Source organism: Magnolia sinica, chromosome 10 (genome assembly GCF_029962835.1).
Source record: "Magnolia sinica isolate HGM2019 chromosome 10, MsV1, whole genome shotgun sequence".
Lineage (NCBI taxonomy): Eukaryota > Viridiplantae > Streptophyta > Magnoliopsida > Magnoliales > Magnoliaceae > Magnolia > Magnolia sinica.
The window spans coordinates 3,706,000-3,778,088 of record NC_080582.1 but is presented as its reverse complement, the minus strand read 5'-3'; the positions used below and the strand labels follow the sequence as shown (position 1 = coordinate 3,778,088).

General features: G+C 40.9%; 6 protein-coding genes across 8 annotated transcripts in view; all 6 read right to left on the bottom strand.

The window, feature by feature from the left end:
- Nucleotides 1–758, bottom strand: part of LOC131257794 (disease resistance RPP13-like protein 4) — an 11,006-nt gene extending 10,248 nt beyond the window's left edge. For all 3 annotated transcript variants that reach the window (XM_058258694.1, XM_058258695.1, XM_058258693.1), the window contains exon 1: nucleotides 619–758. The gene's annotated coding sequence lies outside the window, so the exon portion shown is untranslated. The remainder of the gene's footprint in view (nucleotides 1–618) is intronic.
- A 7,523-nt stretch (nucleotides 759–8,281) lies between these two features.
- Nucleotides 8,282–14,277, bottom strand: LOC131257793 (putative disease resistance protein At1g50180). The gene is made up of 3 exons (XM_058258692.1): nucleotides 11,341–14,277; nucleotides 10,812–11,157; nucleotides 8,282–9,437 (listed from the first exon to the last, which is right to left on the bottom strand). Exon 1 carries the CDS (start codon nucleotides 14,203–14,205, stop codon nucleotides 11,398–11,400), a length of 2,808 nt encoding a protein of 935 aa, XP_058114675.1. The 5' UTR covers nucleotides 14,206–14,277; the 3' UTR covers nucleotides 8,282–9,437; nucleotides 10,812–11,157; nucleotides 11,341–11,397.
- Nucleotides 14,278–36,909: 22,632 nt separating this feature from the next.
- Nucleotides 36,910–37,887, bottom strand: LOC131257619 (uncharacterized). Its single transcript, XM_058258399.1, has 2 exons — nucleotides 37,520–37,887; nucleotides 36,910–37,036 (listed from the first exon to the last, which is right to left on the bottom strand). The coding sequence occupies exons 1-2, from the start codon at nucleotides 37,885–37,887 to the stop codon at nucleotides 36,910–36,912; spliced, it is 495 nt and encodes a 164-aa protein (XP_058114382.1).
- Nucleotides 37,888–37,990: 103 nt separating this feature from the next.
- Nucleotides 37,991–39,224, bottom strand: LOC131257321 (uncharacterized protein At2g29880-like). Its single transcript, XM_058258227.1, has 2 exons — nucleotides 39,038–39,224; nucleotides 37,991–38,952 (listed from the first exon to the last, which is right to left on the bottom strand). The coding sequence occupies exons 1-2, from the start codon at nucleotides 39,119–39,121 to the stop codon at nucleotides 38,314–38,316; spliced, it is 723 nt and encodes a 240-aa protein (XP_058114210.1). The 5' UTR covers nucleotides 39,122–39,224; the 3' UTR covers nucleotides 37,991–38,313.
- A 420-nt stretch (nucleotides 39,225–39,644) lies between these two features.
- LOC131257618 (protein ALP1-like) lies at nucleotides 39,645–41,093 on the bottom strand. The gene is made up of 3 exons (XM_058258398.1): nucleotides 40,602–41,093; nucleotides 40,281–40,509; nucleotides 39,645–40,187 (listed from the first exon to the last, which is right to left on the bottom strand). Exons 1-3 carry the CDS (start codon nucleotides 41,091–41,093, stop codon nucleotides 39,697–39,699), a joined length of 1,212 nt encoding a protein of 403 aa, XP_058114381.1. The 3' UTR covers nucleotides 39,645–39,696.
- A 10,315-nt stretch (nucleotides 41,094–51,408) lies between these two features.
- Nucleotides 51,409–53,349, bottom strand: LOC131257617 (uncharacterized). Its single transcript, XM_058258397.1, has one exon. The coding sequence runs from the start codon at nucleotides 53,347–53,349 to the stop codon at nucleotides 51,409–51,411; it is 1,941 nt and encodes a 646-aa protein (XP_058114380.1).
- Between the last annotated feature and the right edge of the window lie 18,740 nt (nucleotides 53,350–72,089).

Here is a 72,089-nt window from a genome sequence, read left to right as displayed (position 1 = left end):
ATGTATTTCATCCATTCCGTCCATCTATTTTTCTAGATCATTTTATAACATGAGACTAAAAATTAGGTATATCCCAATCCTAATTGGACCACATTACAGGAAACATTAATGAATGAACGTTGACTATTAAAAAAAATTTGGGGGCTACAAAGGTTATGGATCAAGATGTTATTTTTTTTCCCTTCATCTGGGTCTGTATGACTGAATAAACAGATTGGATGTCAAATAAACAGTACAGTAGGCCTTAGGAGGATTTTAATGGTGGATATCCAATCACTATTGTTTTCCTGTGGTGTGGCCCAATAGAGATTTTCATCCCTTTCTTTTTTAACATCAAACTCTAAAATGATCTGTAAAAATGGATGAACGGCATGGATGAAACACATACATCATGGTGGGGGTCACAGAGCACCGACAACCAGATACCGGGCTGGTGGTATGGGGAGTAGCCAATCCGTTTCCATTTCTGTATCGCATATCATTTGTTGGAGTAGCAATGCAATCTCTTTTAAAATGGAAAATGCATTAGCAAACGTAGGTAGAAGTCCGGGCCGGTGACGGACTAAAATAATCCAGCCCGATGCTGAGCCCGAGTATTTGTAGGAGAGAGATGCGGACCTGTTTTTAAGTCTCACTGCTGCAATGGCCACAACGCCATGTGGGTTGGTCAGAGAGGCTGTGTGCGTTGCTCCAATTTTTTGGTATTTATAATGCGAGAATGGCCTCGGATTCGAGGCGGATCCTGGCAAAAATCCCGCGGTCTAGCTGGAGGTGATGATTGAGGGAAGTTGGGAAGAAATCAGAGCTTGAGAGAGAGAGAGGATCCTGGCGAAAATCCCGCGGTCTAGCTGGAGGTGATGATTGAGGGAAGTTGGGAAGAAATCAGAGCTTGAGAGAGAGAGAGGATCCTGGCGAAAATCCCGCGGTCTAGCTGGAGGTGATGATTGAGGGAAGTTGGGAAGAAATCAGAGCTTGAGAGAGAGAGAGAGAGAGAGAGAGGTTGAAAGAGGGAGATGGGGGCATGGGTTGGAGCTTGGAAGATGAGAGAGAGATAAATGGGGACGGGGATGTTAGGGCTTGGAAGATGAGGGAACGTGGGTTGGAACGTGGAATATGTGAGAGAGAGAGAGAGGGGGGGGTGTGAAATCTACTCTGACCACGAAGTGCATCACCCCATTTAGGCTCAGTGCTCAAATATCAGGCATGAATTGCACACTGACATTATTGCTACTAGATGGTGCTCTATGGGCCGCACGATAATGTATGTGTTTCCGTACATCCATTTTGCCAACCTATTTTAGGGCATGAACCCAAGAACAAGGCAGATCCAAATCTTGGGTGGACCTCACCATAAGAAACAATGGTGATTGAAAACTCACCGTTAAAAGATTCTTGGTGGCTAAAAAAGTTTCGGATCATACATGCTGATATTTGTGTTTTCCAATCATCCAGGTCCATGTGAACTAATCAACAAGTTGGATGGCAAATAAATATTACTGTGGGCCCGAAGAAATTTTTAATGGGGAGATGTTCAAACACAATTTCCTTTGGTGTGGTCCACCTAATATTTGGATCTACTTCATTTTTTGGGCTCAAGCTATAAACGGAGGGGCCAAAATGGACGAACAACATGGATAGAACACAGACATCATGGTTGGTCATAGAGTACCATCCAATAGCACTCTCACAACTAGAGTTGTACACTAACCGGGTTAGCTCGGCTAGCTTGCTCGACTCGAATCAAAAAGCTTGATTCGACTCGGTTCGAAATTGAGTTTGAACTAAGTAGAGCTGATTTTTTTAGCTTGAAAAAATTTCGATCCGAGTTCAAGCTTGCCCAAGCTCGACTTGACTCGGATCGAACCAGTTCGATGACTTGGTTATTTTGATATTGATGTCGCTCACCAAGTGTTTGATGAAATGACTCGACAAAGTGTTGGCTGGTGGCGAGGAAGGTATAGATGAGAAACAAATACCCTTGTATCTTGAATTTGATGTTGCCTACAGAGTGCTTGATGAAATAACGGTAAATTATTGTTGTTGTTGTTTTACATACTATGAAAAATTGAAGGCGCACTCCATGTGTTTGAGAAAATGCCGCACAAGCTTGATCTTGGCTCGAACTCGGCTCGAATTAGCCTAAGCTATTGATTGAATCGAACTAAGCTGGCCAGTCAGGCTCAAGGATCGATCTGAGCTGAGTTCGAGCTAGGGTCAGCTAGTGGCTGAGCCAAGTTGGGCACACGACTCATGTATAGCTCTAGTCACTACTACAGTGTTAGCCTGCAGTCCCTGTCCCTAAATGCTATCTCCATTCCTGATTCAGGTGGATCACACTATTAGAAACAATGTTTTTTTTTTTTTTTTTTTTTTTGCCTTCAGACTAAAAGTGAGATTAGGTATCTAATGGTCAAAATAGAGCTCACATACACATCACAGTGAATCCTATAAATAATTAATTGTCATACTTCATTACATTGCATATATGGATTATTATGATAGGACGTTCAAGATGGACCAGCAGCTCATCTCAGCCACTTGCAGTCAAGCTCTCAGCAGAAACAGACTCTTCTATTAGTTTCACACCATTTTGAAAATGATGACAATCTCCTCCCATGTGGTGGTAATATACAGCTAGGAAAACCATCAAAATTGTGTGTCCAATCACTGTTGGAGAATATCTCTAGAATCATTCTTTTCCGGTGGTTCTAACCATCCATTTTTATTGGCTATCAATTGGATTAACATAACATTGTGCGTAGATCAAATTCAAGGGAAAATCAAAATGTTAATATCATCTGGATCTAATTTTTGGGTCATACTCTATCTACAGTTTGTCAGTAATTTGGGCAGTCAGCATTGCTGTTGAACTATGATTTCTATATTGATGAAGCGTTATTATTATGTTTTAAATGGTGCTATGCTTGTGATTTCGCAGCATACATCATTGAAGGTAGAAGGAATAAAAATAAATAGAGCTTGCACATTTGCTTTGATGCCTTTTCTTGGTAAGCGAACTCAGAATAAAGAATTAAAGGGAAAGAAGTAAAGAATCCAGAATTCCACGACCAGTTCAAGGAAAGAATATTACCCCCATTCGAGAAAGGAGGTTTGTCACGCTAGTTCTATGGGCCGGGAGCAGAATAGGTGAGACCGGTCTCACCCAAGACGGTGTGGCATTTACCATGGAGCTCACTTTGATGTATCTATTATGTATCTATGCGGTTCATCTAAGTGAGACCGGCCTCACCCAAGCCAGTGCGGCATTTACTGTGGAGCTCACCTTGACATATCTGTTCTGTATCCATGCCATCTATCCTTTTGCAAATCACTTTAGTACATGATTCCAAGAATGATAAAGATCCAATTATTAGGTGGACCATACCATAGGAAACTGTGTTGATTGATCATTAATGGGCCACAAAAGTTTTGGATCAAGTTGATATTTCTTGTCTTGCTTCATCTAGTCTTTTGTGACCTTATCAACGGATTGGATGACAAATAAACATTACATAAATATTAAGGTGCACCCTAAGAAGTTTTTAATGGTAGGGTGTTCAATCACCACCGTTTCCTAAAATATGGTTGATGTAGAACATGGCACGGATACATTCCTACCATAGTTGGACCAAAAGAATGTAGACCATAAATTGATTGTAACTTTTGATCTGGGTATCATGTTACGGGGTGGGTAACCTATCAATCTTTACTGAACGGGCTATCCAGAGTAAACCGACCCACAAAGTAGGTTGCGTTTGTCTGTTTCGTCAGAAAACGTATACTTTCAGCTCAAAAATAAAAATTTAAGGAAATTTTACTATTTTTAGTAAATTTAAAGTTTATAATATTTTCTTACTTTTAGAGTTTTAGATTTTCTTCTTTTTTAGAAACAACTAGTAATTATGCTAGGACTCTTCTAGCAAAAGTTTATTTGAAATTTTTATTTTTAGAAATTAGGTTTTATTAGAGTTTTATTGAATCAGAATTTTTATTAGAGTTAGATTTTTGCTATTTATAGTAAGTTACGAATTTTATGGAGTTTTAGTTGTATTTTAATTCCAAAACTTCTTCCAAGGCTTTCGTATACTTATTTAAAGGGTTGTACACTTGTTTATTTCAATCATCAATAAATATATGAATTTTCATGAATATTATTTCTATTTTTTTATTTTTTTCTTGTGGATTTAAGAAGTCTATGTGAGGAGTCTAGAGAAGCTTCGTGGATTCAAAGTAGTTATCCCTAAGGAAGACGGTGATTGTCCTCATCACGTTTATCCCTGCCTCAATTGCCCACCTAAGATCTGGATCTTCTTCATGTTTGGGATCATACCATGAGGTGGTCTAGAAAAACGGATACAGAATAGATACATCAAGGTGGGCCCCACGGTAAGGGTTGCACTGTCTTGGGCGAAGCCGGGGTCTCACCTAATCCACTCCCTTTGGGGTCACCATGTTGTAAAAGTGAAATCCACTCTATCCATCAGGTTCTCTCTTTACTACTGGGCTTTGGACCAAAAACCAGGCGGATAAACAACTCTTAGGGGTATACGTGAGAGAATTTGTATTATCACACCAACCTGATGGACAGGTGGCATGTAAGATGGAGCAAGATGGGTATGTATTGTATAACTATGCAATCCTGGCAAACATCCCAAAATACTATTTTTTAGTGGTCATGAACAAGTAGATGAGTTGGAACCATGACTTTCTTTTGGAAAGTAACTCGATAATTTTAATAAACTATAAGGCGCATCTCATATACATGCCACCACCTATCAGCATGGCACCTGGATACAAGATAAGATAACTCTAAGTTCATTTCCTTATCCAAAAATCAATTCAGTCCACTTATCGGATTAGCTGATATCTATGAAACAAATGTATAATTGGGAATACTTTCTCAAGACACCCTATCATTTCTAACCAAGTGGCTCCCCTGATGAGTGGACTAGCTTAATTTTTGGGTGAGAGTATTTATATTGTCAGAACTGTCTGTTGGATGGCTTGAATATGGCACTTGTCTACCACACTGGGATATAAGACCATGCGAGATGGTAATGTATTTTACAAGTATGCATTCCCAGCTAACATTCCAAGCCATTGCAAAATCGACGACAGGTCTCTTTCCATACACATTTATTGATTCACTTCCCTAAAATCCTAGCTTAGCAGCAAAACAATAGCTTTCCTTGTACGTTTGATGCTTATAAATGAAACCAAAACTTAGAAGCGCCGTGGACAGTGTACCAACTATGACTATGATGGAGATCGTGGTCTAGATGGCCCGCTCAAGCTTTTCAAAAGAAAGGTCTAAACGAAAGATTGGCTAACCAGAATTGGGTCCGTGCACACTTCCAATTCCCATCATGAGCAACACATCAGTGTTGAAATTTCATTCCGTAGGTAGATACATAAAGAGAAAAAGTACAATAGCAATAAAATATATCTTTGATTATTTTATTTTAATTTTTTTAATTCAAAAGTTGAATATGCTCATACTTCAATTGATAAAATATCAATTAATAATTTATATAATTGTTAAGTTGATAAGAGTAACTTCTATGATTCCACAATGCTCTAAAATGGAATTTGATTTATTTGTGCAAAAACTCTATAATGTACAAGATGACCATAAATCTAGTCAAAGTCCATGACTTAGGCCCTTGAGGATGAACTTCATGCGACAACTTGCGCCCATGAGAATGAACTTCTTATGACAACATGGCACCATGTCAAAAGAATGGCGGCACACCAAAACCCTCATCCTATAATTTGAAAACAAAACCCAAATCGGAAGTCAGAAGAGAAACCATGGAAAGGAAATGGACTCCCATGCCACCATCTGCATATCCATCTCCCACTTACATGTATGTCATCGGAATCTCTCCTGTGAAAGAAACAGCTAAGAAATCAAACTTTTTTTTTTTTTTTTCCAAAAGGGGAAGAGCCCAACTCTTTGGGATTCCCTGATTCATAAACAAATGGATAAATACAACCTGGACTAATTCGGGCAGAGCCGAGAACAACAAAAAAAGACAGCCCCGCCTATCATAAGCTATACACGAGGGACCCCTTTAAAGGCCCACCGAAGATGCGCCGATAGTCCCAAGACCTGTTTTATCTAGAAAGATAAGACCTCTGATGTAAGCCGGAAGATTCTGAGAGTGGTGGCACACGAAGGATGATTGATTCGCACTGGCAATTCATGCCAGACCATCAGCAACTCCATTACCTTCTCTCTTAATGAGCTTGATGGAAATATTTCCCCTCCTCATGAGGGCTTTGATCCTTGAGACCCAGAAGCCAATTCTCCAACCAAAAGCAACTTTACCCAACAAAATATCTACCGTAACCTTGGAGTCGGATTCAATCTCAACGTTCCAGAATCCAGAGTTGAGGGACAGCAGAAGACCGTCATTCACAGCTCTCATTTCAGCCATGTTGTTGGAGTAAACCCCGTGGGGCGAGCAGAAAGCAAGCTGGAACTCCCCGAGATCATTTCTGAGAATTCCCCCACCCCCCGAGGGTCCCGAATTTCCATGGGAGGACCCATCGATATTAAGCTTCATCCAGTTGGATGGCGGCCTGGTCCATCTCACAATTTCCCACCGCCGCAGGCCAGGACTGATCTTGTTACGGCCCCCTAGCTCACCTCCCCTGTTCACCGGCCCGACGCTAGCTGACCTACCAGACATCCACCTGATCCACCAATCCACCCTGGCGATGGTAACCGCGGATCTCACCGGCTTGGGGTCGAACCTGGCTCTGTTTCTAGACAACCAGAACTCCCACAAAATACAGCAGGCCACGAAGACACGAGACTCAGCAGAATTGCCTCCCGCGGGCTCAGCATTCCTCCACTGACTCAGCCTGGAAAAGATAGACTGCTAGGAAATCAAACTTATGATCAAAGATTTGGCTAGTTTAAAAATATGTAAAAGAAAGAAGTTGAAATATACATATACATGCATTAAAACTAGTCATGTATAAAACAGGACAAGATTTAAGTTCCTAGCACCCTTACATGCATATTCCATACCAGTTGGATCAGTGATTTGGAGATCCAAACTATGATCTCATAGACTCTCCGAAAGTTTTACATGTTGAAGCTCCTACTCCAATCAATGTCCTAAAAACAGCCTGGAAAAGGAAGAGTTTTCAACACATAACACCCTTTTTCCTATACTCCAAACAATCCCCTCTTTCATTAATATTGCAAAGAATCCTTCTCTGTTTTCATATATATTAGAAAACGCATTAGGTTTAACTTTTATTAGAGTTGATCATTAAAGGAGACCGTTAACCATCAAATTTAACTGTTGACTACGAGAGAAATTTCTATTTTTCCCTATGCAAACATGAAAAGGTTTACACATGGCATTTCGGCAGTTTTAATCCACCATTTAAACAGCCAAGATTAAATGCCATGGATGGCCCACCATTGGACTGTCTGAACCATGTGGACACATTGGGACCCACATAACAAGTAATTTGCATATCATTCAAAATAAAAATCTCGTGTTTCGTCAACGTCAATGATAAAAGTAACATTTCATGTAGTCATCGGTAAAATTTAACAGTCAGCTTACGTGTAAGTTAACCAAAAGGAATTTTATGACCATAAATAAAAGGGCATTTAAAGAGTTGTACAACAAAAAGATAAGCTGGTATATGTTAAAAACTCAAAGTGGAATAAACTCTAATGCCACCTTTCTCCACAGATGTCCAGTTGTGCCGCATGTGTCTCATCACCGTCCTGTGAAACAAAAATTATATTACTGCTACCAAAAGGAAAGGGAGAAGAAAAGATCAGAATCATATGAAATAGATTCAAGTGTGCATAACAGAATGGGCAATGGGCATGCATGGCCATGCCGATGAGTGGACCAACCTGAATTTAGCACCAGGGAAGCTTTATAGCAGTCGGCACCTAACAAGCAGCTTTGATCACACACCCATGTAGAAATTCTCCAATCAAGCATTCCGGACCCAGACTAGGCCTATGCTCTAACGCAATTTCTTCCACTTTGAATATTCACATTACATTAATTAATACACTAAATACAAATAAAAAATTATATATGGAAGTTCATTTGTTTTGTTTAAGTATTGAACAATAAGATAACATGATACCATATCAATACATTGGTCAAAAGACAAAAAAAAAAAAAAAAAACATACACATCAGTTCAAAAGCATCGTCCAAATATCTCACACCATCCATAAATTAGGAAGTGAAAAAAAAAAAAAAAAAACAGGGAAACGAACTTCCATGCCCGACCAGTCACCTCAGACATGCCAACTAGCTCCACCTATTACAAGTAACAATCCATATATCACATCTGTAATTAAAATCTATCAGCAGGCCTGATGCACTGGTATACAAATAGTGTCTTAATGCATCCATTCTATACAAATGGGCTGTGGTATGTAGACCCAAACTATAGATCTGATTGGTTTTCAGTGCGGATGCAAGATGGCCCCAAATTGGAAGTTCCTAATCCTTCGATCCATGGCCTACAAATAAATTGTTAATAGAAAATCAGCAATGGCAGTGGAAAAAACCCAAAGATTAGGAAATTCCACTTGAATAGGGTTCCAACAGCAATTATATAGAGGGGATCAAACAATCACATATGAGGACCTAAAACAAATGAATAGCAGTAATTAGTTGTGCCAATTAAACATACACGTGTGGATAACGTTTGTTAGTTGACTCACTTGATTTTTGCATATGGTCATCTTCACAAGTCAAAGGGGGTTTGCTTTATATACCAGCCAGAAGTTCTATACACTTGCTAGGTTGGCATTGTACTGCAAACACCATCCTCTAGTGTGGAATCTATTATACGAGAAACAAAGACAATAGAGAGATCATACTGAGGCGATTGGCAATTCATGTAAAGAGGCATATAAGGCACACATGCAAACATGGCATGCATGTAACAGATTTGGGCCACTCATTTGATGGAACCACTGTAAACATGCACTATCTTAAAAATAAAATGCCTATCTATTAGGTGGTCCAAATGTATGCATTAAATTTATATTGTCTTTTCTTCAACAGTTCATTTTCTTATGAAGGTAAACCCCCACAGGATGAGTGGAATGGCCTACTTTTCGCCGAGGTTGTTTATGGCGGCTCTCCCTTAATGAATGGCTCAGATATCACTAACATGTGCCACATCAGTATGCGTTCTGTGTTCTGCAAACCTGCCTCTTCAAAAAAAAAAAAAAAAAGCTTGAAAACTAGTAGAAAGACGAGCATATACATACACTTTGTTGTAATCGTGGCAGTGGTTGTGGGGAAGATGTTGGCAATGCCCGTGACGATGTCAGTGAAGCTGATGATCAGGTAGGTGCAGGAAGAGTTGCCAGATTGAGAATGCAACGAAATGGGCCAGCTCCATTGCTGAGATCACCTCAAGTGGGTCTTCCTAAGGCCAGAAGATGGTTATTAAAAATGATTAACTTGACTACCCAATCATGTTCCAGATGCTTGCTTGCATGCGATGATTATCATTTCTACAACTAAATAATGCAAATAATCTCGTAAACTGAGCAAGAATTCCACATCCTTTTTTTTCCTCTTTTTGAAGGGGGAATTACACATCTAATTGGAACCACATTTGAACTAGCAAGCTAAAATTCTTCCCTTTTTTCTTTATCAAGGAAACAGGATAAGTGAAAACAAAGGCATACTAGTAAAAGAAATCAAGTAGCTACTACATCCTTGTGCCGTTTTAAATTAAGAACATTTGTGCCAATGGAGTCCTTGAAGTCCTCTGCTTCATCTATTGATCAATGAGCCCTGCATAGCTGCATTTTGGATTGGATGCTTCAGAACATCCTTCTGATAGGTCTTATTGTGGATTACCACAGTTCAAAGAAGGCCTTCAAACAGGGAAGGGGATTGCGTGGTGTGTCACACATCACCTACCTTGGTGGTGTGTTGATGTGACAATGCTCTGTTGGCTCCACCATAATGTATGTGTTATATCCACACCGTAGGTCCATTTTGGGGGATCATTTTAGAGTAGTGCCCAAAAATGAGGCATATCCACACCTCAAGTGGACCACATCACCGAAAGTATGGGGATTTAACGCCTACCATTGAAAACTTATTGGGGCTGCAAAAGTTTTGGAACAAGCTGATATTTGTGTTTCCCTTCATCTAGGTCTGTATGACCTTATGAACAGATGGGATGGCAAATAGACTTCATGTTGGACCTTAGGAGGGTTCCAACAGTGGGCGTCGTTGTCCCCATGGATTTCTTTGATGTGGTCCACTTGAGGTTTGGATCTTCCTCACTTTTGGGCTCATGCCCTAAATTGATTTATCAGAATGGATGGATGGTGTGGATATAATACATACATCATGGTGGAGCCCACAGAACTTTGTCGTGTCAACACCCCACCAAGGTCGGTGACATGTGGCCCGCCATGCAATCTACTTCCTTCCAACAGATGGCTAAAAACAAAAATGGCCAACAATGGAAAATTTCATGAATCATTGTGAATTTATACCACGGTCCTTAATTAAGTGGATGATACAATGGGTTCATCCAACTATATACCGACTTGCACCCCAGTTATGAACCATCAAAATGCAAGACCCATAGCATGATTAAAACAAAAAGGTTCTTGGTTGAGGCATTTCCTAGAACAATTAGCATGCGGATTTCCAAATATATAAAAAAATAATGAAATGCTTCATTAAAATAATAATAGAAATTCATATCATTATATTAACTTCATGTACGTAACTATTAACAGTGAAATGAAAATGATTTAAGGGGAAGAAGTCTCACCTATTTACCTCACAAGTAAAGGAAATGCGAGTAATGAATTCAACGCCAGCACATCTTAATAATGGCCTACATCACCAAAGAATATATGTTGAACCTTATGCGAATCTTTCCTTCATCTTCTTGAAACATGGCTTTGAATTCCGAATGGATGATCCACAACTCCAATTTCTTGTCGTCCTTTTTGGAAGCATCTTCAAATAAGAGCATACATCAATCCACAAATGCAAATGGCTTGGCATTGATACTTCATCTACTCTCCAGTCCTTTAGAATGCAAGTATTCCAGCAGAGGAAACCCTTGTGTAGAGCAAGTCATTTCTTTTCCCTTGTGTGCTTTTCAATACAATCTGAGAATGCAGAAGTTTATCAGTTTATCCGACAATGCCTGGGTACAGATTATCATAAAAAGATTTTAAAGATTGTAAAACAGAGCAAATTCATATACCTATAATTTAATACTCACGTGATTATATTAACTTCAAGTACCGATTAACAAGGAATTGAAAATGATGCTGGAAAAGAAGTCTCACCAATTTAGGCCACCAAAGAGTGGAGATCCGAGTAGTGAATTTGATGCATCTTAATCATTATTTTATGTCGATGGAGGGTATGTGCTGAACCTTATGCCAATCCTCTCCCCTGTATTTTTGAAGCCTTTGTTGGAAGTCATTGAGCATGTACTGCAAACCCAATGTCTTGAGGGTATTCAGGTGTCGCAGTCCTTCTGGAAGCTTCTTCAAATTATGGCATGTACTGATTTGTAAATGTAAAAGACTTGGCATAGCTCCTACGTCCACCCTCCACTCCACCAATTGAAATAACCCTTGAAGATGTAAGGATTCAAGTTGAGGAAACCCTTCTGCAGAGCAAACCATCTCCTCTCCCACGTACGAATAGCCCAACAATCTGAGAATGCGAAGGTTCCTCAGCTTCTCCAACGTAGCCATTGGATCTTGATTTAAACAGGAGTATGCCAAGGTAAGCTTGGTGAGATTTGTGGGGAATTCAGTAGACTCGGGTAACTTGTCTAACTTTCCTTCCAAATGCAACTTACTTAACTTGAGAAGATGTGAAAGAGGAGGTACCAACAACCCTAAGGTTCTGTTTACATGCGCTAGTGTCACTACAGACAGAGAGGAGAGGTGATCCATTTTGACAATGGATTCATACAATACATTAGCATCTGCTACTGTATCTAAAGCTATACCTAATTTTCTGAGATTGGTGAGCTTTCCCAAGCAACCCTGAATCCATTCACCAGGCTTTACTTGTGATAGAGTCTGCAGGTTACTTATCTGTTCAAGCCTTGGATGCCCTTGTATCAATCCCCAATTTCCCATCCATCCCAAATAATTCACCTTAACTAAGCCCGCCACTTGCAGATGTCTTAACTGTTGCATCTCCAGGATTGCGCTAGGTATGTTGATGTCATAAGGAGACGTTACATGTAGAGTTTGTAAATTGGGAAGATTGGCTATGGATGATGGGAGGCTTTTTAATAAAGTTTTGGTACACCGGAGGTATCTCAAGTGGATTAGTTCACCCACTTCAATCGGCAGGTTTTTTATTTCGAAACCGTGTAGATGCAGCACCCTAAGCAACTTCAACCCTCTGTACAGTAACTTCTCTTCTGACCTGGAAAGAAAAATATCAGATGAGGCGTCGACCAACAGAGAGCGAATGAGTGGAGCGGAGAAACTCAAAAATGCATGGTTAAGTGCAAGTCGACGGGCTCTGCTTGCAGGAGGAATACGCATAAAGCGAGGGTAAACTTCCGAAAACTTACATTCTTCGGCTTCTAATATGGAAAAGTACGACAAAAGGGGGTGGATGCGACAACTTTTGATACCCCCGCTTGAACTTGTTCCTGTGACTTTAATTATACCTCTCTCAACTAACTCCTTCAGATATTCTTCTCCAACCTCTTCCATTGTTTCTTCCCGTCTCTCTTCAACTAACCCTTCTGCCGCCCACAGTCGAATCAATTCCTTGGTGCGCAACTCGTGGTCCATTGGAAAATTGCCCAAGTAGAGAATACATGATTTTAAGTAATAGGGCAGATATTTATAGCTAAAACATAATATGTCCGAAATTTCGATTTCTTCATCAACAAACCGCCCCGCCAACGACCACCGGAACCCCGTGATGATCTCACGTGATTTCTTCCACTCCGTTTGTTCTTTCCTTGATAAATACCTTCCTGTGATTACGATCAAAAGAGGTAGACCATCGCATTCTTCCACGATCTTTCTTCCTAACTCCTCCAAATGCTGAGGGCAATAACCATCTCGTCCTGGGAATGCTTTCTTACATAACAATTTCAAACTGTTTTCATTGTTTAGAAATTGCAGTTGATGGAAGTGGCTTTCTTCATCTGCATATAAAGCTACGTCTCTGTTGCGAGTGGTGAGCATGACCCTACTTCCATTCTTCATATCTGGGAAAGCACCATTGAGATCATCCCATGTTTGTTCTGTACATACATAATCTAATACTATCAAGTATCTCTTCTCTTTCAAATACTCTGAAATTTTTTTCATATAAAACCCAGCTGCGACCTTCATTTCCGTTACCTTCTCTTCCATTAACTGCTCAACGATCTTCTCCAGAGGATGTCTCAAACCATACTGTCGTGATAAAGAAATCCATGCGCAATACTCAAAATGATTCTTAACACGTGCGTCGTTATAAACTTCCTTAGCAAGAGTAGTCTTACCGATACCAGCCCTTCCGACTATAGAAACAACAGAACGGCGCAACCCCCCCTCCGTCAATTGAACCACCAATCTCTCTAAATCATCCTCAAAACCAACAAAATCTGGATCTGGAGTAAGAGGAAAAGTGCGGATGCGTTGTTCGAGGCTTAGACTAGCAGAGCTCGTCCCTGCTCCCTGGCCTATATTTTGAATTCCGCAAGTTGACATTCTTTCAGAGATCGAACGGATATCAGTCTTTATCCGTTCCATCTCCGAGCCCACATCATGACTACCTATCAACTTATTGAAGAAGAAAGCGTACCTTCTAATGCAGCCCACAAATCCTCTTCGCCTCAAGGTCGCTATCTTTAAGACAAACGTGTCGATGACGTCCTCAGCATCGTATGCAACATCTATCACCTCCCCCGCCCACCTCTTCACTCTTTCATCTCCATCTTGTTCGACGACGTCCTCAGCATTGGATGCAGCATCTCTCACCTCCCCCGCCCACTTCTTCACTCTTTCATCTCCATCTTGCTCGACTTCGTCTGCGTATTTCAGAAAGGGTCGCATCCGACTAAATTCTGCCTCGAGCCAATCGAATTTATCACCAACCCCATGTGAGAAAAAGGCTTGTCGAATGAGGGGGTCAGCGAGTTTTTGGAGAAGGAGCTCGACAACGGACCTAGCAGCGGCCATCTTTCCTCACTGTTTTTTTCTCTCACAAGAAAGAAATTCAGATCAAAGCTCTCTCTCTTAACAGTTTATCTTGCATGTCTATCTACTTATACATACTAACTTGACCAGTCACGCGACAAATCACTCATGGTTCGTTGCCACTCAAAAGTACATTTTGTTGTTTAGTTGATGAATCTGGACCTTCCATCTGGTGGATTTTATCGAGGATGATCCACCACAGATTTTAGAAGACATTGTACAATCTATCCCAACCGTCTACTTGTGGCCTCTAAACGGATGGTAAAACAAATGGTAATATCAACCGTCCATATTCAAAAGTGAAAAGCATACTGATCATGAATATATTCTTGTATTATTGATGGGGGAAAGTATTTCGTGCGCAATGCGAGCACGTATGAGATTTTGGAATATAAAACGCTAGCTTGATTCCCGCCAATGTCTTCAACGGTGGGGGATGCTAGAAAATGAATTTCCTGGTGTTGCGGAGAGGTGCGGCTTCGGTGAATCTTTGACAGTAGGACTCACCTTGTTGTATGTACCTTAAATTCACGCCGCCCATTCCGTTTTGATAGCTTATTTTAGTGCATGATCCAAGATATGAAGCAGACCCAGATATCAGGTGCACCATCAAGAATTTCTTATGGGCTATACAAGATTTGGATCAATCTGATATTTGTGTGGTCACTTAATCCCGGTCTTTGTGACCTTATCAACAGGTTGGATGGCAAGTAAATATTCTGGTGCTATTAAAAAGTTTTTAATGGTGGGTATTCAATCACCGCTGTTTCATATGGTGTTGTCCACTTCAGATTTGGATAATTTTATTTTCAGGACCATACCCTAAAATTATCTTTCAAAACGGATAGACACCATGGATGTAAGTCACGTACATCACTGTCAGTACCGCAATCAGCGATCCACTGAAGCCACGCACGTTGAGTGGGGCTCGATCGGGTCCAGGATTTACTAGGTGGGGCCGGTCTTGGAACCATGCTACTCCCCTTGCCACCAGGCAATGGCTGGTGTTCCGTGCTCTGTAGGTCCCACCATGATGTATGTGTTTCATCCATTCCGTCCATCTATTTTTATAGATCATTTTATAGTATGAGACAAAAAATGAGTTATATGCCAATCTCAAGTGGACCACATTGTAGGAAAAGGTGTTGAATGAATTTCGACCATTAAAACTTTTTGGGGGCCATAAAAGTTTTGGATGAAGCTGATCTTTGTTTTTTCCCTTCATCTGGGTCAGTATGACCTAATCAACAGACTGGATGTCAAATAAACAGTACAGCGGAGAGGATTTTAATGGTGGATATCCAATCAATATTGTTTTCCTGTGGTGTGGTGCAACTGAGGTTTATAATCCTCTCATTTGCGGGATCAAATTCCTGAAATGATCTTTAAAAATGGATGAACGGAATGGATGAAGCATGTCCATCATGGTGAGGTCTACCTGCAGAGACGGGGCTGGTGGCAGGGGAGTAGCAAATCCGTTCTCTCTTGCACTTATCTGGCGTGGCTTTGGTGGATCCCCGGATTCACCGACGCGGTGGGACCCTGACAGTGAGATTTACAGTGATGTATGTGCCTTAAATCCATGCCGTCCAACTATTTTGACCGCTCATTTTAAGGCATGATCCCAAAAATGAAGTTGATCCAAATCTTAGGTGCATGGACCACACCACAGGAAACAATTGTAATTCAATCCCCACCATTAAGAACTTCATAGATTATACCAAAATGTTTATTTTCCATCCAAAACCTGTTGATAAGGTCACAAAGACCTAGATGAAAAGAATACAAATATTTCCTTGATCCAAAGTGTATGTGGCACACAGGAAGTTCTTAATAGTAAATCACACAAGAAGTTTTTAATGGTAAATTACCGCTGTTTCAGGTACTATGGACCATCCCACATTTGGATTGCTACATTTTTTGAATCATTATCTGAAATAAGCTTTTAATATGTATGGACAGCATTGATGTAGTCACCTACAAAATAGTGGCCCCACAGTTAGGGATCCCACCCACCTTGGTGGATCCAGAAGCTTGGACCGCAATAATACTTGCAAAGGATCATTTCGGGGCATTTGGATGGTGAGTTAGTTTGGATAAGCTACTTTGTCATGAGTAACTTATCTTAGTTTCTACTTATTCCATCTCTAAGTATTTTTAGTAATAAGCATACTTATCAATGGTTTCCAACATCATAACCAATTATCCCTCAAGCTTGCATAGTTTGGTCACCCCTCACATCCACCATCCATCGTATCGGGTCAACCTTTGATGTGGACCATTCATTGTATGAGCCCCACCTTTGATGTAGACCGTCCATCATAGAAAGCTAATCTTGGATGTGGGTCATTCATTGTTACGACCCAACCTTTAATGTGCACCATTCATTTTGTAGCGCCACCATTGATGTTGGTCATCCATCAATTGGGGCCCACCATCAATGTTATTTTCCATAATGTGGGACCCACCTTCAATATCCACTACTCATCATATGGAGCTCGCATTTAATGTAGACCATCCATCATGTGGGTCCCACCTTTATGTGAGTTGTCCATCATGTAGGGCCCCACCTTGGCTATAGGCCACTCATCATTAGGGCTGACCTTTGATATAGATTGTATATCATGTGGGGCCCATCATATGGAGCCCACTTTTGATGTTGACTATCCATCGCATGGAGCCCACCTTCAATGTGGGTTGCCGATCATGCGGGGCTCGCCTTGGATGTGGGTCATTCATTATTAGGAGTAGACCTGTGATGTGGACCGTCCATCATATGGGGCCACCTCAATATGGGTCATCCATCATGTGGGACCCAACTTCAATGTCCACTGCCCATCATGTGGAGCCCACCATTGAAGTAGGTCGTCTATCATATCGTCCCATTTTAGATGTAAGCTTTTTATCATTATAAGCCAACCTTTGATGTCAATCATTCATATGTGATCTCATATTAATACAGGGCCATCCATTATGTGGGGCCCACCTTTTGTGTGGATCGTAAACAATGTGAGCTCTACCTTCAATGTGGACAATCCACCACATAAGACCTACTTTGACATGTACATAGCATCCCTTGAAGAAAGGATTACCTGAGATCCCGGCCTCACCTAAGACTGTGGGGCTCTTACCGCCGGTTACCATGGTGCCCACCTTGACATATGTATTATGTATCCATGTTGTTCATCTGTTTTTCCAAATCATTTTAGGGAATTATTCTAAAAATGAAGCTATCCAATTATCAAGTAGACCATAACATAAGAAATAGTGGTGATTAATTAACCACTAACAAGCCACAAAAGTTTTGGATCAAGTTTATATTTGTTTTTCCCTTTCATTAAGTCATATATGACCTTATCAATAGATTTGATGATAAATAAACACTACAAAAACATTAGGGTGCGCCCTAAGAAGTTTTTAATGGTAAGACGGTCAATCATTAATATTTCTCATGGTATGGTCCACCTAATAATTGCATCTGCTTCATTTTTTGAATAATGTTTTAAAATTATCTTGGAAAAAATAAAAATAAAAATGGATGAACTGCATGGATACATAATACATACACTCTCTCCTTTTGACACGTACAAAGAGAAGTGGAAAAGTTATAAATTAAAAAGGCTAAAAAGAAAAGAAATTTTACTTATATTAATATAAGTAGCTTTTTATACGTAAGTTATTTTTACATTGATGGTTACCAATTTGGCTCAAGTAAAATAATATATATATATATATATATATATATATATATATATATATATATATATATAAAAGTTAAAAGGAAACTTAATGCTGTCCAAATGGGCCCTGGTGTGGTGTACGGTTAGTGAATTTGTACCAAAATCTTGTCGTGTGACCCAAATTACAGGGGGAAAAAACACATGAACTGCAGAGTCCCAGGTGCAGTTTCACTGCAACCAGGTGGACGGTCAAAATAAGTTGGCTTCATATGCAGATCCAAAATGGATGGCTGCATTCGTGTCACAATCTATTGGCTTCATCCATTCCTTTGGCTGGGATGGTTTGCCAGGTGCGTTCACATGGGACCCATTAGATGGACAGTCTGAATCCATCACCCTTACTGCCACGTGTTTGGTATGGTCTAACCTTGTCATGGGGGCGGAGCTTCTGTGGATCCCTGAATGTGGGCCCACCTTGATGTAATTTTCTTAATTAAATCCATGCTGTCCATCTATTTTTAAAATCATTTTAGGTCAAGGATTCAAAAATGAAACAGATTCACATCTCAGGCGGACAACACTGCAGGAAACAGTATTTATCAACAGTTAAAACTTCTCATGGGACACAAAAGCTTTTGATCAACCTGATATCGTCTTTATTACCTTATCAAAAGGTTGGATGTCAAATAAACATGCAGGTGGCCCACAATAATTTTTTAATGGTATGTAGTTATTCACCAGTGGCCCACAATAATTTTTTAATGGTATGTAGTTATTCACCACTAGTCATGTGGTGTGGTCCAGCTAAGATTTGGATCCACTTCACTTTTAGGTAATGACGTAAAATGATCCGTCAAACGGATGGACGGCGTGGATGTAAGGAAAATGCATCAAAGTGGCCCCATAGTCAGGGATCCATCCAAGACATGCGTCCCTTGTTATGATGGTGGGTAGAGGTGGGCATCGAGTCGAGTCAGACAGGATTGGGCCCAACTCGACCAGGACCGAAGTTTTTAACACCTGACCCGAGCTCGAGCCGATCCGAGATCGAGTCTGGGTCCATTTACTCGATCAGAACCGTTGTAATGTTGTCCTGATCCGAATCGAGTCCGCCTCGGTTTGAAAAAACGAGTCGGATCGGGTTATATAAGGTTCGGATCGAATATTCTCGACATTTAAATTTTCAATGGTAGACATTCAATCCCACTGCTTTTTGCAGTGTGGTCCACTAGATCTTTAGATCTATCTTATTTTTCAGGTCAAGCCTTAAGACGAGCCTGCCGAGTGGATGGACGGTTTAGATATAACAAATACCTCATGATGGGGCCCACAGAACTTGCTGATGGCAACCCGCCAAACCATGTCCGCTGTTAAGTAGTACACCTGCCGATCCTCGTCCCAAGGTTTTTCCTTAGGACGTGGATTTTATGCTATGTGGCCCACAGTGATATTTGTAAGAAATTCACACCATCCATCAGTTATGAGGGCTCATTTTAGGCCATGATATCAAAAAATAGGTGGATCCAATGTTCAAGTGTGTTGGACGAGAGGGAAAATAGAGGAAGGTAGTCACTGAATCTACACTGTTTCCTCTCGTAGGGGCCACTTGAGTCTTGGATTATACTTCATTTTTGGCAGCATGTATTAAAATGAGCTCCCAAAATGGATGGACAGTGTGGATTTATCACAAACATCACGATGGGACCCACCTAACATCCCAAGCAAGCACGTGATGGGCTCCCTCGTCGTCAAGGAGCTCTGCTCGAGGAACCTCGAGATGTGTGAGAGAAGTAAATTGGGTATTAAAAAAAAAAAAAAAGAGGTATATCCCAATCTCAAGTGGACAACATTATAGGAAACAATGGTAAACAAACATTGTGCGGATCGAATCGAATCGAATCGAATTGGATCCATTCGGATCGGATTCCGGATCGGGTCGGTCCGGGTTGACCATTAATCCGAAATCGATCCGATTAGCGGTCGGATCTTGCTGGCCCACCTCGATCCGGCCCAATCATGGCCTTCGGTTCGGATCTGTTCGGGATGGATCGGGGCGGATCGGGTCGGATCCGTCGGATCGGTCCCTTTCTGCCCAGCTCTAATGGTGGGAATTTGAACGTGGGATTTTTTTTTTTCTTTCTTTTTCTTATTTTTTCTTTATACCATGCCTCTTGCACAATCAATTGCTTTTCCTTTATCTTTTTTGTTTTTTTTTTTCCTTCTTTTTTCTTTATACCATGCTTCTTCTAAGACCAAATACTTTTTGTCTTCCCAAGTTAAAACTTGCAGCACGTCTTTTTAGCATCAAAGCAAGCTACGTTGATATGATAGATCAAGTCCCACTCCGTTGATTTATACACTAAAGATGATTAGAGCTACGATGGGACCATGGATGGGCCACCAATTAAAATTCATAAAAAAAAAATGGTGGTCTCTAAACATTTGATTGATTGCCTTAAAATGAGTAATAAAATGCCAAAGGAGTTGGTTTTACTTTGAGAGGAATTGTGAGAATAATGGACGGCTAGGATTGTTTTATTAATATGATTCTTGAATCAAGGGTCATCTAATACCAACCCTCTAGGCGGATGGTCCCGATCTATAATCCACCCTTTCATTTGGACGGTGGGTCGTGATTTTAAGAAGTTCCCAAGGTGTCGCGCACATGAGTATTGCATCCCACTGAATTTTGTTACGGACAGTGAACATGAAGCGAAGTGACCGATGGATGGAGTGGATTTCTCACAAATATCCAGTCAGCCCGACAGAGCTCGATGGTTATTGGGCCTGAGCCCAACGGCAGGGGTTGTAGAGGCGTATGTGAAAAGTTGAATCCTTTAATACTCTGATAGAGTGTGGTGGATGATACCCAGGTACTTAGAAATTGCAAACTTGGCATCCCATTAAGTAAATCAAATGTCCAGTTTACATGCTCCATGAACAAAAATTTTACTTATCTTGCTATAAAACTGGTGTACATCTCTTTTGAAAGCAAGCGTTGCTTTGGATCCTTTCTCCTTTTGCTTTTAACATCTTTGCACGAAATACTACTCTCCTCTTTATTTCCTAATGTATTTTTAATATTAATGAGTTTGCAATGGAAACACCGATCGAGAGCATATTATCGTACTGAGTAGCTCAGGTATTGAGTAAACTCTATGGGTCCAATGGTGATGTATGTGATCTCATCCATGCCGTCCATCGGTTTTACCACCTCATTTTAGGTAGAAGACCTAAATTGAATCATATCTAAAGCTAGGGGGGACCACATCACAAGGAACATGGAGGAAAATGATGTCCATCATTGAAACCTTCTTAAGGCCCACGGTGATGTTTATTTGTCATCCAACCTGTTCATATGGTCACATAGACATGGATAAAGGGAAAACACAAATATCAACTTGATCCAAAAAGTGTGGTCCCTATAAAGTTATCAATAATAAGTATTTTATTCCCACTATTTCTTGTGATGTGCGTCCACTTGAGCTTTGGATATGCTTCAATTTTGGGCTCATGCCCTGAAATGAGCTGGAAAAAATAAATGGACGGCATGGATAATACAGAATTTGGAAAGCCCTCCATGTTTAGCAGAGTTTGTTAACGCGGAATGAGGAAAGCGGTCCATTTTATGCTGAAATTTTTCAGTAAATAAGGTTTAACTTAATGGTATATCTAGAAGGTGCTCCATGGACTTAAATCAAATATTGCCCTGTGCTAACAAAGATTTTCTTGTTTACGTAATAAACAACCTAACTTTTAATGTGTGATACTTTTCCGGGCCCACCATGATTTATGTGTTACATCCACATCGTCCATCAACTTTTTTATATCATTCTAAAGCATTATTTCAAAAATTATGCACATCCAAAGTTCAAGTCGACTACACCACGGAAAGTACTGGGAATGGAACGGCTACCATTAAAACTTCTTTGGCCTAAAAGATACCTTTCATAACTTCATTCCTACTGAGATTGAATTGAAACCATAAATATTAGCCACATTCAAAACTTCTTCGGCCTAAAAAATATTTCAACTATGGACGTTCAATCCTCACGTTTTCAGCCCATTTGAGTATTAGATCTGGCTCATTTATGGCCCCATATGCTAAAATGATCTCATAAAACGGATGGACGGGGTAGATTTCTCACCAACATCATGTTGGCCCACTTAGGTTTCCAGCGTTGAAACTTCCTGCGAAATTTTTTGGCAAGAAATCCGCATACGAATCCGAGCAAGCGAATTAGGTGCGACCCGAGATCCACAGATGTGCGTGGGACCCTTGACTATAGGGTCCACCATGATGTTTGTGCAAAATCCATCCCATTCATACGGTTTTTGAGCTCATTTTAGACCATGATATTAAAAATGAAGTAGATCCAAAACTCAAGTGGGCCACACGAGAGGAAATAGTAGATATTCAATGACCACCATTGAAACATTAGTATGGCCACAAAAGTTTTGTATCAACCCAAGTTTTTTTTTTTTTCACTTCATCCCATTGTTCATGACCTCATAAACGATTTGGATGGCATATAAACATCAAGGTGGAGCCAAGGAAAGTTTCAATGGAAGACATTTCTTTCTCCAATTTTCCCTCTCATATGGCCCACTTGAGTTTTGGATCCACCTCATATTTGGTCATGTGTCCTAAAATGAGCTCGCAAAATAGATGGACAGGTGGATTTCTCACTAACATCACGTTGGGCCCCAACTAGCATACCAACAGGTTAGATGGCAAATAAACATTCCCGTGGAATCCATGAAGTTTTAGTGGTAGGGATTCAGTAATGATTATTTCACATCGGTAAATACGTCAAATTAACATATTTTAAATATTTCAGACTTTAGTTAACAAACTAGTTAATTGTTCAGATTTCAGATTCAGACTTCGGATTTCAAATTTAACAAACATGCCCTAAGTTACTCAAGAGATGATCCACTCTTGCACTAAGTCACCATAAATCCGATGAATTTTCTTCTTACGAGGAATCACATGCTTGAGAATTGAGAAATGATAGAAACTATCACAAAAAGTTGTTTCCTTCTCATGTTTCCATGAAAGTATGGATCGCCTCCTCTTTTTTATATGCTACAGGCTCATTTAGATACTACCAAATAAGTAGCTTTTTTTCACACACACACACACACACACACACACACACACACACACACTCTTCATGGCCATCAACTCCTCCATAAGATGGGCCCCACATGATGGATGACCAACATCAAAGGTAGGCCCTGCATAATGGACAATGCACATTAAAGGTCAATTTGTAACGATGAATAGGCCACATCTAAGGTAGGCCCTGCGTGATGGACAACCCACACAATGAATGATCTACATCAAATGTTGGCCCCACATGATGGACAATAGATGTAAGGGAGGTCAATCATACTTGAGAGATAAATACTTATGATGTTGGAAACCAAACTTTAAAAAAAAAAAACTTTTGATTGATAAATATATTGTTTACTAAATATACTTATCTCATTAATAATGAAAAATCAAGATTGTCACACCTTGAAATTCAAGTACAGAGTGTGCATCCTTAGACCGCGAGTTTCGAGTCATAACTCGTACACAAAGTGTACTAACTTCATTCCATTGTACGATTATTCACAGGCAGAAGTAATATTTATTTTTACATTCCTATTAGGTCCATTCACAATCATTCACACAAACTGATTTAAGCACCAACATTTGTCCATTATCAACATCCATAAACTTTCAATAAGCATAAATTAGGCATCATCCATCAGTTAATACAACTTAAATAAATACTTGATATAGAACTAGAATAATTAAATTAAATAAAACTAATCAAATACTTAAAAATCTTACAACTAATATCATCATTCATTATATATAAATCAAATCATTCTAATAAAAAAATATTCTAATTAATTAATTAGGAACAGTCCAAATGCGGTCAATTCCTCTCCTGACAGACACGTTTACATTTCACGTGTGTCGTGCACCAGTTAAGTCACAACTTCTTGTTCCTGCACCAACTCATCAGCTAATTACTTATTTATACGATTTTTCCATCATTAAAAATGTAAGCTGACCAGGCTTAGTGAGAAAACCCATAATGGTTCATAATCATAGCAATTAAAATAATACAGGTACTTAACACAAAAATGTATGCACAATGATGTGGATGCAAATGGTGTATGAATACATCAAATGAGATAATCGTCAATCTGCTTGGGTTGGAGATCGTCAACCCGCATCCACTTGTTAGGTAGGCTTATACCTTTTCTTAGGCTTGTGCATAACCCACATTTAGTAACGCTCTACCAGAATTAACATTTCTTTTAGGGATGACCCCTATGATCGATAATACATTATGCAAATGCAATGAATGATGGATGATGTATGAATGTATAATTTTCATAACTACCATAAATACTTATTTTAATAAGAACATTCATATGTGAATTTAATGTACAATTATCATAGTCATGTAATTTGGCACAAATTAGAAAGTGATTTATCGTAGCATACATTCACAGTGGCTAAATCAATAACATCGTGATAAAACACTCCAATTAGCACATCAATCAATCAAAGTATCAAAAATAATTTATTTTAATTCCAATAAACCATGAGACATGTTGGGTTACTCACTTGAGTCTAGTAGTGTATAATATACAAGGTAATTAGGTTGATTTGAATTCAGAGATCCTATCAATTATATCAACAATATTGTTAGTCATCTAATTATATTACACGATGGAACCCACCTTCGATATACATCATAGGTGGCCAAACCCTAAATGACCAAATAATTAAAATAATATGTTTATTAAATTTAATTATCAAAGTTTATATTTTTCTTTTGAGATTTTGAAATTAAATGTCAAATGATTGATCAGGGTGACCCATTGGATGATTGGATCATATAGATTCTTAAAGTCTTGACATATTTTGCATCTATACATTAGATGAATGGTGTGGATCTAAATACAGATACACCAATGACCCATCTCGACCTTCTACGCTAAGTGATACCAATCACTTGCGCATAAATATGAGCTTTATTTATTAAACACTTTCAAATTTAATTAATGTGGCCCATCCGATGGTCAGATTGATCTGAAAGTTAGGGCCCTTATATAATTTGGGCTTAGGAATCGTATGATCTGTACAATTCTAATTTGATTCGACCAAATGCACATTAATCAATCTCTATGACAAGAAATTTCATAGTTAATTTTAGACTTCCATTATTTTTACATTAGATATATCCACAGATTAATGTAATGAACATGTGGCCGATCCTCATCAAAAAATTGTAATTACATTAAATGCATCAAAAAATAATGAAAGAATTGCCTATAAACTTATCACATCTAAGTTCTCCAAACTCCTTCATCTTTCTCCATTTCTTAGTTGTCGCGGATGCCTTGTTAATATCTAAATTAGAGTGGAACTCCTCTTACGAAACACTCCATAAAAGAAAAACTTATTTGAGGTGTCACACCCCAAACTTGGAAACCGGGCTTACAAAATATGGAAGAGAGAGAGAGAGAGAGAGAAATGACGGAGAAGGGAGGAGCTCCACCACTATGAGCTCCTCCATGTACATGCATACATCAAGATAGGTCCCAAATCCTGTGGGCCCTATATAAAAAATCAAGATCTAGCGCTATGAACACCCACCGATTTGGCTCCTTCTTGGCTCCTTGGAATGTTGTAACATCCTGAAATTTCACTGTTTTGGATTTCCAAAAATCTTTGAATTTTTTTTATTAATTAACTTATAATATCACTTAAATGACCATTAGCACTTAATGTTAGTCTATACAGGGGTGGTACCAGTAAAGAACCACACAAGTCCAATTAATCAACCGTAGGAAGCCACCGAATCCGTCCGATCATTTGAACGTCAAGTTTAGCCTCATGATTTACTCACATAGGGCCCAAATCTAACCGACCCTTTACTAACTAATCAAGACAAGCATGACTAAATTAAAGATCTAACCTGGGCAGAGTCAGATAAGGCTCGGATCTTGAATAATAGACCAAATCAACCCCATTACTCTTTTAGCCTAAAACTAACGATTTAGAGTAATCATGACCAAATCTCCACTTTCACTAATTATAAATAGGCCACACTATGAATATAGTTAATCCAAACCCTAATCATCGCCCACGAGAAATTTCAATACTTAATTCATTCCAGAAATGCCCCGATTTTCCAAACAAGCTCTAGACTGCTCGTTGGTGGGCCACTAGTTACAAGACTATAGAATAATATCCGTCTTACTAGGCTTGGCGTCCATCGTGGGAGTCGGACCTAGTTGTTGTCCAGAACCACTCAACTTGAGTCAAAGGACGAGTGCATGAGAAGTGCAAATACCCTAAAGGAATGAATTGAAACTTAAGTGAATTGGATCGTCCACTCTTATGTAAAGTTAATGATTTCGGATCGTCGATTTATTACCAAACTTCACAAGTAGAGTAAGGATATTTCCTTGCTCATATCCGTATAGCCGCGGCCCCGATCGACCATCGGTAACCGTTGAACAGACTTCTAATCATATCTGTCGATTGGCGCATCCAAATGGCGGGTCGATCATACACATACGTAGATCATCATTAGGGTCAACTATCTAACGGTGGGTGTCGACTCCTACGCCCCATAGTGGTCCCTAGAGCTTAGAAAGACCCTCCCATAGGTCTAATATAGTAAAAACCTAGCCCTTGAGGCCATTTACACCAAATCTAGCATTATAAAAGGGCCTCATTTGGGCACCCCCTCTCCCCATACGATTTTACCCTAGAGAAAAGAAAGAAAGAAAGAAAGAGAGAGAGAAGAGAGAAAAGGGAGAAAGAAGAAAGGAAGAAGAGAGGAAGGGAGAGTGAAGAAGGGAGAGAGTGTTTGTGTAAGTGAAAGAGATCTTGATGCTTGTAGGGTCGGTATTTTCTCAATCAAACAGGTGGCTACTACAAAACCTCCACCAAACCCACCCATGCCAAGAAGCGAAGGTAAGAATGGTATATTTTCCCTTCAATAGAGCAAACCTAGTGTAGATTTCTGGGCATTAATGTTGTCTTTCTTGATTTGATTTAAGAATTGGCGGTTTTACCCAAATCCCTAAACCCTAAGATCTCAAAGAGTGGAAATCTCCTCTTAAGGTGTGGACTATTGTTCTTAGGTGGCCTAGCACTAATTTTAGTATGAGTTTAATGATTTTGCTTGCTTGGATGATGCATTTGGAGAATTTAAACAAACCTAGGGAAGACCCTACCCTTGATCCTATCGATTCACATGGAATAGTTATGGAATGTTATTGCCTTTCGTATGATTTGGTTTAAATGGATGATTACATGTACTTGTCTTGTTTGGTTCTCATATAACGTTGCCTCATAGCATGTATGATCTATTAATTCTTGTGTAATTTGGTTCTATTATGTATAGGAAGTGCTTAGCTTCCTCGTTAACCCACACAAAACACATGCACTCTTGTTTCATGACATTAGTAGCTTTGCTTGATAGGAAAATCTAAATTGTATGTTGAAAAAATATGAAACATGATATTGTTTTATGCTAGATGATAACCATGCTAGTTGGCATGCTATAGATTACTATCAAATCTTTAGGTTGGTCAGGAATATGAAGAGAGTGAAGGTGGTCCCGTTAGTAAGACTATCTTGAGGTTAAACCTATGAATTTGGACGGGTGCGCATGGGCGACAGTAGTTAGACTACATGGGTCGCGTATACCTGATGTCGTCTATCACGTGCTTGCCTGAACTCGTGCATTCTAGCCTATTTACTGACCAACCTTGCTTGTTACCCCTATTTGCTCACATATGTATGGAACCTGGAACACTCTACAACCATTGTAGCCCATCGATAACCAGACTGAAACCAATCCACCGCCTCGTGAGCCAGGCATGGTGGAATTGGAGACTATGTCCAAGCTGTCGGCCTATGCTAGGGTGATGCGCCTCCCCGTAGTGACCGCGAGCGATCCATTTTTTTCAACACTCCCCATGTGCTTGAAGTCGGGGATGGGAAACCTGATGGGATCAAGGATCGTGGGGTCTTGGCCTCACACGTTGGGGGGCCTTGGCCTCGCAACTAGTTTAGGACATTGATACTTGGGGTGTATCAGTTTTCCCAACCTGCTGGATGAATGGAATTAACTAAGAACTTGGCTAACATTATCATCGCATCATACTAACTAGGTTGGCGACTCGGCAGTCGAGGTCGCTCTGAGGGAATGTTGGTCATACACGATCGTTAGATGGAGTCACTCGAGGGAGTGTTATGGCGAGGGCATGCATCATATTATCCATCATGCATTAATAAGATTAGTTAGATGTTTATGAATAATTACTTTTTATTAAATTTATAATATAACTGATGCTTGTTACAACTTGAGATTAATAGAACCCACTGAGTTAATCACTCACTCTCACTTTAGGACGGTGTTTTAAAACACCACCTAAACTCTCCCATAGCTGCAGGTGACGAGGAGCCTGTCGACGTGAGCTTAGACAAGGAAGACGAGTTGTCTTACTTTCAGTTGATGGGCGGTTCTCCATCGGCTTGATGGATGGAGCTTAAATCGCTGAGTTGTGAATTCAACCTTATTCTTTTTGGACATAACATTTTTTTTTGTGATTTTGTTGGGTGACACCTTGTGCGACTCGTTTACATTATTTTGGACTTATATATATTTGATCTTTTTATTTCAGTAGGCTTGTGTGGTTGTGTTTCATGTTTCAAGAAATTTCAGGCTGCGCATTTAAATCAAATTAAACGCATATTAATGAAAATCGGTTATAAGTGACCCTGGAAACTCGAGAGCCGAGGGTATGCACGGCCCCCTATTTCCAGGGCGTTACAAATGCTAAGCTCCTAAGCTCTCTCTTTGATGGAAGTTGATGAAGGTTGGATGGCTAGGATGAGAGATTAGGTGGTAGGGAGTGGGCCTTGATCTTTTCACTCCTTAGAGCTTTTCTCTCATGGAAGCTTGGGATGGAATGAGATGGAGAGAGAGAGGGGTGATGTGATGAAAAGGATGGAAGGAATGGATGTTATAAGAAAATGACATGGAGGGTATGGGCTTGGTTAAATTTTGGATGAGAGAGGGATGGGTGGAGAGAGAGAGAGAGAGTTGACTTTGGGTAAAGCTTGTGTAAGAGAGGGATGGGTTATAGAGATTCTCTTGAAATTTGCAATGCGCCGCATTTTCCTTGAAATAAACACGGGCCCACAACTCCTGGCCTGGGTATCGCATTGGAGCGCAAGATACGACGTTCGAACCGCGGTGACAGCGCGGTCGCAAGGGTACAAGTCTCGGGTCGAGTTGACTCAGATTTACAAGATATGACTTAGGGTCGCGCGCAAATGCTGATTACGGGTCATGGGTTGCTGAAATTCGATGGGGAGGACCGCGGAAGTCTAAGGAATGGTACGGACTAGGATACGAGCCTAATATGAGGGATGTGGACTTGAGAAATATGTGGAGAGCTAAAGGTATATATAAGGGAGAATGATTAGGGATTAAGGTAAGATGAGGATAAGATAAGGATAATATAGAAATAAGATAGGATAAGATATAGAAAATATATAGATAAGATAGATATAAGATAAGATATAAAAATCTATATATATATATATTATTATTATTATTATTAAAGTTAAAATTTTCTCGGGCGTCACAAAGATAAGTAACTTATGACATAAGTAACTTATATAAAGTAACTTAGGGGGCGTTTGGTGCATAGTATTAGATGGGATTAGGTGGGATGGAATTTCATTTGGTCACGTGCCAATTTCACCCAACGTTTGAGGAGAATGGGAAAGCTTAGAATTAGATTAGATGGAAGTGTTCACGCCTTCTGTTTTGAAATTTTTGAAAAGTCTTGTTGATGTTAGCAAGTTGTGTAGGTCCCACCATGATGTGCGGGGTATATCTACACCATCCACCCATTTTTTGAGATCGTTTTAGAGCATGTGCCAAAAAATTAGGTAGATCCAAAGCTCAAGTGGACCTCACCATAGAAAGCAGTAGGGGTTGAATGCCTACCTTTGAAAACTTCTTTGGGGCCACATAAGTTTTGGGTCAAGCTGATATTTATGTTTTCCCTTCATCCAAGTCTTTTGACCTTATGAATAGATTGGATGGCAAATAAACATCATGGTGGACCTAAGAAGATTTCAACGGTGGGCATCATTGTTCCCACCACTTTCTGTATTGTGATCCACGTAAGCTTTGGATCTACCTCATTTTTAGACCTATGCCATAAAATGAGGCTGTGAAACAAATAAACAGTGTGGATATAACACATATATGATATTCTTGATGGTTCCAAATGATGGTGAATATATCTATTCAATGGACAATCAACTAAAGAGTAAATGCAACCGTGACACAAACATATCATGGAGTTAGGATTGTCCCATGGTATCCCATGATAATAGGGACAATCCCTGTCATATATAATAAATACATTTTTTGAATCTCATCCCACCTAACCTTTCCAATACCATGCGATCAAACATCCCCTTAAGGATCATTTGGTAGGAATAGATGATAAATGGTAGGAATTGATGGTAAATGCGTAAAGTAGGTACATTTGGATGGTGATATGGTGGTGGTAAATAGATTCCATTTACTACTCTTTCAGTTGTTTCAAATTCCTTGCCAAGAGGTATGTTTCTAAATGCCATTACTATCGTTTACAAGAGATGACCTCATCATCAAAATCAACATTATACTTGCTTTAAGAATTGGTGAGCCCCACTGTCATATTTGCGGGAAATCTACTCCGATCAATAGGTTTGTCTCCTTAATTTAACCATAGAGCCAAAAATCAGCTTAGTGTGTGATTTAGGTGGGCCATACCAAGAAAAAGTCCAGGAGAGAGACACCCGCCCTTGACTATTTCAGGGCCCACCATTATGATTATATGAAATTTACTCCAAACATTATATACAAAGCTAAAATGTAGGCATACGGACCAAAAATCAGGCCCATCCTCAATTCATATGAGCCACACGAAAGGAAACAATTTGGAAGGTGAGGATTACCTTTTTCCTTTGTATAGCCCACTTGGATCATAGATCAATAAGATATTTGGGCCCTACGGATCAAATTAAGTGACACACTTGGGATCCAGATAGATTTTATATAAACATTATGGCGATCATGTCTCACAATATTTTTAAAGCCTAGATGGTTGGTGTGAAGACATCTATACATGAAAATGACTTGGTTTCAAGAATTTATATCCCAATCTTAATGTTTAGGTAAAATCCACCTTGATCACTAGGTGTGCCACTCCATTTTATCCATAAGGCCCACAAATTGGCCTGATTGGTGAATCATGAAGGGAAATGGTTGGGAGAGGTATCCCCTCTATATTATTTCCAATCGTATGGTCCACCCCAATCACCGACGGAGTTGAATTTTGGGCCTTACATTTAATATGGAGTGACACATTTGGTGGACGGGGTGGATAATTCACTTAAATCTTACAGCAAGCCACCACTAAATATTAGTGAAATGAATGTCATGCATGAAAGAATGTGCCAAATATAAATTTTGAATTCACATGGAATTGGTATACACAATGCCAAACATCACTTAGGATTCTAATTTATATAAATTTAATGGTAATTATAATTTGGATTCCAATTCACATAAAATCCATGCGGCATGCCAAATGACCCTTAAAAAAGTTATTCTTTAATCGGAAAACTTCCCCCGGTAGTATGATGGATGATAAGCTGACACTTGAAAATTATTGAAATATTGCATACAAGTAAGTTAATAGAATTTTTCGAATCATGGTTTCCATTTTAGATGTATCATGAACTAAGAATGATGTTTATTTAATTATTTAATTTCTATCAAATCAATAGGACTTTAATGAACAATAAAAATTGAATTTAAAAAATCCAATAGCCTTATTTTTGATAAACAAATGTCCACGTAGGTAGGATTGTCTAAACAATTCGAGTTCATTGTAACTCATCGACATATATCGTGCTTTGAATTATTTTATGTGATATGCACAATTTGTGTGTGTGTGGACCGGGCAAATTCAGGCTAAAATGGATTGAGCCTGAGCAGTTGAACGGCCATGCTTTCAAGCCACAGACTGGCCCACGAGCCATGCCAGTCAGTCCAAGCCCGGTCCATGGCATGCGTACGTGGAAGCCTTTCAAAATAGACCAACTTCGTGGGCATGTCTTCTTACTTTTATAGTTCGGCTGGGAAGCGGATTGCCCATTGAAGGTGTCAGTAGCCCCGCGGTAGCTAAAGTACCGTGCTATGTGGACCCCACCCTGATTTATGTGTTTTATCCCAGCTATTCATCCAATTTTCCAGATCACTTTATGCCATGAGCTAAAAAATAAGACAGATCAAAATATCATGTGGACCACACCACCATGATTTATGGGTGTGCCGTTTTCTTGTGGTATGGTTTACCTGATATTTGGATCTGTCTCATTTGTTGTTTTATGCCCTAAAATGTAAAATGATCTGAATATATATATATATATATATATATATATATATATATATATATGGTATGGTCACTCGAAAGGTTCTATGCAGTCAAGCTCGAGCTGATTAGTTTCGAACATCAACAGTGCATTTGATGGGTCCCCTTTAAATTATCGGATTTCCCAAAAATCAGCTGTATAGGGAATTCAGGTGGACCATACCACCTAAAATCATGTAAAGAGATAAAACATATAAAAGCACTTGGTGAGGCTCACCTGAAATTTGGATGCATCTGAGTGGGACACATTATGATGGGTTGGATTTGTGAACCACACCTCGGTGGGCCCAAAATAATGATTATGAATGTTTTAATAGGAGGGTAACCCCTCTCAACTTTTATGTGGTGTGGCCCACAAAAATCATCGAATGACTTGATTTTTAAGCCATAGGCTCATCATGAAATGGTGCATCTGACTAATGGGATAAATGTTCGACACGCATCATGGTGAGACCCACCATGGAATGGTGCATGAGCTCGAGTGCATAGAACCATTTCCCACACACACACACACACATATATACATGGACTTACCAATCCATGCTCATTCGAACTGCCACTTCCGCACACATGTAGGCTTCCCTCAAGTTAAACCGTCCAAACCGTGGGCCTCACTTTAGATGGGCCCAAACTCCAAAATCAGATTAATTGAACTAATTAATTCTCCAAATAAGCTTAAAACTGAAAATTGAAAGGTTGAGATTTGAAAAACAATCTTGCCCAGGGTATAATATCTTGTGCATGTGCCTATGGGTTATCATACTTTGTCAGAGTTAGTGCTGGCATGTGATCAATACTTCAGCCAAAGTAATACGAATTGGACCTAAGACGATTCCTTGTAGAAAAACTATAGTCAACTCAACTCATCTTAATTGTTCAAACCTGGCTCGGTTCAACCCAACTCATCTTAATTATTCAAACCCGACTCGGCTCAACCTGACTTGAGTGAGTGAGTCTATTCGAATCAAATTGAGTTAACTTTGCCCAATTTGAATTCAAACCGAGCCAAGTTTAGATCACCTAGTAACTTGACTCGACTGATCCAAAATCTGGCTTGGTACTAGCTCGACTCAATTTGAAACCTAACTTGTGTGTGTGTGTATAATCAAATTCGTTGTTTCGAATATGAGATGTTGTGTAGCTGATGGAGAGGCTGCAGTTCCGTTGGATACACCTAGGTTCCAAGTTATGATTTTAGCTCACAGATACCCGCCACACTTGACCTGACTCGGTACTTGTGACCGCGTTAGACGCGTCTGGGTTAGTCCAAGGTAGACCTGACCAGGCATGCTGGACTCAATACCAAGCTGGATTGAATTAGGTCAGGTTTTTCAAAAAGGGGTCAAGCTGAGTCAGTCCTAACTCAGACTGACTCAATGCCCAATTCTAGCCTAAAATACTAAGGACAGAAAAAAATAATTAAAATAAATAAATAAGTAAATAAATGAGAGAGAAAAAACACAGGCACTTAAAAATTACAGACGTGACATAAAATTAAGTAAATCAAACTGTCCAAATTATAACAACCAATCTAATTTTGAGACCGTGACGCGGAGACAGTGGGCTGCACAATTTAGTCGATTGAACTTGAGTGATTGTATGCCACGTGTACAGGCTCTCAGTGCCTGCGTATTGGCCGTCATACGAAATCTGAGAATCATATAACTCCTGCTGAAAGAATATCTACTTCCAGGGCTAGGGACGTATTAACTCACCACTATTTCCAAAATGGTGGTAACTTGTCCTCTTCAATTTCTGCACTCATTTATAGCGATCGGGACCATCCAAAATGCGGGGAGAATTATGGATAGATCATATGTCAAAATTCACATTGATCTAGATATGCTACGCATTAATCTGACGGTTCTCAAATGGACGGTTAAAATTAAAATAGTGCGTGGTCCAGATTCAAGAACAAAATCAGATGGTTAATACCGTATTATCAGTGCAACTTTTAGTTTATCATCCATTCAAAATCGGTTTAGATATTTGAACGGTCTGGATTGTCGTCCGAAGAGTCCATGTGTACGGTGGAAGAGTCACCACCACTTTTATCATACGAGTCTCGCAATCTCCACCCTTTTTCTTTCCCTCTCTGAGCTGTTTTTTCATGGTAACAGAAAAACCCTCCCCTTTCCCTTCCCTCTCTCGGCTGTTGTTTCATAGTAGCAGCCTCCAACAGAAAAACCAGCGATATATCACAGATTGGACGGCTGAGAAAGCTCTATTTCATTATCATTCTGATTAAAAATGCTCAGTCTGTCTCCTGCTTCCTGGGACCTCTCTCAAAGAAGTGAGCTCTCTCTCTCTCTCTCTCTCTCTCTCTCTCTCTCTCTCTCTCTCTCTCTCTCTCCAACTAATGGAATTTTCTGTTAATCGTAGGTGTTTGCTTTGGCCTAATATAGTTTCAGAGGCCTCCTGCAAGCTCGAGTTCTAATAAAGTTTTTGGTTTGAAGGTATTTGTATGATTTTTCATTTTGCCCTCCTACACTCTCATTTATGTGTTGTAACTGTTGCAGCGTTCCAATCGTTGATCTGGACCTTCCATATTGTTCAGACCGGTCTTCATGGGTCACCCTTTTAAAATTATGCTAATTAGATGATACTGACCATCTGATCAATGGCCTGAAAGATGGACACCCTTGATCATTTGTTAGAAAGAAAGGTGTATTCATCAATCTGGACTGTCTATTCGGCAGTCCACATTGGATCGGCCAAACTTAGCCATCCAATTAATGGCCTGCAAAACGGACGGCCAAGATCAGATACACAAAAAATAAAATAAAATAAAATAAAATAAAAATCTAATCATGTAACTAAGACCACCCAACCAGTGGGCCTGTCTTGGATTGCTCATGTTGCTAATTGAACAAAACAACTGATCTTTTGACCATTCTCGCAATTCACATCTTTCAGAAATTTTCTGAGCTACACCTGAAACAAAATATATAATTACCATTGCAAAGCAGAAGCAATTTCATTTGGTCATGGAATGTCCGTGCCATTGAGTAATGACGGACCTTGATCAGCATCATCCGAATATGCCATGACATTTTTTAAGCATGATAACATGTCATTTATATCTTCACGTTATAATCAATGGCCTCGAAATTGGTTTTAAAATATTGAACCAAGTCGACTTGGCTGATTTGTCTCGACTTTGGTGTCCCGACCAAAAACCAATGAGTCAGGGTGGGTCATGCTGGTTTTAGTTCCCTGGCTAGTCACACTCCCAAACTGCTATTTCAAACATTGCCTAGGAAGCCCAATGCTTGCTATGCTTAGTTTACGATCATCTTACCATCTTGATACTGGTATGGGTCCATGATATGGCTGACAGGACCAATATATAATCTAACATGGGCCAATATAGTCAGTGTTTGAAAATTTCATATGTGAGAGGATGCCAGTATTTTGAACCTTGCTCTCACCAGTTTTTCATGGTATAAAAGCATCAGATGGATACTGTCGTCTGGGGTCAGGATCATGTGAATAGCTTCTTCTTGGGGTTGTCTGCCATTTGAGGTCGGGGGAAGTATTTGATGGAGGTGAAGACTGAAAATGGATGAAAGATATCTTCTCAAAAAAAAAGGGTGAAAAGATAGAGTTGGTCGGCATCTCCATAATTTCCGTGTTAAGCATTTAGTGTCCAGCTTGGATGCTGTTTTAGGTATTTTAAACTTCAAAATTAAGGTAGATGGTTGGTGTTAGAGAAGTACCTAGAGTTTAAAATGTCGAAACCTATTGGGAATGTGTCATATTTCATATAGAAATAATACTTCTATTCAAAAAGAGATTCCCAGTTCATATCCCCCTTCGCTATAGGAGACATTCCAAGGCTCCGACTGGACAGAAGAGTCCCAACTGATCGCACCTTTGGTTGCCCTGAACAATCAGGGTCCCACCATAGTCTTTTTTGAGCAGCTGTTGCATTTCCGTAAGGGCCCGTTTGGACGGGTGGATTGAAAGGGATTGTCTTGGCTTTGGATGGATTGCACATTTACCAAGGCTCTTTAATGCTTGGCAGTGGATTGTCCCTAATCCCATTGACTTCTTTGATCCTACGCCCATTACCTGTGCGTGTTTGGACGGTCAGGGTAATCCAGGGATTGCAACAATCCATCCACCTGTGCATGTTTGGACGGTCAGGTAATCCAGGGATTGCAACTATCCATCCTGTTTGGACAGACATGGGATTAGGCTTCAATCCCATTCATTCCAGGATAATACACCATAATAGGTTCCCATTTGATGGCAAAGAACTTCTGATTGAACAGTTGGGATTTCCTGGACCCCACCAAGTACAGACTAACGCAGAAAATTCAAGATTGGCAGATGATCCTGACTGTTCGATTTGAAGATTTGAATTAAAAACTTTGAACGGACAGTTGGGATTTCCCGGACCCGCCATGGCAGAAAATTCAGGATTGACAAATGGGCCTGACCGTTCGATTTGAATTTAAAAAATTTAAGTCACTTGGTGATTGGGAGGTTTGGATAGTTTGGTGGCACCTACTGGATGAACGGTTCGGATCCTTTTCACCTCTGACACGTATTCAGGAAAATCAGAGATGCTTGCTGTTAGCAATTTGCTACTACAGAAGTGAAAACAGAAAACCATTACTTGCTGGAGATTATGACCCGTGATCCGGAAAATAATAGTAAGTTGTTAAAGATCACCTCATGCCTTGTTACTCCTGCAGGGATTCCGTACGGCCTCCCCACTGTGGGCAGTAAAATAATTATCAGAATACTCCTGATTAATGGTTTCAACGGTGGAGATCATTATTCTATGTTGCGGACTAAGTTATGGTCCACATGATCAAAATTTCAGTGGTGCAAATCATTATTCCATCGATTCGCCTATTTGATGGTTTCCATCCAAAAAATAAGATGCAAAAAAATTGGTTGGTAAGTCTAAATAGAGTTAACTCAGTACGGTAGTATACTGAGTAAGTCAGTATGCTAAAAAAAATCCAGTAGAACCTAAAAAATCCATAAAGTGCGATACTCAATAGTACAACACCAATAATTTCTAAAATTTGAAAATTATAAGCAACGAAAAGAAAACAACCAACACGCCAACCAAAAGGGCCACGAGTTTCTCGCTGTCCGATAGCCCAAGATTGTCAGTCGACGTTGCCCTCTCCACCACAACCATGGTTGGTTGTGTCGTCTGTCGAATAGAGGAGGTGGTCGTGAGAGGGATGTCCACCTCAGCAGATGAAGCAGCAATCTGATGAATAGGATAATCTGTAATAGGTCTAGACGGTTCCCTAGCCTTTCCGAAATAACTTTCCCAGCATGCCACAGCCTCTTTCCAATTCTTGAAGGCCCTATGTCTGGCCCCACTGAATCCCTCCACTTCTACTCGTGCATCGTCCCATGTGAAGTATATACCAGGATGACGTCCAACGAGGACAACATAATACTTCTCTTTACCCATCTGCATTGAAATGTGAGGGTTAGTGATGACAAATGTTTCAAATTGTTGATTATGGTAGCAACTTGATGCTATGGAGAAACATAAGAAATCCAAATATGAATTATTTACCCTGAACAAGAATTGAAAAGGTCGTTATACGTACCATCCTCCAGTAAATCAAGTGTGTGCTCCGTTCCGGCTTAACGTGCATAATGCATGCATTTTGGTAGATATACGAAAAGACAAGTAACAAATAATCTGATATAGTCATAATCACAAAAGTCATAGTGGTAATGATAATCCCAGAAAATCAGCACATCAAAGTCCAAAGTAGCAGTTAAAAAAAAACGTCACTCAAAAAAAAAAAAACAAACCAAACACACCAACAGTAGAAAGTTATTACATGCCCAGTTTTAAAAACAGATTAAGACAACCATTCATTCAATGTCAGATAGGTCCAACACCTCCATCACCAAAGTGATCACGGAGTGTTTTCTTTAACCACTCCATTCGACGCTCGGGTCGGAGACTGACAAAGAACGACGCAAGTGACTTGTCCTTACTCAGGATCCGACCAACTTCAAGAAATTCAGAGCTGGTCAGGCCTTTCACCTCTTCTAGCACATCAAGAACCTTGCTTGTGCGATTGACCTCTTCGCCAAGCCCAAATTTCATCATCGAGTCGGCTACGGTCTGCAGAGAGGTCCCCAATACATCACAGGGACGAGGAAAACGCGAACGTTTCCGTGTACCTGTCCCTCCTCTGTTAACATCAGAATCAGAAGTGTGAGTGGGAGTACTGCGGGAGTCATGATGTCCCATCACAGGACTGTCCGATGGTAATGGAATGGTCCCTGTGGAGTCTGTTACATAATCCTCTGATAGGTCAATAGTATCATCCATATCATCAACCTCTCTCCATGATTCATTAAGATCTCGCTGAAGACGAGAAGATGATGCTGATGCAGCCATACTCCTACTGCCTTGCACATAGCGTCCGGTGGCCTGGTCAGATCCGCAAATTACTGCAAGGTCATCCATCCTTTCGATGCGTTTCCCTCGGAGTCGTTCGGCACGTGGGTGAGACTGCCATATGAATAAGTCAGTTGTAATTAAGGGCTAAAACTACGTAGAGATGTATGATGGGATTTTAAAAATCAGTAAAACTTACCCTAAGATACTCCTCCCAGACTTCATCTGGAGCCGTGACCACCATCCTCTCATTGTCCCAACCAAACCCACTCGCTGCTAGCATGTCTTTCACTGCATTATACTCTCTTTTATAATATCTCAACCGATTCGACACGTTTTGCCACTGGACGGCTACGTCAGTATGCTTCGTAACTTCTTCAGCCGTAATTTGGTATGCCTCCCGCTTGAAACCATTATCAGCTCTACGACCTAATACAACCTGTTCGATAAATGTGTCGAACAGAATCTAATCCATAGCAGTAGTCCATTTAATCTTTGCAGCTCTGGATAGAGGCTCCGCTAGAGATTTCACCGTCTTCCCACGCCGAGAACTTCGAGTGGGAACCGGCGGTGTTCTTATGGGTGATTGGGTCGGTGTTGATGTAACATTAAAGGAGTCTGTCATTTCACCTGAATACGGAGTATGTATGATATTTTACCAATGTCAATTATAATCGTCAAAACAACATCTATTAACATATACGCCAAAAAGGGATAAATTCATTGATCATTATCGATATACTATCATCCAACTAATGTAACTGGGTGACTATATTAGAGAAAATTTAAAGTTAAGTAAACTTGAAATACACTATCATCCAACTAATGTAATGTAAATGACACATGAAGTATCGACTATCAACTCCTACTATTGTGCTGAGCATCTGCCCACATTCTAGCTGCAATGTCATCGCGTACTCGATTCCAAGCATCTTTTTCACGCCGAGTTACTCGAATGGACCATTGACGCTCATCATTAGTTGATACCTCTACAGGTGTCGGGATAGCCACCCCATCGGCTGCAGATATACCAACGAAATCGCTGTCCAGTCGAGACTCATTTTCGGTACGTATATAATTGTGTAGGACACAACATGCTATCACAATTTGGACTTGTGTTTGAAATTCATACTGCATAGCGCTCTTCAATATGGGAAATCTGCCTTTCAAAACACCAAAACAACGCTCGATTGCATTGCGCAATTGTGCATGTCGATAATTAAACAGCTCCTTCATGTTTGCAGGCGCTCTCCCGGTTCGATACTCCTGTAAGTGATATCGAACGCCCCGGTATGGAGCCATGAAACCAGGTGAATGAGCGTATCCAGCGTCGACAACGTAATATTTTCCTACACATTCGAATCATAGTTCCCTTAAGTGAAAAATCGGATACAATCATAGTTATAAATTAGAGTGACACTGTTTTAACATATAAGCAGTACCGTTTGGGACAATCAAGGGATCATCTGATCGAGTCATTGCGTTGTGTAGCACCCTCGCATCCGAAGCAGAACCCTCCCAACCGGCCAATACATATGTAAATTTCATATCGAATGAACACGCTGCCAGGACATTTTGGGAGAGGACCCCTTTACGATTGCGAAAACTCGCCTGGTCAACCGCTAGAACATGTGCAGGAATGTGTGTTCCATCAATTGCACCAAGGCAATCCTAAACCATGCGAATTAATTATCATGAAAGGACCACACATTGAATTGAAGTGAAAATTACTAACTTGGATGACAGACCTATTGGAAAATTACCTGAAAGTAAGCAGACCAATTTAGATTTGTCTGGATCTCCAACGGCGTCTCTGTTCCGGCTGATTTAACTAAATCGGGGTATAGTGATACAATTGCTGTTAGAACACGGTGAAAGTGCCGACTGACAGTCTCTCCTGATCGAATAAATCTGTGACCTAAAACCCGGTTACGAACATTGTGTCCCAATGTGTGTAGAAAAATAACTACTTGTTCTTCAAGACTGACATTACGAGTATCACGGAGTCTTGTCTTCTCGCGTATCAGCGTACATAGTTCAAAAAATGAATCTCGATTCATCCTAAGTTGATCTAAACAATCTCCATCGCTAGCCCGAATAATAGAATTGATGAACTTCGCTCGCTCATCATCCCCATGACGCGCCGGTTGTTTGAACATGTAGTAGCGACAATATTCCCCAACAGCCTGTACACAAGCTGACACCGCTTGAGACATAATTACCCTCTTCATCTCATCCTCATCTGAAGAATCCATATGTTTGATGCCTATATTTTGTAGGGAGAATTTCAATATGTTTGGAATGCAATTGTACGAAGCAAAATTCAAAGCAGCCAGCTGCCTATCCTAGATCTTCCCATTTCCAAGAAGATCCCCAGCTCGATGCGATTTAGTATCAAGGTGTCCGTTCCTATATATATGTGTCCGTGCAGATTTAGGTTTGGAGGTGAGGAAACATCTGTTTAAAAAATGTTAGCAAGTATCAACAGTTAGAAAGCAGGAATGGGGCATGAGTCTAAAGCATGATTTGGAGTGGAAGTGCCACCTAGTTATAAGGATTATACAACTAATATTTGGAACTTACATGCACATAGCATAAGATGGGTAATGGTGGTTCTCAAAATGTCAAGTCTATTTGGACTAGTGGAAGGAATCCCAAAAGGTAGATCTGGAAAGAAAAATGTCACGTTGGAGCAAATTTGTGGAAAAGAATCATAAATAACCTTTTTGTTTTAGCATATGTGATTTCCATGGAAATACATAAAGGTCACTTCTGATGAAAAGCTCAGATCTGGTACAGTACCATGTTGCACCTACTTGTAGCGTGTAGATGATGAGCAACACTATACATGAGATGATTAAAATATGCAATATAAAAGAGCATGAGATGATTAAAATATGCAATATAAAAGGACATGAGATTGGTGTTAATCAAAGTAAAAGGACATGAGAAATATTGTTATAGGATAAGTGAGGACTATAGCAAATGAAAATAAAAACAATGAAACCATTCAAACACAAGTCTATAAATTCTAAGATATCAAGTAGATATCTCAAGCAAGATTCACATAACAACAATCAAACAGGCCAAAAATAAAAACTTTAGACCACTGCCCCCACTTCACCTACACCCATTTTACTTTTACATCCATCTCCATTTCTTCCCTTTCAGTGTGTGATCATTACCTGTCTTATTTATAAATTTGTACTAAGTCTGCTTGCATTGCAGTACTGTTCGAATAAGGAGAAAATGGTGGATAGCAGTAACTGGTTGTAGGTGATCATTTCTCCTGTCAAGTATTCATCCCAAGATGTAAACAGATTTTTATGATGTTCTGAAACCCTACATGTGTGTGTGCATGTACATCATGAATCACGTTCAGTAGCAGTCCTAGCCCAAAAATCAGACCTGCCAACTGGTTGTGTGTGCATGTACATCATGAATCACCTTAATGCTGCATGCCAGGTCAGCATATCTCACATTTTTTTCCTACATTTACATGAAAATATGAAAAGAATTCAATAGAGCTTAACATGCTACAGCATGAGTAATTCAACAGCCGTGAAGTTCTCCTAAAGTAAAACATGAGTGGCAACTTACAGACATGTAGGATAGAACAGCCATATACATGTGACAACCTCTCCCACTAAGTAGCAACATTTTAGTGATGTATTTACTCTGTATTGACCAACAGAGATATCATGAAAACTAATTACATTCTATCTGAAAATGCATTCTCAACTCAGCAATGCAAGAGGGTTCTACCCTTCAGATGATTTGGTTTGAAAATCAGGCAGGCCACACATGCTGGAACACAATGGATGGTTTAGTGAAAATTGCCAAAGACCCACATTGAATGCACACATGTGGCTCTCCAGATGACTGGACTATCCTGATTTATGGGCCCGATCAACTACATGGTGAAGCTCACCTGATCAACAGCTCATATATCCCATAGGCCAGGTGGTATGTATGGCCACATACAGAGGCACATGCAGCCTTAGCAAATAGTTTTGGATGATAGTTATGGGAACAAATACCATAACATGAGAAAAATCCTGACTTGTGTGTCATGAAGGAGATAGTTCTAATTTCATTAATAGCAGTCATCATAAATAGTTTTGCTGCTGAAGTTAGGTAGATAGGTAGCTAGATAGATAGAACGGTTACATCATTGTTATAGTCATGTAAACCAAGATCTGCTAATTAATTGGTCATACTACTATCAAAAGAAAAAAAAAAAATGAATGCATTGGCAAATATTGAGTTGATGAATTTGTGCCTGTGAAAGAGAATTCAAACAACCAAAAAGCAAAGCAAACCAAAACCAAAAAGAAAATTAAAAGTCAAAAGCACTCTTTCTGCCTAATCAACCATGCAAGAAATTTTTCCACATGTGAGCTATGCTAGAGCAGTCCTAATAAAATGAGATTGTCATCCAAACTCTTCAATTATTGGCCATCTGTGTATAGCTATAATCTGTATCTGAACAAATCAATGGTCATGTAGATTCTGTCCGCGTGATTAGAAGCCCCCATTCAAATTAACATTGATAGGATGAACAACAAATTTCAAGCATCCAAACAGACCCAAACCCCATTCGTTCATCAAAAATCCACATTACCAAGCTGCTTTTTGTTGCGTGAAGAAGCTTACCAGATCATGGATAGGATTTTGCCACATACAAGGACTGTGATGAACAACTTATATGATGGCCTTAGGGAAGTCCTGCTTGCTCTTCTGAAAAATACAGATACCCGAGAATGTGTTCTTGAGTATCTTGCAGAGTTGATCAAGAGGAATGCATCGAGGTCTCATATATAGGTGACTGCTTTCAGAGCTTGCTATTTTCAAGTTAAAATCCATATACACTGCAATGAACATTTTATATTGTACAAAATCTTTTTTTCTGTGGGAAATAAAAGTTTTCAAGTTTTTTTAACCTTGGATTAGGATGTAATTCACAGGTGGATCCACTATCTTGTGCAAGTTCTGGCATGTTTTTCAATTTTAGTGCAGTCATGCTTCAGCTGTGTGAGCCCTTTCTAGATGCAAATCTAACAAAAAGAGACAAAATTGACCCAAAGTATGTGTTTTATAATAGCCGGTTGGATTTAAGGTGAGGGTTCTTAGCTGAAATAGGTTTTTGCCAATTTTGTTCATATTATATTCACATTTCTCCTTGGTATTATAAGTTTCGCATCCTCCTGATTAGTGTTCATATGTATATGTATGTATATTAGAGGGTTGACAGACAGCTCTCCATGCATCATCCGAGGAGGTTGCAGCATGGATTGGCAAAGATAATTGTGAGAAAATTGATGGACTTAGTCATAGAAGTGATGAAGAGAATCGATTATTACAGTCTCAAGAAGCTACAAGCTCTGGCAATAGTACAAGTTCTGTTCTTTCTAAAGCCAAGCCACTTTCTAGTTGTGGTGTAAAGAATAAGTACCCATTTATTTGTGAATGTTTCTTCATGACTGCACGGGTGCTCAATTTGGGGCTTCTGAAAGCATTTTCAGACTTCAATCATCTAGATCAGGTAAGGATACAGGCTATGAACAAATGAAAAAAAGGTTAGGTGCTTTTTAGGGATGATTCTCCATTTTCTAAGATTAAATATTACCAGTCATAGTGTTCATGACTTGGAAAAAATCAGCCAAGTTTACTCGAATTGACTCAATTCGACAGACTTAATCTATATTTTAGCCCAATATATTGTATTGAGCTATGCTAGAGCAGTCCTAATAAAATGAGATTGTCACCCAAACTCTTCAATTATTGGCCATCTGTGTATAGCTATAATCTGTATCTGAACAAATCAATGGTCATGCAGATTCTCTCCGCGTGATTAGAAGCCCCCATTCAAATTAACATTGATGGGATGAACAACAAATTCCAAGCATCCAAACAGACCCAAACCCCTTTCATTCATCAAAAATCCACACTACCAAGCTGCTTTTTGTTGCGTGAAGAAGCTTACCAGATCATGGATAGGATTTTGCCACATACAAGGAACCCAAACAGTACCAAGTGTGGAACCCATCTACAAACCTAAAATGCATGGTTTGCATACAGGATTTATCTGCTTTTATACTTGGAGGATTTCTGTGTAATATCTGCTACGTACATTAACTGTCAATGAAACTCCACACAACCATCCATGAAATAATAAGTTTCCAAATGTTGCTTGTTAAATTGTTTGTGACATACACACTTGAGCATGGTTCTAGGATGCATGATGGAAGTGGTCCTCAACTAGATCCTTGGTTTGTACAATTAAATAAAATCAAAATTATTCATGGCAGGCACCTGTATCCCATTGTAAACAAGCAAATCAGTAAGTCTTTTCACAAATATCTTATAAGCGGTTGTTTCCACCACCCCGTCAATGTCACACACACTTGAGCATGATTCTAGGGTGCATGATGGAAGTGGTCCTTGAAATTGATCCCTGGATTGTTCAAGTAAATATGATATTCAAGGAATGCAACCATATTGTTCAAGTAAATTGATCCCTTGAAATTCTTCATTTCTTCTAGTAAAAGACATGGTGGCCTATTTCATTGGTCCTTCACTTCTTACCACAGGTAACAGTGGATTTCATGATGTAAGAGAAGAATCTTTACTCAAGAATTTAAAACAGGCTTTACCGGTAATATATGATCATAGCCAACATATATGCAAAGCCCAACTATTGCAAACAAGTCCAGAATGAAATTAAAGAGAAAGCTCAGCTCAATACCATTACATTAACATCCATTGACAGAATCAGACATGAATAGCAAATGCAATTAATCGGACAGAAATAAAGTAAGATAGTTGAAAGGAACATACCAGAGATCCTTATCAAATGCAAGGTTCGAGATCAATGACCTTCTATTCAGTAAAACCATGCTGCAAGTTAGCAACAAATTTACAAAAAAAAAAAAAAACTCAAAACATAAGGCGTCGAAGGACACTATGTAGTTGAATGAATCCAACTGTGTATATGTAGTTGGAATCCAATAGTATTGAAGAACTGAAAACACTACAGGCTATAGATAAATTCATTGATGGACATGGAGGATAACGTAGACTCCATGGACTGAAAAATGTGTGCAATCCGAAGTTGATCATCTTTACCCATGCTTCAGTTGAAATCTATAAGTTTTACATAAAAAATAACACAAGACTCCCAAAATCCAAATACCCCCATTTTCATGGTAATTCATGGTTTGAGACATCAATAGTCCAAAACCCCCAAAATCCCTAAGCCATGAGCAACGTCAAAATGAAATTTCCAAAAATTCTGCGCTAACAATAGCAGAATTAACGCAGAATCGGTGTAAACACAGGAAAACGATTGCAAATTACCCAACAACCCCATTTTTTGGGGGAGTAAATGGATTGAGAAAGCAACATGTTAAAAACCCCCAAAATCCAGTCATATTAGCAGCGAAATTTGAGATAATCCAATTTATTCATTGACCAAAGGAAGATTAAAGGAGAAAAAGAGTAAATATAATAGTGTATTTATCAGATCCCTGGCTAAAATCAAACATGCACAATAAAAATCCCCTAACCGGAAGCCATGGCAGAAAGCAGACAATAGCCATGCATCTCGAAGGGCAATCTTACGGGCTGCACATGAGGGTTTGACATACATGAGGGTTTCGAGAGGGAGGAAGAAGCTGTACCTCTGCCCTCAGCCCAACTATCAGACAATGATGGCAACGATGATGGAGGAACTCATGGCCATCGCGATCCACACTATACCTGAATTTATAGCCCCGTTTGGCCGCGAAAAATCACCTCCCGCCCTATCTCCCGCCATTACTCCCGCCCTGGCTCTCCAATCCCATCCCATAGTCCCAACGACCGACTGCATGCGGAGGGATTGGGATGGCCTCGAGACGCAATCCACCTCCAGAGTCGCCAATCCGAAGGGATTACCTAATCCCACGAAAAATCCCTCGCTTGTGGCTCCATTCCTATCCTATCGCGATCCCAAACGCGTCGTCTTTCATATGGGGCGGGATTCCACTCCGCAATCCATCCTAAGCCGTCCGTTACCGTTCGAATCCACCCGTCCAAACGGGCCCGTGAGAGCCTCCACAACATTAGCCTACCTCAAGGTGCAAGAAGTGGGAAGGGAATTGTGGTTAACTTCTTTATCATCCCTGAGCACACCTCTCATACCACATGGTCTCGATATGCCATGCAAGGAGCCAGTGAAATTCAATTTCCAAATCCCATCCAGAGACTGTTTCCAATGACTTTTGCACATATTGAGTATCTATCTATTTATTTAGCGACACCCCAATCAGCTGGGATAAAGCTTAGATGATGATGATGGTTTAGTTTGAGCTACAAGGCATCCTGAGCTTTGAGCTGTCAAATACCAATCTTTAGAATATCTGTCATTGCCACTCCGTAGCCTCAGCATGAGATGGGGCCCATTCGATTGCAATAGATTTGATCCCTTCACTGTCTTATGATAAATTTGTTAGGCAATGTGATACGACCTCCTATATTTTGACACAGGCATAGTATATTGTTTGTTCCAGTTTGTATTGTCATTGTATTCTGATACGAGCACCATACTATCATAGTTTCTTGTCTACAAATTTAGAATTCGTTATTTATTTTTATTTGATGATTTCCTCTGTTTGTTGTTTACAAGGCCATTTTATTGCTAATTATAAACCTTGTTTCTTTATTTATTGGGGAAAATACTAAGGTATATACATGTTACATTAAATTTTAATCATCACTTTCCTTTGGAATTTTAAAATAATTTTTCATGGTTTCTGCATTATGTGAATTAATAAAAGTTGAATATAATGTGGCATGTTGCATCAATCATGTATCGTATTCGTACTGCCCAAGGGGTGAGACAATATGTTCAGCCAGCAACCTTGCTTATTCATATCCATATCCTGGATATCTGTGGATAAAAGATTGTCTGTCTACCATATCTGTGTTCATATCAGTACCTGCAATTCGCCAGTCAATTGCAAAACAAAATGAAATGAGGGGGCTTAATACCTAGTTAGATCTTTTCTTTGATCATTACCTGGTATGAATAGGCGAAGGCTTGATCTGGCTTGGTTTGAGTTTTGTTCAATGCATTGAGTTTGTTTTTTCATCAATTCATGTAATTCGTGGCATCAATTTGCAGAGTTAAAAGAGACTCTATTTGCTCAATTCATGAATAATAAGTTGTGTAGTACACAAACTATAATAACAGTGCGTAAGTTACTATTTTTTTTGCCGGTCATCAATGACTCATTCATTGAGATTGCAATTGGGAAATATTTGGGCGGAAGACAAATTCACTTGGTTGCCAATCTGAGTAAAACATGCCAGCGAGCACATCACCTGAGGCAAAATTCTCGGTTTTCAGACAGCTTTCCGATGTCACCCTTCACTGGACATTAGATAATGTATTACATCCAAAATGGCCGTCAATGTAATTACATGTTTTTGAGTCTTCTTGGGAGTAAACGTCGACCCATTGTATAAATTCAAGTTCTACAACTCTACTGTTGATGGCATCCTCAGTAATCTTTTTAATTGATGGTTGTAATGGTCTGACCAGCATTCCTCTTACATGATAAAAGTTAGGTTGTGTAGTGCACAATCCATTCATGAGCAGCGTGTTTTTGAGAGCTGGGGTCGATGACGTGGATCAATGAGAAGTGACGGCATAGGATTTTGCTGTGCCTTAGACACAGATGATCCATTTGTCAAGCATGTGGAGCCCTGATTCTAAGCCCTTGGGCCAAAAATCAGTTAAATCCACAACTTTGGTGGGCCGCATATGGGGAATGCGTGACGCCACCATTGTATCTTCCATCATACCTATTAATCAGGTCTGACTCACCAATATAAAGGCAAGTTACAAAAATCAGCTTCATCCAAAATTTAGGCAGCACACGAAGTTGGGACTTGAGAGGTTAATTTCCGGCACAATTGCACATTGTTTCTATTGGTGTGTCCCATTTGAGTACTTCATGTGATGATTTTTATTTTTTATTACGAGGAAAGTAAGGGCCTGTTTGGGAGCGTGGATTTGGAACCCCTGGATTTGAAATGCGCCGAGCACTCTCCATTTAAAGTCGTTTGTAATTCAAAAGTAGCTATCAATAGTATATTTATAGGGGTTTGAATTTAATTAGTAAATCAATTTTAACACTTCTAATTAGCATACACATGTAATGTTTGACACTATGATTGTAATAAGCCCGTTGAAATATATACCTTGCTCGAAAATGATGAAATTCCAAATATCTGATGGGCCACAAGCACAAGATTACATCCAGTCATTAGCCAACAATTTTTAAGTGTTAATTTACATGGACAATGTTTGAAAGGCGCATACCATCATATTAAAGTAATTATAGTGATGCAATTGATAGTGGATTATTTTAAGATATCATCAGTGAGCATATGCCCAATATATTAATAGCCTAGTAACACATATATTACACATGTAACTCTTGAAAGGATTTTAGATGTAATTCAACTTTCCAGTAGTGTGGTCCACTGGAGCTTTGGATCTACTTCTTTTTTAGATATAAGCCCTAAAATGAGCTGAAAAAACAGATGAATAGCATGGATATAAAAAAAATACATTAGGGTGGACCACACAGGTCCAAGACATCACCACACCTAGGGGTGTACATGAATCGAGCTCGCTTGGTTAGCTCGCTCGACTTGACTCGAAAAAGCTTGATTTGACTCGGTTCGAAGCTGAGTTCAAGCCGAGTCGAGTTGATTTTTTTAGCTCGAAAATGAGTTCGAGCTGGCCCCAGCTCGGCTCGACTCGAATCGAACCCAACTCGAATCAAACTTGGATCGAACCAGTTCTGTGACTCAGTTACTTAGATATTGATGTTGTTCACCAAGTGTTTGATGAAATGACTCAGAGAAGTGTGGCTGGTGGCAAGGAAGGTATGTATATGAAACCAACACCCTTTTTGTCTTGATTTTTATGTTGCTTAGAAGGTGCTTAGAAGGTATTTGATAAAATACATGTAAAACCACTGCTACTATCTCAAATACAATGAGATTTTGGAAGGTACAGTGCAAGTGTTTGTGAAAATGCTACAATGGAGAACTCGGCTCGATCTTGGCTCGAAGTCGGCTCGAACTGGTCCGAGCTGCTGAATGAACCGAACCGAGCTGGCCAGTTAGGCTCGAGGACCCAGCCGAGCCAAGTTCGAGCTGAAGCCAGCTCGACTCGGTTTGACTCGATGTACACCCCTAACCACACCACAGCTAGGGTGTTGTGGCCAATACAACCTAATTTGTGTCCCTCTTTGTAACTGGGTCTACCTCAACAGAGCGGATTAGGTTTGACCCCGGCCTCACCCAAGCTAGTATCACCCTTACCGTTGGGTTACCGTGAGGCCCACATTGATGTATGTATTATGTATCCACACCGTCCATCCGTTTATCCAGATCTTTTTAGGTAATTATCACAAAAATGAAGTAGATCCAATTATTATCAAGTGGACCATTCCATAAGAATCAATGGTGATTAACCATCCTACCATTAACAACTTCTTAGACCGCACCTTAATGTTTCATTAGTGTTTATTTATCATCCAATCCATTGATAAGATCACATAAGCCTGTATAAAGGGAAAAAAGCAATATCAACTTAATACAACTTTTGTGCCCCATTAATAGTAAATCACCACTGCTTATGTATGGTTCACCTCATAATTGAATCTGCTTCATTTTATTACATAATCCAGAACTTTTGTTTGCCTCAAACAGATATTTAATGTTTGCTTGCATTGTTATTGTGCCATGTCATCATTGATTGCTGCATTAAACGGGAAACGGATTGGCTACTCCCCCTGCCACCAGCCCGGTGGCTGGTGGTCGGTGTTCTGTGGGCCCCACCATGATGTGTGTTTCATCCATATCGTTCATCCATTTTTATAGATCATTTTAGTGCTTGATCCAAAAAATGAGAGGGATAAAAGTCTCAGGTGGCACAGGAAAATAATAGTGATTGGATATCTACCATTAAAATCCTCCTAAGGCCCACCGTACTGTTTATTTGACATCCAATCTGTTGGTTAGGTCTTACAGACCCAGATGAAGGGAAAAAAACAAAAATCAGCTTGATCGAAAACTTTTAGGCCCCCAAAAAGTTTGTAATAGTCAACATTCAATCAACACTGTTTCCCGTAATGTGGTCCACTTGAGAATGGGACATAACTCATTTTTGGTTTCATATAATAAAATGATCTCTTCTGATCTATAAAAATAGATGAACAGCATGGATGAAACACATACATCATGGTGGGGCCCACAGATCACCGACCAACAGCCATTAGCCAGTGGCAGGGGAGTAGCCAATGCGATTCCTATTAAATGCAGATAGTGATGATGTGGCCCAATCACAATATATACAAACAGGAAATCATTATTCGATCCCAACTCTTTATTATATAATTTCCTAAAATTATATGGAAAAACGAATGGACAGTGCAGATAAATGATAAATACATTAAGGTGCGCCCCACAGTAAGGGCTTCACCGTGTTGGGTGAGGCCAGGGTATCACCTAATCCGCACTCGCTTGAGGATCGTTAAACTCAACCCTGTACTGGTGAGCCAGACCAAGGTGAGCTTTCAAAAGCCAAACGGTAGTGAGAAATTCCCCTCCCCAAGCCAGCCGTTGAGCGTGGTCCTTGCCACTGCAGTGGTTCGCACCAGAACACAGTAGCTCCACCCAAACTCTGCTTATATTCACCCACGCAAAAATCTCAGGCTGATTTAACAGCTTATGGGCAACCAAACACGCATTCTTCAGCAGATCATCGGACCGTTCGATCTTTCTACGATCCGTAAGACTATGCTTTTCAAGCAGCTTCCGGCAAAGGCTCTTGTCGTCCTTCAAATCGCCCTCCTCGATGAACTTATTAATCAGTTGGCATACATCCTTCCACCTGCTCTCCGCAATCCCCTCCGTCGATGAGATCATGGTGGGATGTATGACTAGAAGATAAAGCATGTAATCTGACACCAGCTTGCTGACATCTCGATGTAGGGATTTACAGTCTCTCGAGTGGTAACAGATATCTGTAGCGATATGCCATATCAGAATCCTCTCTTCCAAATCAACGTTGAAAAACCAGTCCGGCATCCGGTCGGGGGTACCTTCTTCGATGGCCCAGTTCCATCTGTATTTGAACATTTCCTTGATTTTGTTTAAGCTGTTCTCAGCTTTCGACTTATTCAGTAAATCGTTGAAGATGAAGGATTTGATATTGGTTGAGACAGGCACGTTCTTAATAAAATTGCATTTGAACTGCAGCCACGTCACAACCTCATCAATAAAATTGCATTTGAAATGCAGGCACGTCGACGAGTGCCTGCGTAGGCAATAGCTTATCAGATTGCATTGGGACATGGATGCGTGATGCCTCAGTGGAAAATCAGGGTGTAATTTTGCAAACATCTGGTCGGCAAGGCAGCAAAGCTTTCGATTTTCGGAAAAGTGGACTAACCAGTTAGATCGGATGAGGTGAAAAAGGTCAATAAGGTCAATTGTCAAGGCCCCAATGAAGAGAATATAGGTAATGAACCTGTCGACAAGATGGGATCTGCGCTTGTCGAAGAGGATGAAGAGAAGAAGGGCGATGAGGATGAAAGAGAAGCAGATGAGCCGGAAGAAGTAGCCGATGTAGTTGTGGATCACCGTCGCCTTAGTGTAGAGCATGTCGAAGAGCAATCCCAGCTCGACCTCGATTATTCCAAAGGCGTCTTCGGGGTGTAGGATCATGAAGTAGGAGCGGCTTTGGTCTCGATTCTCGAAGCTGAGGGGAGAGTCGACGATGAGACGACTGTAGGTAGTGAGGAATCTATGAGCTGACTGCACTGCTTCGATACTGTTGATTCTCCCTCGGACGGGTTCTGGCAAGAAGCCACTGCTGTTTGATGTTTTTGATTCTTTGCCTATTGATCGGCGAAAAACACCACTGCTTGCCAAGTAGAGAGAGCAGGTGCGTTGGATGTACCGTATTATCCCCACCGTGAAAATGATGAGGGTTGGGATGAGGAAGTGATTGTTGGGGAGAGTACGGATAAAGACGTAAACGGTGCCGATAAGATTGATTATGAGTGCGAGGAGGTGGCGTAGCCATAGTTCGTTGTCTTCAAGGGCGAGGGCAGTTATGGTGTCGGGTCCACCTAGGTGGATTAGAAGGAAAGGGGACCAGAAAACGATGAGTTCATTGGCGTTGTTGATGTTGGTGCAGTGGCTATTATTGCAGTCTGGGCTACTGGTTATGCTATCGGAGAGGATTCCTAGGGCGAAAGCAGCGACCCAATCGGCTAGCAAGTAGGAGGCCCAGATGAATGGGCGGATCCATTTGGCTGACTTTCGTCTTCTGAAAGGTGCAGAGATGGTGAGGAAGATTTGCAGAAAGAGGCTGCAGAGGACTAATATCCTTAGCTCCCATTCACTCCACAGCTTCTTTTGTTTTTCTGAGAAGTCCAGCATTCTGTTTGTTTTCTGGATCGGATGAAGAGACGCGTCATAGTGCAAGCGGACGCGGTTTGGCTTAGTTACCTTAACAGCGGACGCGGATTAGCTACTTACAGGTTGGGCAGCGAATCTCACTACTGAAGTGACGTTATCAAGTTCAGTGAGCCTTACCCGATGTATGTTTTGTATCATACCGTCCATCCGTTTGGAGAGATAATATTAAAGCATGAGACGGAATGAGTCAAGTACAAAGCTCCAGTGGACCCCACCACATAAAAGAGTGGGGAGAGTGATGCCTACCATTAAAAACTTCAAAGGGCCACAAAAGTTTTCATTCAAGCTGATATTTGTGTTTTCCCTTCTTTCATGTCTAGAGCTGCGCAGGACGTGACTCGATCTGGCAAATCCGACTCGTCCGACTCAACCTGAATCGAATGCTAGGGTCGGGTTCGGATCGAGTAGACCCACCCTGATCTAAGTCATGACCGAGTCGAGTTCGGGTTACGTAGTAATCCGATCTAACCCGATCCGAAATCCGATCCGATCTGATCTGATCTAAAACCCAACTCGAACCGAAATCGGGTACTATATATAAAAAAAAAAAAAAAAAAAAAAAAAAAAAAACTCATTCCCCTCTCTACCCTAACCCTAGCAGCTGGTCGCTTCACCCAACCCGATCTCGATGTCCCCTACTCCGGCACCCATCCGGCTTCGAGCTTCTCCTCCTCTCTCTCTCCTCCACTCATCCACACAGCAACACCCGTACGTCCGGCTTCGAGCTCTCTCTCTCTCTCTCTCTCTCCTCCACTCATCCGCACAGCAGCCCACTCTCAAGCTCGAATTTTTAGTTATTTATTTATTTATTATTATTTTACTTAAAATAGATGGCTCTGATCGGCTTGGCCCGTTGTGTTGCATCCAAGCCGAGTTGGGATCGGCCTGGCCGACCGTGTTGCATCCGCCATATTTTTCGATTTAAAAAAAAAAAATCAAAAAAAATAAAAAATAAAACAAAAGATCCGATCCAAATCATACCCAACTCAATCCGACTCAGTTTCTCTGACTGAGTCGGACTCGGTTCGGGTCAGTCCAGCTAAGAATCCGTCCAGATCGAGTCAGGCCTACTCAACATGGTGAGGCTCACGGAACTTGGTGACGTCACTTCAGTGGTGAGTCTCGCTACTCAACCTATCTGTAACTAATCCACGTCCCTAGACGGCAGACAAAGCTCTGTGGATCCCACCATATGTGCTTTATACACACTGTCCGTTCATTTTTTTCAACTCATTTTATATTAATAGCCCATAAATTGGGGAAACGGATTGGCTACTCCCCCAGCCAGCAGCCCGGTTGCTGTTGTTAGGTGCTCTGTGGGCCTCACCATGATGTTTTCGTTTCATCCGTGTCCTTCATCCATTTTTACATATCATTTTAGGCTTGATCTCAAATATGAGAGGGATATAAATCTCAGGTGGACCACACCACAGGACAACAATAGTGATTGGATATCCACTATTAAAATCTTCTCAAGACCCATTGTACTGTTTATTTGACATCAATCTGTTGACTAGGTCATCCAGACTTAGATGAAGGGAAAAAACAAAGATTAGCTTGATCCAAAAATTTTATAGGCACCAAAAAGTTTTTAATGGCTGACATTCATTCAACACTATTTTCTGTAACGTCATCAACTTGAGGTTGGGATATACCTCATTTTTGGTCTCATGCCCTAAAATGATCGAGAAAAATGGATGAATGGCATGGATGAAACACATACATCATGGTGGGCCCACGGATCACCGATCAGATCACCGATCATCAGCCATTGGCCGGTGGCGTGGTAGTAGCCATTCCATTTCCGAAAAGGAGACAAATCTAAATCCTGGGTGTACGGCTTCACAGGAAAGTAAGCGGATTGGATGGTGTACCACACACCTCCGAACTCGCTATAGTGTTTACGTCACCACCAAGTTCTAATGAGGCCACCCAACCTGACCAACCGACCTGACCTGCATTTATTCAATCTGCCTAATTTTAAATGAGTTTTCCAACCCTAACCTAACCCGAGCAACCTGACAACCCAACCCAAACTCAGGTTGGGTCACTCGTGTTCAGATTGACCCGAAACCAATTTACAGCCCAACTACATGGTGGCCCACAAGAAACTGGCATGCATGCTTGCCACGTGCAGTGTGAGTTCATATTTTTTTATATACTTAAGGTGGGGTACTGTACAATTTGGATTTTCAGCTACTACCTAGCCATTTAGATTTTATGAGACCCATGGTTCAGTGATCCAAACGTTCATAAGATTGCCCACAATGGATGGCCTATGCACCAAGAGTTCCCCAGATTTAGTGATCCTACCTACAGAGGTCGCTAACCGTCTATAGGCTGGCCACTTCTTGAAGGGTTGGGAATCTTCCGTTTGGAAAATGTCAGGTGCATGGACCATTTACAGTGAGAATATAACATCAATGGTTTGGATAATGGAACCATCAACCTTGCAATCGTCTGGACAATAAGTCCAATTGGTGTACCTTTTCACCCCCTTTAGTCTAAAGATCCATGGTGATCCGCCAGATGGATGGTTCAAATTCATCAACCTAACAATCTTTGTGCTAAGAGTGGCAATTGTTGATGTTGAAATCTGGTTAACCCTCGTTGGACCTCAAGGTACTTGCATACGAAGACGACAAAGGAGACCCTGGTTGTAGTAGGGGACCCTCCGATACCTAAGTTAGAATCAAGCAATATAGGTCCAATAGACTTGAGGGTTTACTGATGCGTACCTTTCAGTGGAGATAGAGTCTCTATTTATAGGCTTGGGAGTTTATTACATGGATAGAAACACTCCCTAAATCATAGGTGTGTGTTTAGCAACCGTTTCACGAGATTCTCAGTGACAATAAGATGAAGGGGTCGAGCTTTGAAAATATATAAGGTTGGTGGCCGAGGTCGACCATCTGAGCTGACTTCAAGAATTAAACCTATATCCATTCTGACGACGACCTTCCCGAGCTGGGTGCTTTGTGGGCTTTGGTCGGTTCTTCTTTCAATATATCTTTGACCTCCAATCGAATTCTTGGCTCGTGGCCAAATATTCGAGTAATATAACCGAGCTACTTTCACTTGGGACCTTAGTAGTGTCTTAAAAGTGCCAAGGATAACCATCATCTTCGTCTTATTGTATAATGTGGAGACTCCCTTTTAAGTTTCGAGCCACATAGCCCTACGTACAAGATCACAACTCGGTTGACCCTCAGCGAATCTCAACAAGAGCTCAGTAGGAGCTCAAAAATGGATGGGACCATAAGAGAGCTCGATGCTCGTCCTCTTTTGAAGGAAGCGGATGTACTTCATCTTCTAATGGGCGGAGCCGTCAAGCGAACAAATCTCCTCACAGTGGATTACTACTATCTGACCGTTGAGGAGCCTCTTGGTCATGGCCGATGCCAGCCAACCATGGGACATGCACAGATATCCGAGCTGACCTCATCTCTCTTATCAATTCATTTTTACCCATAAAAATAACCCCCCCTACTTTTGAGCTTACAACGTAAGCTGGGGAAGTAAGTCGATGTAACGAGGTCAGATTCGTGATATTTTGTGCATGGGAGGTCGAGCTAACTTGTCATATTGTGGAGAGGAGTGGTGATGGGGTTTTCCTCCTCAGGTCAGAGGAGATGAGGTGCGGTTCGAATGCCACAAATAATGGAATCACCGCGCTGTTCGACTAGTCCTGCGGTATGCTCGACCGATCAAGTGAACAGTGCTCGACCAGTCCTGTGTCACTCGACTCAAAGTCCAGTGATCTCTTTGAACAGTGCTCAACTAGTCGAGTGAACAGTGCTCGATGAGTCCTGCAGCCTGCACGACCAGTCCTGGTTAGGCAGTTTTGAGTCCGATTTTGTGCGGGATGCGAAATTTTGAGGCAGCTTTCGCAAGGGTGCGAAAGAGTGTTTCCTAAACTATAAATAGGAGGTCCTTAGGGTTTTCTAGGGAATGCAAGAGGTAATGTAAGAAGGTTTCCTAAAGCTTTGCAAGGGTTTGCTAAAGGGTTTAAGGCTATCAAAGGTGTGTGTGTATGTGTGTGTGTGTGTGTGTGTGAGAGAGAGAGAGAGAGAGAGAGAGAGAGAGGAAGCTTGTGGAAGGGAGGCTATGCTCGTAGAGGTGATCTATCATATCTCAGCACTTCCACGTCCTCGTAATCGGTGAGATCTCTCCATTTTCTGTTTCTTTTATTGTTTATCCACTCCTGCGTGAGTGAAGAAGGTTGTAACGTTCTACTTCATAGTGGATTGTTGATTTAGATGAGGTCTCGTAGTTTTTACCTCTTTGAGGATTTTCCACGTAAAAATCTCGTGTTGTGTGGTTTATGCTTTGATTTATTTCTTTGCATTATTATTTCATAATTCTGGTTTGTTCTAGGAGGCTAGATCCTAAGGTTTTGTGTAAGGCCTTGGTATCAAAGCTAAGTTCATTTAACAGGTAGGATCGGTTTTGAATTATGGAGGGTGACTCATCAAGGATTATCAGCCTCAATGGTTCTAACTGGACCATATTGAAGGTTAAGATGGAGGACTTGCTTTATTGCAAGGACTTATATTCTCCAATTTTAGGCATATCAGCAAAATCTAAGGATATGTCTGATAATGATTGGAAGAAAATGGACCGGAAGGTGGTGGGGTTTAGAAGACAATGGCTGGATGATTCTGTGTTCCACCATGTGTCTACGGAGACTTCAGCCGCTAGCCTATGACTGAAATTACAAGGGCTGTATGAGAGGAAGACAGCCGGTAATAAGATTTTTCTAATAAGGCGACTTGTGAATCTCAAGTTCAAAGATGGTGATTTTGTGGCCGAACACATGAATGAGGTCAACAATATAGTGAACCAACTCTCCGCTATGAAGATGGTCCTGGATGATGAATTACAGGCTTTACTATTGCTTAGTTTATTGCCTGACAATTGGAAGACATTTATGGTGTCTCTAAGTAACTCCGCGCCAGACGGAAAGGTATCCATGGAATAGGTAAGTAGCTATCTCTTCAATGAGGTGACAAGGAGGAAGTCTCAGGGGTCTACTCAGCAAGAGGCCCTTATGACACAGGAACGGGGGAGAGGAAAGAACAGGAAGAGCGGAAAGGTCCCAGATAAATCAAGAAGCAAGTTGAGTACCAGGAAAGATGTTGAATGCTGGAATTGTGGCAAGAAGGGCCACTATAAGCATGAATGTCATAAGAATAAGAACGACAAGAAAGGAAAAGAAAAGGAGAAGGAAGATGAATCAGATTCCACTGCGGTCGTTTCAGATGGCGACATTATAATTATTCTTTTAGCAGATCATGGTGTATGTCTCACGGCTACGAGTCAGGACACCGACTGGGTGATAGACTCCGGAGCTTCGTTTCATGTGACTCCACGCAGGGACTTCTTCACAAGGTACATGTCAGGTAACTATGGGACCGTGAAGATAGAAAATTCTGGCGTATCGAAGATCGTAGGGGTCGGTGATATTTATGTGAATACCGATGTGGGCTACACATTGGTTCTTAGGGATGTGCGGCATATCCCAGACCTTCGCCTCAACTTAATGTTGACGGGAAGGTTGGATGATGATGGCTATAAAAGCCGGTTTGCTGGTGGGCGTTGGAAGCTCATCAAGGGTTCATTGATCACAGTTAGAGGAAAGAAGTATTGCACCCTTTGCAAGGCAAGTGTCAGTGTGTGCAAGGGTGAGTTGAACGCAGCGAAAAATTTAGTTATTGACATGTGGCACAGGCGTCTAGCCCACATGAGTGAAAAGGAGCTTTAGCTACTAGCGAGGAAGCGGCTCCTTCCAAACGTGACAGGTATGCCTCTCAAAACCTGTATTGATTGTTTATCTGGGAAACAGCATAAAGTTTCATTTATTAAATCTGTTTCTCATGTTAATAAAGTGCATGCATTAGATTTGGTTTATTCTAATGTTTGTGGTCCTATGAGGACAAAAACCTTGGGTAAGGCATTATATTTTGTTACTTTTGTAGATGATGCATCTAGGAGGGTTTGGGTTTATGCTTTGAAATCCAAGGACAAAGTCTTTGGTGTGTTTAAATTGTTTTAAGCTATGGTCGAGAGAGAGACAGGTAGATTATTAAAGTGCATCCGCTCTGACAATGGTGGAGAATACATTGGTGACTTCCATGAGTATTGTAAGTCCCTGGGTATACGGTATGAATAGCCGGTTCCCAAGACCCCCTAGCATAATGGTGTGGCTGAGCGAATGAATCGCACAATTGTAGAGAGAATCAGATGCATGTTATCCCATGCGAAGTTGCCCAAGACGTTTTGGGGAGAAGCAATGCACACGGCAGTGTATCTGATAAATAGGTATCCATCAGTCCCATTGAATGGAGAAGTGCTTGAGAAGGTGTAGACTGGACATGATCCATCGTACAATCATCTCAGGGTGTTTTGATGTAGGGCATCCGTTCACATACCAAAGGACGAGAGGTCCAATCTCGATATGAAGATTAGGCAATATGTATTCTTGGGTATGGTGATGAAAAGTTCGGTTCTAGATTGTGGGATCCGACCGAGAAGAAGCTCGTCAGGAGCAAAGATGTGATTTTCTTTGAAGATCAGTATATAAAACACATTGGTAAGCTAAGAAAAACTAGCCTAGTTTAAGTGAGCTATAGGACATGGATCTGATTATTCCTCCCGTGGTACCTGATGACGGGAGAGTATAGTAAGGTGCAGAGGACGAGGGAGTTCCTTCAGAAGATAGACCAGGGGAGCGACTCCCACTTGATTCACCTGTTGAGCCATAGGTGAGGAGGTCATCTAGGGGCAGACAGCCGTCCAAGAGGTACTCGCCGCATGAGTACATTATGCTGACTGATGGGGGAGAGCCAGAAGATTATTCTGAGGCCCTAACTGACGAGCATAAAGGGAAGTGGTTGAAATCTATGCAAGAGGAGATAGAATCCTTGCATAAGAACCACACCCATGATATGGTAAAATTGATACTGCAGTATCTAAGAGGCTTATCCAGGTTGAGCCTATGCTATGGTGAAGGAAAACCTATATTAGAAGACTACACAGATGCAGATATGGCAGGCGACATGGACTCCAAGAAGTCTACATCGGAATTCATGTTCACGTTTGCAGGAGAGCGATTTCTTTGCAAAGCAAGCTAAAGAAGGTCGTAGCATTGTCGACGACAGAGGCTGAGTACATTGTACTCATAGAGGCATGTAAAAAGATGCTTTAGCTGAAGAAGTTCCTAGAGGAACTTAGCCTGAAGCAGGAGCAGCACATGGTCTATTGCGATAGTCAAAGTGCTATACACTTGAGCAAGAATCCAAGTCAGCACTCCAAGTCGAAGCACATAGAGATTCGGTATCATTGGATCAGGGATACTTTAAAACAAAAGATGTTACAGCTTGAAAAGGTCTACACAGATGATAATGGGTCAGACATGATGACCAAGGCTTTACTCAAGGGCAAGTTTGAGGTTTGTAGAAACCTGGCCAGCTTGAAGAAGGTGAATTCCTCCTGAGTCGAAAAGGAGAAAATTTGATGGGGTTTTCCTCCTTAGGTCAGAGGAGATGAGGTGCGATTCGGATGCCACAAACAGTGGAATCACCGCGCTGCTCGACCAGTCCTGGGTCACTCGACTCAAAGTCCAGCGAACTCTGTGAACAGTGCTCGACCAGTCGAGGGTTAGCTCGACCAGTCGAGTGAACAGTGCTCGACCAGTCCTGGCTAGGCAGTTTTGAATCCGATTTTGTGCGGGATGCGAAATTTTGAGGCGACTTTCACAAGGATGCAAATGAGAGTTTCCTAAACTATAAATAGGAAGTCCCTAGGGTTTTCTAGGTAATGCAAGAGGGTTTCATAAAGCTTTGCAAGGGTTTGTTAAAGGGTTTAGGGCTATCAAAGGTGTGTGTGTGTGTGAGAGAGAGAGAGAGAGAGAAAGAAAGATAGAGAGGAAGCTTGTGGAAGGGAGGCTATGCTCGTAGAGGTGATCTACCATATCTCAACACTTCCACGTCCTCGTAATCGGTGAGATCTCTCCGTTTTTTTTGTTTCTCTTATTGTTTATCCACTCCTGTGTCAGTGAAGAAGGTTCTAACATTCTACTTCATAGTGGATTGTTGTTCTAGACGAGGTCCCGTGGTTCTTACCTTTTTGAGGATTTTCCACGTAAAAATCTCTTATGTTGTGTAGTTTATGCTTTGATTTATTTCATTGCATTATTATTCCATAATTATGGTTTATTCTAGGAGGCTAGATCCTAAGGTTTTGTGCAAGGCCCCCAACAAGTGGTAGGTGCGACGATCGAGGAGGATGTATGATCATAGTAAGACATGCTTGAGGTAGCCAGTGCTAGCAAGGCAGCTTTTCGGTTCTAACCTATGGGGCGCAGATGGGTGGCGCTGCTTGGGAAGTCGGGTCATCTATCGAGTGGAAGGCCTCCACGTGGCAATGTGCATGTGTCGAGGTGCCACTTCGGCTGTTGCATTTAATGCGGGCATTTAATATATATGGCCAAGGTTTCTATAAAAAGGGAGAAGCCCTAGCAATTCTGAAATTTGGATCTTCTTAAGGTTTGAGATCACATCATAAAATGAGATCAAAAAATAGATGGACGGCGTAGATATACAACAAATAAATCAAGGTGACCCAAGTGGGCCTTTCTTAATAAGGCATCTTGATTAGGTGGACCAATCAACGCCTCCCCCTCCCGTCTCATCATTCAGTTACTGAACAGAAGGCAGATTGGCATCCCATGCTCTCGCAGATGTCTGTTTGCTCCAATATCAGAAAACGACTTGGCCAAAATAAAAATCAATTTTGGCATATTGTATAAATTTCTACCCCTACCGGCCATATTGCCTTGCATTGCAATGTTTATGTACACGGTTCTTTTGGGGTACACGTGGGCAGTACATACCTTTTTGGGACTAGGCATGGTGGGTGGGACCCTGACTGTGGGGCCCACCGTGATGTATGATGCCAAAAAATGTCAAGCAGATCCAAAGCTCAATGGACCACTAGAAACAGTGGTAATTCTCCGTTGCAAACTTCTTGTGAGCCACAAAAGCTATGGATTAAGATGATATTTGTGTGGTCTCTTCATTTGGGTGTTTGTGACCTTACCAACAGGTTGTATGGTAAATAAACTTTCCTCTAGAATCCATGAAGTTTTTAATAACGGGGATTTAATCATGATTGTTTTTATGGTATGGTCCACTTAAGATTTAGGTCAGCTTCAATGAGTTGTCAAATGGAATGACGGTGTGGATTTAAGGCACATGCATCACTGTGAGCTCCACTGAAGTTGTGCCCACTCGAAACCTAGGCATATTATGTCAACTCCTATATACATGAGATCACACTGGAACATGCTAGTATATCTCCCCCAAAGCTCAGCAAACAGATGCATTTGGGCCAAAAATCTAGCAAGGGTGCAGCTTGGGTGGAACGAATTGGGTTGAAGTTCAAAACCAAACCTCAAGACTATGAGGCCAACTTAGTCCTAGACTCTATTCAAGCATATTTGAATTTGAATACTCAACCCTAATGCAATAGAAAGAATGTGGCACAATAACAAAATGTTGATTACCAACCAGTTTGAGTTGGGCTGAATTTCCAGACCTTAACCTAAGACCAATTGGAACTTGGATTGGGTAGAAGATTTCCAACTCGTGCTTAGCCCAACTTAAATTCTAGCAGCTAGATGAGTTTCCTTGAGCCAACCCAAGTTGCACTTCTTTGTCACTGGTTTAAAAGGCAACAAAAATGATATTCCCTCTCATCGTGGTTTAAAATTGTTAATGGTATATTAACCTAGTTGGAACATGGGATTAAGTGGTATGGAATTGCATTTGGTCCCAAGTAAATTTCATTCAGCATTTGGAAACTATAGGAATGATTGGATTAATCTAAGTATAATGTCATCCAATCCCAATAGGAGATGTGGCAAGATTTTTAATAGATTTAAAAATTCATTACATCGGTGAGCTCCACTTTGATGCATGCATTTTATCCACCCGCCCGTTCATCTATATATGCCCTTTACACATAGCAATCAAGTTGCATATACATATAAGTAACCAATATCAGTTATGAAATCTGATTTGTTGATTACAATGCTACGATATACCAAATGCAGGTTTCACTTAATGTAGTGTTTTTCCCTAATATATAGTGAGATTAGATAATAAAAATACCATCTAATTTCCAGGCATACAATCATTTTGTAATAATCGAGTTAATTCCACCTAATGTGTAATTCAATACCATTTAATTTCTAATTAACTGCCCCTAAATACTTTTATCTATTTTACGATGTTTTAAAAGAATTTAAAAAGAAAATAAGAAAAGAAAAAGATTATTGATAAAACCTCAAATCAAAGTCAAAATCAAGGCAAAACGTTCAAAGGGGTGAGAAATAAAAGATCAGTAGTAAAGGTAAAGATAAAAGGACATGAGGTGAAGGGCTGTTATCGCTGTGGGGAGGAAGAAGCAAGAACTGCAAAGTGAAAAGCTACACTTGTGTTAGCGAAAAACATTGCTTTTATTGAAGGTTCACGTCACAAGGAGCCCACTAACCCCTAAGAAGGCATTTATCAGCCACTTTGAAAGAGAAATCTAAGATCCTATCCTTCACTATAGAAGTGTCATTTGATCCATTCATTTCATGAAATCTGCATCGCTATATAGATGTGACCCACATGTAAATACGGGCTGATGATCATAACCATCCAAATGATGTGGGCTCCACCATAATCTGTGTTTTATCCACACCATCTATCCATGTTTACACATCATTTTAATAATTTACTCCATAAATGAGGCAGATCAAAATCTCTGGTGGACCACACCATGGGAAAATAATAGTGAACCATTTTTGGAGAATAATCAATTCTAAGCAATTCTTAATCACCGGTGTGACTCTATGAAAGAAAGGCCCATCTTTTCCATTGCTCTTACTATGCTCTTTTATTCCCCCTGTAACACTCTTGGAGTTTTGCGAATTATCCCTGGAAACTGAAAGATCATTTCATGATCTTTAACTCACATGAGTCAAGAGGCAAATCTTGATTCGACGACTACAGTTAAAAACCTTCTAGGGCCCACTGTAATGTTTATTTGACATCCAACCAATAGATTAGGTCATATAGACATGGATGAAAGCAACAAACAAATATTATTTTGATCCAAAACTTTTATAGTCCCAAGAAGTTTTTAGCTGTGAGAGTTCAATCAACACTACCATAAATTTATATGGAAAATGGATGTACAGCATGGATGAGACACATACATCATGTTGAGGTCCATGGAGCACCGACCTCTAGCCATTGGCCAGTAGCTCACTCATTTCAATGAATGCCATGTGTCAGCCATTTCTACATCAGTTACAGATAACCATTATGTGTATGACGGAGAACTAACGTGCATGTATTAAATGAGAAGTAGCCCACCTGACTAAGGTTAAAGATTGCATGGTTGGCATCCAAGGACATGTCATGCATTCAGGGCACATCATGACACAGACTCATCTTGTTTGGTATTAAGATTTCAGATGACAGTTGATATTGAGACCAGGCTCAGAGTTATATTATACTCCAAGCAGTTAAGATTAGTGAGGTACTACACAGTTTGGCTTAATCTCCTTCGAGTAAAGTGAGACCAGGCTCGGAGTAGAAGTATAATGCTGAGCTCGCTCTCCGAGTCAAGAGGAAGGAATATCGTTGTGAGAACTGACCACTTGTAGGTCCGTTTAAGGGTGGTCCTCGGATCATCCCCGACAACACACGTCCTCAGGATAACTGCATAACCACCCATACCTGCACGACATCCGCATGACCTCCGTCGTTCGTGGTTAAGGGCTAAGAATGTGCCGAGAATAGCGGGTACGCCCACTCCAGTTGAAAGGTATATATAGGAGACACATATACGAGAACAGGTATGCAATATCTCACACCCTAAGCCCCAGCTATACTACTTAGACCCAGATTCCTAACCTGACTTTGGCATCGGAGGGTCCCCTCCTCTAGCTAGGGTCTCCTTTGTACTTCTCCTGTGTAGGCTTATAGGGATCAGCATGAGTGCTCGGAGCTTGGCAAGGGCGAACCAGATTTTTGCACTAACATCCTGGCATCGTCTGAGGGAATTCAAACAAAAAGGTCTTTGCAACTTTACTAGAAATGGCTAAGGGAAAGAGGAGAGCACTTGCGGCGCAAGTAGCGGAGCGTGAGCCCGCTGGGCAACAACAGTCCTCATTCGATACTCCATGCTGAATCGGCCCCGACCGGACCTTCTCAATGGACCTAGAGCCGAGGAGGCAAATATCGGGCAATACAAAACCAAATACAGGCGTTAGTTAATGAGGTTAACCAATTGAAGCAGCAACAGGCGATGGGACAACAACCGCTCTCCGACTGAGGAGAAGGTGTCTCAGTCACGATAGAGCAACCGATCCCAATAGGTTCGCAGGCAGGAACATCTCGAAGTGCATCAGCTCGGGCCCCAGCTCACACCCGAAATGCAGTGACTCGGGTTCCGACCTATGTGTCTGAAACTTCGGCCCTTGCTCCAACCGACCTCCGCCATAAATTGGAGAGGAGGAGAAGAGGCAGGACGCCCGAAGTCGGAGCTCCTCACGAAACTGTTACCGAGAATAGGGATCCATGGGAAGCCCAGCTCGACAAACTTCGTAACCAGATCAAGAATATGCGGCGAGATCGTCAGACACAGACACCGACTGTCGTAAAAGCGATGATGGAGGAGACCGAACCTCCATTCACCAACGAAATTATGAGTGCAGCAATGCCTCCATGGTTCAGGATGCCCCCCATCATCCAATATTCAGGTTCTGGAGATTCGACGGAACACTTGGAATCATATCATTCCTAGATGCAAATTCAGTTAGCATCGGAGGAAATGATGTGCAGAGCATTTTCTATAACTCTCACGAGGGCTGCGAGGAGCTGGTATCGGCACCTCAAATCGAGATCGATTGGCACGTTCGCTGAACTCAGCTGAGCCCTCTTGACACAGTTCATTATCGAGAAGAAGAGTTGTAAGCCGTCGACTCATCTGCTCACTCTAAAAAAGAAGAGCGGAGAATCACTAAAGGATTACATTTCCCGCTTCAATGAGGATCAAGTTCGAGCCGAGGGGTTTGCAAAACCTGGTCAAGTCAAGTTGGACCTAATTAGATCCAACTCAACTCGATGCCCACCTCTATTCATGTGTGCTTTAACACATGAATAGGTTGGATCTAAAATGAATATCATGGTGAACCTTAGAAAGGTTCCAACAGTGGGCGTCACTGTCCCCACTATTTTCTGTGGTGGGGTCCACTCGAGCTTTGGATCTGACTCATTCTTTGCCTCATGCCTTAATATGATCTCTCCAATTGGATGAACGGCATGAATACAAAACATACATCATGGTGGGGCTCACGGAACTTGGTGACGTCACTTCAGTAGTGAATCTCGCTACTCAACCTCTCTGTAGATAATCCACGTCCCTAAATAGCAGACAAAGCTCTGTGGGTCCCACCATATGTGCTTTATATACGCTCTCTGTTCATTTTTTAAAACTCATTTTAGATTAAGAGCTTAAAATCCCAGAAATTGGGGAAAGGGATTGGCTACTCCCCCTGCCAGTAGCTCGGTTGTTGTTGATCGGTGCTCCGTGGGCCTCATCATGATGTATTTGTTTCATCCATGCCGTTCATCCATTTTTATAGATGATTTTAGGGCTTTATCTCAAATAATAGGGATATAAATCTCAGGTGGACAACACCACAGGAAAACAATAGTGATTGGATATCCACCATCAAAACCCTCTTAAGACCCATGGTATTGTTTATTTGACATCTAAGCTGTTGACGAGGCCATACAGGCCTAGATGAAGGGAAGAAAACAAAGATCAGCTTGATCCAAAAATTTTATGGGCACCAAAAAGTTTTTAATGGCCGACGTTCATTTAACACTATGTCCTGTAACGTGATCAACTTGAGATTGGGATATACCTCATTTTTAGTATCATACCCTAAAATGGTCGAGAAAAATAAATGAGACAAATCTAAATCCTGGGTGTACGGCTTCACAGGAAAGGAAGCGGATTGGATGGTGTACCATACACCTCCGAACTGGCTATAGTGTCTCTGTCACCACCAAGTTTTGTGGGTCCTACAATGAGGCCACGCAACATGACCGACCGACCTGACCTGCATTTATTCAATCTGCCTAATTTTAAATGAGTATGGAGTTTTCCAACCCTAACTTAACCCGAGCAACCTGACAACCCAACCCAAACTCAGGTTGGGTCACTCCTGTTTAGATTGACTCTGAAACCAATTTGCAGCTATTGACTGCAATGGATAACTTACACACCTGGATCTCAGGGCTTGTGCTTGATTTATAGCCTGAGCTTTGCTCTTGACTTGGGCCAAGAAAGTATGCATCACAGTTTACGCATGCTTGAAAATAATATTGATATTCTACAAAATATTGACAAAAGTTCAGTCTTATTTCGGTAGCCAAAGTCATGTGGTTAAGATCTCCAGATCAGTTTGAACTTTGGCCACGCACCAACTACATGGTGGCCCACAAGAAACTGGCATGCATGCTTACCACGTGCAGTGTGAATTCAGATTTTTTTATCTACTTAAGGTGGGGTACTCTACCATTTGGATTTTCAACTACTACCTAACCATTTACATTTTATGAGACCCATGGTTCAGTGATCCAAACGTTCATGAGATTGACAATGGATGGCCTATGCACCAAAAGTCCCCCGGATGCACCAAAAGTCCCCCAGATTTAGTGATCCTACCTACAGAGGTCGCTAACCGTCTATAGGCTGGCCACTTCTTGAAGGGTTGGGAATTTTCCGTATGGAAAATGTCAAGTGCATGGACCATTATTTACAGTGAGAATATGACATCAATGGTTTGGATAATTGAACCATCAACCTTGAAATCGTCTGGACAATAAGTCCAATTGGTGTAACTTTTCACCCCCATAAGTCTAATAATCCGTGGTGATCCGCCAGATGGATGCTTCAGATTCATCAACCTAATAATCTTTGTGCTAAGAGTGGAAATTGTTGATGTTGAAATCTAGTTAGCTGTCGCTGGACCTCCAAGCACCTGTACACGAAGACAACAAAGGGGACCCTAGCTATAGTAGGAGACCCTCCAGTACCTAAGTTAGAATCAAGCGATATGGATCCGGTAGAGTTGAGGGTTTACTTATGCGTACCTTTTAGTGTAGATGGGGCCTCTATTTATGGGACCGAGAATTGATTACATGGATAGAAACACTCCCTAAATCATAGGTGTGTGTTTATCAACCATTTCACGAGATTCTCGGTGACGATAAGATCAAGGGGTCGAGCTTTGAAAACATAGATGAGGTCGATCATCTGAGCTGACTTCAAGAATTAAACCTATGGCCATTCTAGCGACGACCTTCCCGAGCTGGGTGCTTTGTGGGCTATGGTCGGTTCTTCTTTCAATATGTCTTTGACCTACTGTCGAATTCTTGGGTCATGGCCAAATGTCCGAGCAACAGAACCAAGCTGCTTTTACTTGGGAGCTCAGTAGTGTCTTGAAGGTGCTAAGGATGACCATTATCTTCGTCTTATCGTACGATGTTGAGACTCCCTTGTAAGTTTCGAGCCGCATAGCCCTGCGTACGAGATCACAACTCGGTTGACCCTCAGAGGATCTCAACAGGAGGTTAGAAATGGATGAGTCCGTGAGAGAGCTCAATGCTTGTCCTCTTTCGAAGGAAGAGGAGGCACTTCATCTTCTGACGGGTGGAGCCGTCGAGCGGACAAATCTCCTCACATTGGATTACTACGATTTGACCGTTGAGGAGCATCTTGGTTCATGGCCGACGCCAGCCGACCATGGGATGTGCACAGATATCCGAGGTGATCTCATCTCTCTTATCCGTTCATTTTTACCCATAATAGTAGCCCCCCTACTTCTGAGTTTACAACGTAAGCTGGGAAAGTAAGTCGGTGTAACGAGGTCAGATTCATGATATTAAATGCATGGGAGGTCGAGCTAACTTGTCATATTGCGGAGAGGAGTGGTAGGTGCGATGATTGAGGAGGATCTGTAATCATAGTACGACACGCTTGAGGTAGCGAGTGCAAGTAAGGCGGCTTTTCGGTTTCGACCTATCGGGGCGCGGATGCATGGTGTTGCCTGGGAAGTTGGGTCATCTATCGAGTGGGAGGCCTCCATGTGGCAGTGTGCATGTGTCGAGGTGCCTCTTCGGCTATTACATTTAATGCAAGCATTTAATATATGCCACCAAGGATTCTATAAAAAGGAGGAAGCCTTAGCGATTCTGAAATTTGAATCTTCTTAAGGTTTGAGATCACATCCTAAAATGAGATCAAAAAAATAGATGGACGACAGAGATATACAACAAATAAATCAAGGTGGGCTCCACACAGTTGGGGTAACACCCGTGTAATAGCTAATCCTATACCCTATAAAAATACCTAAGTGGGCCTTTCTTAATTGACGCAGGGAAGGACATGAGATCGAGCACCATATTCCTCAAGAGAATAACTATTCCAAATCCATGGAACTTCTCTGGACTCCTCACAGAGACTCCTCGAATCCATGAGGAAAGAAAGCAAGAAAATAGAAATAAATTCTAATAAATTCAAAATTAATTGATGAATGAATAAAAACAAGTTCACAACCCTTTAAATAGGGATACCAAGCAATGTAAGAGAAATCAGAATCAAACTATGACTAAAACTCCCAAAATTCATGACTTACTATAAATAGTAAACTTACTATTTATAGACGGTTGTGATGTCTACTAGTGCGTAAGGTTTTCGGCCAAAAATAGTAAGTGTCCTATTTGGCTTCACCAAGCTGTTCCCCTGATTTTTCTAAGCTCTTTTCGCATTAGGCGCAACTCCTAAAGCGCAACGGACGAAGAGTTATAATCGAACTAAAACTTACCATTTATAGTAAAAACGGAATTAAATAAGGAAACGATCATCGATCTAGTACTATTTCGCAAATCCGGCTTGCATAACCTGGCATAGCGGGATTGGTTGGCTAAAGTAGTTTGTTCTACCCCAAAATCATATATTTTACGTCCAATAACTCATTCCGGATTGCGAGGTACGTCCGATTTAAGGTCCAACGGTCCAGGTCATTTCTGTCATCGACTGGTCCTTTTCTGATCCATCTTGGTCATGTAAATGTCTGCGCGCAACCCCCTCTACATCATTAATAAGCCATCTTGATTAGGTGGACCAATCAACGCCTCCCGTCTCATCATTCGGTTACTGAACAGAAGGCAGATTGGCATCCTATGCTCTTGCAGATGTCTGTTTGCTCCAATATCAGAAAACGTCTTGGCCAAGATAAAAAAACAGTTTTGGCATGTTGTATAAATTTCTACCTGTACCAGCCATTCTGCCTTGCATTGCAATGTTTATGTACCCGGTTATTTTGGGTGAACATGGACAATACTGGTACACGTGGGCAGTACATACCTGTTTGGGACTACGTGTGGTGGGTGGGACCCTGACTGTGGGGCCCACCGTGATGTATGATGCCAAAAAATGTCAAGCAGATCCAAAGCTCAATGGACCACTAGAAACAGTGGTAATTCTCCGTTGCAAACTTCTTGTGAGCCTCAAAAGCTTTGGATTAAGATGATATTCGTATGGTCTCTTCATTTGGGTGTTTCTGACCTTAGCAACAGGTTGTATGGTAAATAAACTTTCCTCTAGAATCCATGAAGTTTTTAATAACGGGGATTCAATCATGATTGTTTTTATGGTATGGTCTTAAGATTTAGGTAAGCTTCAATGAGTTGTCAAATAGAATGACGGTGTGGATTTAAGGCACATGCATCACTGTGAGCTCCACTGAAGCTGTGCCCACTCGAAACCTAGGCATATTATGTCAACTCCTCTATACATGAGATCACATTGGAACATGCTAGTATATCTCCCCCAAAGCTCAGCAAACAGATTCATTTGGGCCAAAAATCTAGCAAGGGTGCAGCTTGGGTGGAACGAATTGGGTTGAAGTTCAAAACCAAACCTCAAGACAATAAAGCCAACCTAGTCCTAGACTCTATTCAAGCATATTTGAATTTGAATACTCAACCCTAATGCAATAGAAAGAATGTGGCACAATAACAAAATGTTGATTACCAACTAGTTTGAGTTGGGCTGAATTGCCAGACCTTAACCCAAGACCAATTGGAACTTGGATTGGGTAGAAGATTTCCAACTCGTGCTTAGCCCAACTTAAATTCTAGCAGCTAGATGAGTTTCCTTGAGCCAACCCAAGTTGCACTTCTTTGTCACTGGTTCAAAAGGCAACAAAAATGACATTCCCTCTCATCGTGGTTTAAAATTGTTAATGGTATATTAACCTAGTTGGAACGTGGGATTAAGTGGTATGGAATTGCATTTGGTCCCAAGTAAATTCCATTCAGCATTTGGAAACTATAGGAATGATTGGGTTAATCTAAGTATAATGTCATCCAATCCCAATAGGAGATGTGGCAAGATTTTTAATAGATTTAAAAATTCATTACATCTGTGAGCTCCACTTTGATGCATGCATTTTATCCGCCCGCCGGTTCATCTATATATGCCCTTTACACATAGCAATCAAGTTGCATACACATTTAAGTAACCAATATCAGTTATGAAATCTGATTTGTTGATTACAATGCTATGAT

Coding starts and splice junctions, on each gene's coding strand:
- LOC131257793 (XM_058258692.1), bottom strand. CDS start 14,205: ATGGCCGCTGCTAGGTCCGTTGTCGAGCTCCTTCTCCAAAAACTCGCT.
- LOC131257619 (XM_058258399.1), bottom strand. CDS start 37,887: ATGGGTAAAGAGAAGTATTATGTTGTCCTCGTTGGACGTCATCCTGGT. Junction 37,037..37,519: donor GTGGCCCTTTTGGTTGGCGT/GTTGGTTGTTTT, acceptor TCACTTCTGTAG/TAGCAAATTGCTAACAGCAA.
- LOC131257321 (XM_058258227.1), bottom strand. CDS start 39,121: ATGCTAGCAGCGAGTGGGTTTGGTTGGGACAATGAGAGGATGGTGGTC. Junction 38,953..39,037: donor TCTGGGAGGAGTATCTTAGG/GTAAGTTTTACT, acceptor TTCATATGGCAG/TCTCACCCACGTGCCGAACG.
- LOC131257618 (XM_058258398.1), bottom strand. CDS start 41,093: ATGGATTCTTCAGATGAGGATGAGATGAAGAGGGTAATTATGTCTCAA. Junction 40,510..40,601: donor ATTGGTCTGCTTACTTTCAG/GTAATTTTCCAA, acceptor CGCATGGTTTAG/GATTGCCTTGGTGCAATTGA. Junction 40,188..40,280: donor TCCCTTGATTGTCCCAAACG/GTACTGCTTATA, acceptor TCGAATGTGTAG/GAAAATATTACGTTGTCGAC.
- LOC131257617 (XM_058258397.1), bottom strand. CDS start 53,349: ATGCTGGACTTCTCAGAAAAACAAAAGAAGCTGTGGAGTGAATGGGAG.